Source organism: Desmodus rotundus, chromosome 4, assembly GCF_022682495.2.
Source record: "Desmodus rotundus isolate HL8 chromosome 4, HLdesRot8A.1, whole genome shotgun sequence".
NCBI lineage: Eukaryota > Metazoa > Chordata > Mammalia > Chiroptera > Phyllostomidae > Desmodus > Desmodus rotundus.
In genome coordinates this window covers 75,702,258-75,774,346 of record NC_071390.1, presented here as the reverse complement: position 1 = coordinate 75,774,346, position 72,089 = coordinate 75,702,258, and the positions used below count along the sequence as shown (strand labels likewise).

The 72,089-nt window shown below is 37.9% G+C and overlaps 1 pseudogene; it reads right to left on the bottom strand.

The window, feature by feature from the left end:
- Window positions 1–38,852: 38,852 nt before the first annotated feature.
- Window positions 38,853–47,175, bottom strand: LOC112317738 (prostaglandin E synthase 3-like; annotated as a pseudogene).
- Between the last annotated feature and the right edge of the window lie 24,914 nt (window positions 47,176–72,089).

The window sequence follows — 72,089 nt, the reverse complement described above, 5'->3', positions numbered from 1 at the left end:
AGGCTGGCTCTAGAAGAAATGTTAAAATCCTGGCAGAATTTCTACCAATTGAACCCAGGATGGCCAAAACTATGACTGGACATAGTTAAAGAGAAAAAGAAGTAGCTTTCCTTTGATTTAATGTTATTTCTTGCAAATTAAATTTGGCCATAATAATATCTTTCACTTTAGAAGAGCCTATTGAAAGATATTGAGAGAAAAAGCTAAACTTGATTCATTAGAAATGACTCTGGGGGAGGGAGACTTTCTGTAGCAAGAATAAATTATTTTAGGAAAATCAAAGGAAAAAATCTGCTGTTCTCATTTTTAATGAGACTAACAAACATTTTTCTCTAGACATTGTTAACTGATATTTGATGAAACTTTACCATACCAGAATTAGCAAAACTTCAGGTCTGCCAGGACCAGTTCGAATTGATAGAGAGGTTGTCGTCAGATTTTCTATGGAATTTATAGTTATCCAATAAGACTACGCTACAGAGCCAGTCTCTGAATGAAACCGACTAACTAAAACTTAGCATTTTACAAAGCATCACAATGGATCACTAAGGTGTTTGCAAGCTCCACATGTCCCCATGTTGTTAGGGCGGTGAGGGTCAAATACCATATGATCTCACCCTTTACTGGAACATAATCAATAGAAGAAAAAAGCAAACAAAATACAACCAGAGACATTGAGGTTGGGAACAGTCTAGCAGTGGCCAGGGGGGAATGGAGTGGGGACAGTGGGAAGAGGGGATTGCAGGAACTATTATAAAGGGTCTCCAAATTCTTGATTTCTCCATTAATTCATTAATTTATTAATCTTATTTAATAAACAGTTTATAAGCATCTACCTCACCAGGTCAAGGATACGAAGACATTTCCCTTTTCTCATGTTGTTTAGAGTCTAGGTTATTTTGAGCTTTCCTACCATGTGGTAGAAAGTCTGTCGGGAGAAAAAAAAACCTAAAAATTTTTCTCAAGGAGAGAAAACAATACATTTAGAACTCTTGGTGAAAATCAAATAAGGAATGACAGCTAAGATACAGAGAATGAGATTTCCTAGATTTAATTTTGATCCTATAGTGCAGTATGGACTTAACAAAGCAAAACTATAGACCCAAATTTCATGATACTTGGTTAGCTTTTCTTTATTTTTGAATTCAAGCCAGTATTTTCCCAAAGGCTTATGTAGTCAGAACACAGGAGATGTGCAAGTAGGAATAGTTGTACCAAATATTGCATTATTATTAGAAAATAATACATAACAAAGGTACAGAAAACTCTTTAATTTGGTAAAGTATTAATTCCATAATATTGTGTTAGATACATTTATTAGGCTTATTGAGTCCCAGTGCTTCCCTAAGTTGTAAAACTATAAATGTATGCTTCTTTTTTAAAATTTTTTTATTGTTGTTCAAGTACCCTTCCCCCCACCACTCCCCCCACCCCAGCCATCCCCACCTTCCACCCTTCATCCTAACCTTTTTTGGTTTTGTCCATGTGTCCTTTATAGATATTCCTGAAAACCTTTTCCTCTTCTTGCCCGCCCCCATTATCCCCTCCCACCTCCCTTCTGGTTACTGCCAGTTTGTTCTTAGTTTCAATGTCTCTGGTTGTATTTTGCTAGCTTGTTTGTTTTGTTGATTCTTCTTATTACAAAGTAAAAGGGGAACAAGTTCTGTAGTCAGGAGTGGCCCAGGTATGGGATTGCCAAAGCAAGTGACCCAGGCATCCAGAAGTATAGAATTTCTGACTTGTAACTCCTGAGGGTAATGGTGACTCTCTCAGGGAGGACCATTGTGTATGGATTTATGTCACTTTATAGAACAGAGTTGAGGGATTGTTGGAATGCATGTAGCTTGACCCTTTTATACAACTATATAGTTTATTAATGTAATTTCTATGAATGAATCTCTTTTTTGTGTGTGCATGCACTCTTTAATCACTCAGGGTTCAGAGGAAGAACTGTCTTTGTCCTTGAGAGATGTCTCCTGCATTCTGTAACACACGCACCAAAAACTGAGTTTTTCCTTAAGGTAGATATTTCATTTTTCCCAATTCTACAAACTAGAATGTTTGAACTGAATGATCTTTTAAAAATTCTGTTTAACCCAGTCCCTCTAAGTGCCCAAGGCCACACAGTGAATGAGCATCCAAGCTGAGACTAGAACTCAGAGCACTTGAGTCTCAAACTATACCTTACCTTTGATGAGAATTGGGTCAGATGCTTGGGAGCCTCTCTGTGTACCCATTGAACAGCCCAAAGTCATGGACCTAAGGAATTCACATATGCTTTTTATTTTCTGCAGCTCATCTGAGGCTTTAAAGAAAGGTTTTCATTACCTTGAGTAATGGTGGAATCTAATACTTTAATTTGCTTAAGCCTCATGAAGTTCAAAGGTAGTAAATGGAAGAAGGGATGAAGGGTTAGTGAGGGCTATTTTCTCAATCTTTTTAAGTAAGTAGGTTTACATAGGAAAGACACCCAGTAATCTTCAAAGGCACCAAGCTGCCACTCACCAGCTCTGACACTTTGATAGGACGCTATGTGCCCAGAACAAACCAAAAGAAATATTTGGAACTGAGAATGAAGACTTCCTTTCAAAGTAATAAATAAACCTTTACATTTGAATTAGATTAGATAGAAGGTTCTCTTTCTCTATTCTTCCAATGCAAAATGATGTTCTCTGAGAAAAAAAGTGAATATTTTGCATTTAAAAATTTCCCTGACAAGATGGTGGACCTGTGCCCCCATAGGTACTCATGAATCAGGCAAATGGTTTGGGATTCTGGGATAAATTTTCTCTTTGTTTTCTCATTTTTTGTAAGGATACAGTTGGGATCTCTGAGTTTCTGAAAAGAAATTATGGATACTGATATTTGATCTCATAAGGTAGTTTGATAGTCCATGGAGAGGATTCAATTGTCCATTTGGGTTAGGGCTCACACTGAGTAATAAAAGCAGATCAAGTTCAAACATGTATCTGGGAGAGAACATACACTAGAAATTGTTTCTAGATCTTCATCTGCGAAAGGAATAAGTCTAGAAGCCTTTTTCCTCTCCACATTTCTGTTCTACTCTTTCATCTATGCCTTTTACATTCCTTGAAGATATGCTTTTTCCCCCCCAAGGTCAACTCACTCTCCTGGTAATCTGGTTTGTTCCTTCTATAAAACCCAGTTCTATCAATTAAGCCTCTTCTCACATCACTATTTTCCCATCCCATTAGTCCCCTCTTTTCTGCCTACATTCATTTTTAAACCTGATTTGAAAGGTAGTATGATGCTGGAGTCATATAGACCTTGTTCTGAATTCTTTCTGTCACTTGACAATTCTGTGTCTTTGAAGGAATCGTTAACCTCTCTAAGCCTTAGTTAGCTCTTTGTAAACTAACAACAATGACAGAATCTGTGTTTTAAGGGCTTATAATGCCTGTCACATAGTAGGGACTTAGTAGACAGAAATAATAATTTTTTGCTCGTTATTTATATGTGTAATATAATAGTACATAATTATTATATCTTTTGCTAGACAAAAACTTCCTTAATATAAAGAAGCATTTCTTCTTCATTACTTGAGAGTGTCTGTCATGATGTTGTTATACGACACATCTTCACTAAATGTTTATGGAGTAAAAGTAGCCAATGACTTGCTACGGTGATTTAAATGGGAATACCACATGATCTCACTTGTAAGTGGAACCTAATCAAAACAAACAAGCAAGCTAAACATAGCCAGAGATATTGAAGAACAAGCTGGCAGTAACCAAAGGTGAGGTGGGAGGGAATAATGGGGGGGAAAGGGAGAAAGGTTTTCAGGAACATGTATAAAGGACACATGGATAAAGCCAAAGGGGGGTGGGATCGAGGATGGGAGGTGGGGATGGCTAGGGTGAGGGGAGTGTGGGGGAAATGGAGACAACTGTACTTGAACAACAATAAATAGATAAATAAATAAATATAAGAAAGGAGGCTTATTTTGGATGTCCAAGGCTTTAGCCATTTGTCTTTTTTGTGCTTTTTGAAATTTGTTTAGTAATTGAGTTAGGCTTAACATAACAGTGATAATTTGCTTCTGCCTCAGAAGTCTTAGTGACTTAAAATGTGGTCTGTGGTGTGAGCAAAATATTTTTGACTTTCAGTGTTCATGGAAATAAAAAATGTGGGACTACTAAGATATCATCAGGAAAAATAATGAGTTTAATACACAAAAAGGATTCCAATTTTTGTTATTGAAAGATGAATGAAACTCACCTTTTCACTTTCTTACCTTGAATTACATGAGACAACAAAATGTGGGATCTGGAGCATACCCTGTAGATCATCTAGCTGGAATTTCTCAAAGCTTGTTCCAAGTGTGTTAATTGCCATTATACAAAGAAAACAGAGAAAGAGGTCTACGGTCAAATCACTTTGGGAAATTTTGGCATAAACAAAGATAAGCAAGTTCCATTACTGCAGGATTCTACATATATGACAGGAAAACAATGTGTAGTGATTTCCAAATTTATTTGACCAAAGGACATTGTTTTTGTAGAGCATATCTCAGGGATGATTTACTTCTATCCTCTTTATTTTGTAGATATGGAAATCAAGTTTCAGGAAATTAAAGCTTTTGCCAAAGATTGCTTAGTGGTAGGGCAAAAAGAACCTACATATCCATATTCATATCTGAAATTAGTCTTTTTGTTTATTTTTTCCCTTCCTGGAGAGATAATAAAATTCACATCATAATTATATCATTCTGCCTGTATTTTCCAAACAAACTTACACTAAAAATACCACAACTAACTTTTGAGAATTAAACACATTAATAATAATAAAATGATTTCACATAAAATTGGGAGTACAATTACCTCCAGATTCTATTAGGGAAATTAGTAACTTTTATTATTTTTTACTAGAGTTCCTCAAATAAATTTCTTTGATATTTTACTCATTATTTTTATAATTAGGCATAAAATGATTAATACTTTATCCATAATTTAACAGGACCTTTTAGTTATTTGCAAACAAAATTAGTATGTCTGCATATTATAGATAAGCAGTCACATGTGACATAAAGCCCTTCTTTTTTTTTTTTAACTTTTTTTCTTGTTGTTCAAGTACAGTTATCTCCACCCCCCACTACTGTTCTCCCCATCCTAGCCATCCCCATCTCCCACTCTTGATCCCACTCCCCATTGGTTGTGTTCATGTGTCCTTTATAGATGTTCCTGAAAACCCTTCCCCCCATCCCCTCATTATCCTCTCCCACCTCCCCTTTGGTTACTGTCAGTTTGTTCTTAATTTCAATGTCTCTGCTTATATTTTGCTTGCTTGTTTGCTTTGTTGATTAGGTTCCACTTTTTACACCATATACAAAAATAAATTCAAGGTGGATAAAAGACTTAAATATAAGCCATGAGACCATAAAAGTCCTAGAGGAGAACATAAGCAGGAAAATCTCAGATATTCCATTCAGCAATATTTTCACCTATATGTTCTCTAGAGCAAGGGACATAAAAGAGAGAATAAACAAATGGGACCTCATCAAAATAAAAAGCTTCTGCACAGTTAATGAAAACAACATTAAAATGAAAGGAGAACAACTGTATGGGAAAACACATTTGCCAATGATACCTTGGACAAGGGTTTGATCTCCATAATATATAAAGAACTCACATGACTCCACTCCAGGAAGACAAACAACCCAACTAAAAAATGGACAAATGACTTGAACAGACACTTCTCCAAGGAGGATATACAAAGGGCCCAGAGTCATAAAAAGATGCTCAGTATCACTAGTCATCAGAGAGATGCAAATTAAAACCACAATGAGATACCACTTCACACTTGTGAGAATGGCCATTATAAACAAATCAACAAACAACAAGTGTTGTAGAGGATGTGGAGCAAAGGGAACCCTAGTGTACTGTTGGTGGGAATGCAGACTGGTGAGGCCACTGTGGAAAACAATATGGAATTTCCTCAGAAAACTAAAAATGGAACTGCCCTTTGACCCAGCAATTCCACTGCTGGGATTATTCCCTAAGAACCCTGAAACACCAATTCAAAAGAACCTATGCACCCCAATGGTCATAGCAGCACAATTTACAATAGCCAAGTACTGGAAGCAACCTAAGTGCCCATCAGCAAATGAATGGATAAAGCCCCTCTTAAAAATAATTAGGTTTGCCCTGGCTGGTGTGGCTCTGTGAATTAGCATTGGCCTGCCAAACAAAAAAATAATTAGGTTTACAATATGATATTTAGAGCTTCTCAAACTATCTGATAGAAAAAAATGATTTAAAAATCATAAGAAATTTAAAAATATGCTTTCAATGTGATGAAACCAAAGAAATGTAAAAATGAAATTATTGTTTGTCAGCTACTGAAAGACTGTTTCTCTAGCTGCAAGGGTTTAAAGACTTTTAATTAACCAAGAGAAGCTGATGTCTACTACTTTCTTAATAGGTTTTAAAATATAGTTTAGAATCCAAGTCCAAGATTACCTTTTAAATAAAAATCATTGTGTGTTGTTATTGTTGTTGTAAATGCATTAACCACAGGCCCCTGGAGCCCATAAGTATTTCACATGTTCAGCCTTCCCTATTCATAACCTATTCGTAATGACTAGAAAACTATAAGTGGAATGGTCAAATGATAAAGACTACTTGTACAATGGTTACTGCAACAGGAAGTGAACTTTTATTAGCTTTTTCTATTTTTTTTTAAACATATTTATTGATTATGCTATTACAGTTGTCCCATTCCCCCCCAACTCCACTCCATCCTGCCCACCCCCTCCCTCCCATATTCCCCCCCTATAGTTCATGTCCATGGGTCATGTATATAAGTTCTTTGGCTTCTACATTTCCTACACTATTCTTACCCTTCCCCTGTCTATTTTCTACCTACCATTTATGCTACTTATTCTCTGTACCTTTCCCCTCTCTCCCCCTCCATCTCCCCTATTGACAACCCTCCATGTGATCTCCATTTCTGTGGTTCTGTTTCTGTTCTAGTTGTTTGCTTAGATTTCTTTGGTTTTGGTTTTAGGTGTGGTCGTTAATAACTGTGAGTTTGCTGTCATTCCCACTGTTCATATTTTTTATCTTCTTTTTCTTAGGTAACTCCCTTTAACATTTCATATAATAAGGGCTTGGTGATGATGAACTTCTTTAACTTGACCTTATCTGAGAAGCACTTTATCTTCCCTTCCATTCTAAATGATAGCTTTGCTGGATACAGTAATCTTGGATGTAGGTCCTTGCGTTTAATCTTCGGTAATGTAATTATGATGTGCCTTGGTGTGTTCCTCCTTGGGTCTAGCTTCTTTGGGACTCTCTGAGCTTCCTGGACTTCCTGGAAGTCTGTTTCCTTTGCCAGATTAGGGAAGTTCTCCTTCATTATTTGTTCAAATAAATTTTCAATTTTTGTTCTTCCTCTTCTCCTGGCACCCTTATAATTTGGATGTTGGAACGTTTCAAGATGTCCTGGAGGTTCCTAGGCCTCTCCTCATTTTTCTGAATTCTTGTTTCTTCATTCTTCTCTGGTTGGATGTTCCTTTCTTCCTTCTGGTCCACACCATTGATTTGAGTCCCAGTTTCCTTCGCATCACTATTGGTTCCCTGTACATTTTCCTTTGTTTCTCTTAGCATAGGCTTCATTTTTTCATCTACTTTTCGAACAGATTCAACCAATTCTGTGAGCATATTGATAACCAGTGCTTTGAACTGTGCGTCCGATAGGTTGGCTATCTCTTCCTCGCTTAGTTGTATTTTTTCTAGAGCTTTGAATTGTTCTGTCATTTGGGCCATTTTTTTTTCTTTTTTTGTCTTGGCGCACCTGTTACTTTAAGGGGCGGAGCCTTAGGTGTTCAGCGGGGCGGGGTAACGCTGGTTGCTGTGCTGTGAGGCTGTACGTGGGGGAGGGGCCCAGAGGGAGCAATGGCGCCCGCTTCACTCTCCTCCGGATTTCAATCTTTCACTCCCATACCCACAATCAAACTGGGCCCCTCTGGTGCTGGTTCCCGAGTGGGTGGGCTTGTGCACACTCTAGGCCCCTGTGGGTCTCTCCAAGGACCTCTCCCATGAGGCTGGGAGTCTCTCCTGCTGCTGCCCCAACCCCCACGGGTGTTTTCAATCAAAGGTTTGAGGCTTTATTGCCCCGAGCTGGAGCCCTGGGTTGCACGGTCTGCTTCGTTCCCCGCCGTTCATCCGGTTTATCTATGTTGGACTGTGGGGCTGCAGTGTGCTACCCGCACTCTGCCTGCCCCGCTCTCCGCCACTCTTGAGTCCGGTCCTCTTGGTTTATCTGCGCGAATGTGTGGCTGCAGGGTCTGCTAGTGCTCAGACTGCCTGCCCCGTTCGTCCCTCACTCCGCCAGTCTTGGTCCTGCCACAGCCACGCGAGTCCTCTCCACCCCGGTGCCCGTCTCCCCCCCTCCTACCGGTCTAGATGAATGTTTATTTTTTATTTCCTTGGTGTCGGACCCCCTTGCCGTTGGATTCTCTGTCAGTTCTGGTTGTGCGAGGAAGCGCAGTGTGTCTACCTACGCCGCCATCTTGGTTCTCTCAGCTTTTTCTATTTTTATTATAGCAGAAAATCTTTATCCATACAGCTGGAAGAGCGTAGGTCACATTTCCAAGCATTTTGATGCTAATGACCACAACACTGAGGAGCAAGGAACTGCCCTGTGACACTCTGCTGGAAGCTCAATTACTTCGTTCTCCCCTAGGAATTTGAGCCATTACTAGTAAATGAAGAATAACCAGATAACTTAGCTAAAGAATATCTCTAAAGATTTAAAACAAACATTTTACAATACCTGTGCCACTGGCTAGAAAATGCACTTAGACTTAGTTGGGTTCCCAAGAGTATTTAGAGACTTTTTGGAATAAAAGTGCCAGAAAATGTCTCTGAAAACAGAAATTGAGATTTGAGATGTGAGAAGGTTATGAACCTTGTCATTCAATACACTGCCCACTGATTTCAACATTTTACTTCGTCTAGGGCACATATATTATTTTGATGTAGTAGCCTTGTTTGACTTGTTATTGCATTTCCAAATGAACTACAGGCAGATACCCAACTTAGGACTTGCACTTCTCACCATATGTAATTATTATGGTATCAGGTATATTATACATTATCAATAAATTCTTGTTTATTTGTTGAATGGTAAGCTTCTGACTTTACCTACTAGTCTCAAAAGCTCTCTTAATTCTCAGGGTTCTCTCTATTCTTTATAAATTCTTCATATTTAGAATTCATCTGATGGTCGTTATTAGCCATTAGCCTACTAGCCATTCTGTTATTTCAGGTACTTGCCTTACTTGCCTTAGTAGAATTTATAAGTGCCAAAAAATCTTTTAAAAAACAACTTAGAAGGGAGATTGAGAAGTATAAATATACTGCCAGCCTTGGAACGTTTGCTTAGTGACCTAATTTCATGGGAATTTGCCAGGCCTGTTCTATGGAAGAAATCCAGTCTTATTCCTTCAGTCCCCATGGGTTAATTACTCAGCTGACACTGCACGTGGCCAGCCTCTTCACATTGTTGTGACTTGCAGGATCTTTCCCCTTATACTACTCTATTTTAATTCTGCTCCATAAAATAAACTATAAGAAATAAAGGTACAATTATTTATGTGGCTTAGACAAATTTATACAATACAAAGATGGTCATTCAAATGACATTACATTGAGTCATAACATGCACTTGTTTCTCATTGCTCTAGAATTCTGTCACATACATTTTGAATAATTCCATGAGCTTATCAGTATAAGTTATTGAGTATGTTAGCAATACCTGTTCTATAAGAGATAAACTACTTATTGTCCAACATAAACCTTCATATAACTTCCTTTCTTTCTTTTTTCCCCACTAGCTCCGTCTAAAGCCAGATATAAAGTTATTTTAAAAATGATAGTCAATTTGACATGGTAGTGTATTGATCTGACATTCTCTTCAGAAAACCACTGCCAGAACATGGTGTGTTGGTACACTCAGAACTGTATTTTAATTCAGTTCTGTCTACAAGCTTATAACCTTTTCTGAAGAACACTTTGTACCTACGTTATCCCTCCATCTGGCAGTACTGCAATGGGCTTTGGCAAAAAGCAGTGAAGTTGTGGCTTTCAAACTTCTATATAGTCTGCCCAGGGATATTAATGAGAGAAAAGTAAACCTACTCTATTAATCCAAATGGCTTTTTAAATAATTAGGAGATTTTAATAACAGTGTCCAGTGGATGCTCTCAGGTTCCCTGAAGGCACTCCAACATTTCTGAAGTAAGACAGCACTTCAGGAGAGATGACCTCATTCTCACTACAAATGACCTTCAATTCATGCAAATGCTGAAACAGCAGAGACATCTCATTATTGAAATGGACTGTTTGGCATCAGTGTTTATAGTTTAGGGGTTTGAAACCATTTTGTGGAGATAACTTTAAGAATAAAAGTGGTTCAAATTTTTAAAAGACAGACATTTTTAGAAGGTTGGATTTTGACATTTTGATTTTTTCAGCTGGCTCAAAAATACACTGAGTCTTCTTTGACTTTTCTTCTATAAAAATATGATTAAAACCACAGGGTAGGGCAAAACTAGGTTTACGGTTGTTCATGCAAAAATAATACAATAAAAAATAAGTAAATAAAAAAATAAATTGTGTTTTACAATACATGCTCAAAACTATAAGCCTACTTTTGCCCCATCCTGTTTATGCTAAGACCTTAGGTATCTTTAGAGGAGTGAAGGGATGAAGGGTTGATGTGATCTCAAAATAAATATGTATCAATAGCCTTGAAAAATACAAACTTTTAAAACTAGCAACTCCACTATTAAAAGTTTGTCTTCATCAACTATAATCAATAATGCAGATGTATATTTAAATATATGGATAATTATTCACAACGTTCTTTATAATACTGAAATTTAGAAACAAATATACAGCAATAAGGGAATACTTAAACAATGGAATACACTGTAGCTATAAAATAATTTATTATAAAAATATGTTTATTGACCTTCACAATATTTGACTTCAAATAAAAAAGCATGTCATAAAAGCTATAAAATAGCTTCTATGAGATTTATTTTGTTTTGTTTTCTTTTGTTTATGAAAGAGCAATGTGGAGATCCAAGGTGGCAATGGAGTAGGTAGAAGCTATACTCACCTGCTCCCAAGACAAAACTGCAAGCACAACTAAAATGTAGAACAATTAACTTGCATAATCAACTGAAGACTACCTAAACAAAAGTCTTATAACCATGAATTTACAGAGGAAGCCATATCAAGACTGGTAGGAATGGCAAAGATGCAAAAAGGGCTGGCCCTGCTCCCACTGACAGCAACTGAGGTCCTAGAGGAATATCTCTGCTTTGGGGGGTTCCCCCTGAGAAACATGGAGTCTAAATCCCAAGCAGAACTACACAGATTAGAGCACTAGAGCCGGGAAGAAGCACCACATAACATCTGGCTGTAAAAAGTAGCGGGGTTCTATTTGCTAGAAAGAGATGGGAGACTGCTGGAGACACAGGCTCCCTCTTAAATGGCCAACACACAAAATTTCATTCATAGCCAGTCACCATGGGCTGGCAAAGGGAGGGTGGAGTGGACTAGAGTGGCATGAGGACAGTCAAGGGCTTGTGGCTCTGGAGAGAGAGCTGTGGGACAGCCACAAGGATACCTATGCTGAGTCATTCTACCACACTGCAGTTGCCAACTTTCTTAGGCAAAAGACCCCTCCCTGTGGCATCAGCCTGGGAGAAAGCAATAACCGCAGTGCTCTGGACTGCCTCTCACCCCACGCTGAGAAGTTTACACCCTACTGAGGATTACATTCAGAGGATCTTTCAGTGACTGAGTAACTGAGCCTAACAGGCAGCTGGCAGACAAAAAGAGGCAGATCTTGGGGTACCCTTGGAATTTTACTGACTTGCAGCCAGTACTGGTAAAAGCCAGCCTTGGTATGTAGCTTGGTCCTTTCTGCATGCATCCAGGCCCTGAAAAGGCATCAAGAAACTGTGGATCCCTTGTAGCTCCAAATATGTTGCCCAGGGCCCATCACAGGCTGAGCCTTACATTGGCATGGACTAGAGTCCCTCCCAAAAGTCCTAGAAACAACACACCCAGTGGCCAGCTTCAGACATCAGAAAAGAATCCAATAAGCTTCACAAGCAGCATATCCAAAGGGAGATTTCAGCAGGAACCAAACCCTGCTGAGGCAAATTCTATTTCATGTGGTCAGTACCGGCACTGAAGTTCATGCTGTGGTTGGGGTTGAGAGTCATGGCCAGCCAGCCTGAGAGTCTGTCTTCCACACAAAAGGGCCAATAGAAACTAAGACTCAATAACGATAAGAGGGCCAACATAACCCACACAAGAAATATTCCTGGAACACCCAGCTTAGGTGATCAAGGAGATTGCACCACTAGGCCCTACAGGACACCTACTACATAAAGCCATGCCACAAAGACTGGGAGTTATAGCAGACCTACCTAATACATAGAAAGAAACACAGAGAGGAAGCCAAAATGGAGAGACAAAGAAACATGCACCCAAAGAAAGAACAGGTGAGATCCCCAGGAAACGAGCTGAATGAAATGGAAATGAGCAATATATCAGATATAGAGTTTTAAAAAAATGGTTATAAGGATGCTCAGGGAACTTAGTGAGACCTACGACAGCACGAAAAAGGACACAGAAACCATAAAAAAAGGACTAGTCAGAAAGAAAGAATATAATTTCTGGCACAAAAATACACTGAAAGATTAAACAGTAGGTAAGATCAAGAGGAGAATTGAATCAGTAATTCAGTGTAAGACAAAGTAGAAAAAACACACAATTAAAGCAGTTTAAAAAAGCATAAAAAAGTAAGATATTTTAAGGAAACTTTGAGATAACATGAAGATAACATCTGATTATAGGGGTACCAGAAGGAGAAGAGAGAGAGAGCAAGGGAATCAAGAAACTATCTGAAGAAATCATAATTAAAAACTTCCCTAACCTGGTCAAGAAAAATGATACACCATCCAGGAAGTGCAGAGAGCCCCAAACAAAATAGCTCCAAGAAGCCCACACCAATACACATCGTAATTGAAATGGCAAAGGTTAGAGACAAAGAGAATCTCAAAGCCTCAAAAGACAGTAGCCTACAAGGGGCTCCCTTAAGACTGTCAGCTGACTTCTCAACAGCAACATTTTAGGTGAATTGCATGGAATATTTAAAGTGATGAAAAGCAAGGACCTACAATAAAGACTACTTTATCCAGCAAGGCTATCATTTAAAATTGAAGGAGAAATAAAGAGCTTCCCAGACAAGAAAAAGCTAAAGGACTTTGTTAACACCAAACCACTATTACAACAAATGTTAAAGGCCCTGCTTTAAGAAGTAAAAACGTAAAAATTAAAAAAAGAAGAACATAGTTAGGAGAATAAAAGGGCAATAAATATATACCTATCAATAACCACTTTAAATGGAAACAGCTTAAATGCTCCAATCAATAAACATAGGATAGCTGAATGGATAAGAACACAAAACCCACATATATGCTGTCTATAACAGACCAACCTCAGAACAAAAGATACACACAGACTAAAAGTAAAGGGATAAGAAAAGATACTTCACGCAACTGAAATTTTTTAAAAAGCTGGTGTAATAATACTTACATCTGACAAAATATGCATTAAAAAAAGGGTATAGTAAGAGGCAAAGGAAAACACTACATAATGATAAAGGGAGAAATCTGACAAGAGGATATAACCCTTGTCAACATTTATGCATCCAACGTAGGAGCACAATATTTAAAGCAAATCTTGATGGACATAAAGGGAGAAGGGAGAGATTGACAGTAATACAGTCATAGTAAGACATTTTAACACCCTACTGACAATGGATAGATCTTTCAGACAGGAAATCAATAAGAAAATGGCAGCCATGAATGGCACACCATATCAGAGAGATTTAATTGATATCTGCAGAGCACATCACCCCAAAGCAGCAGAATATATGTTCTTTTCAAGTGCACAAAGATATTTTCTAGCCTAGATTACGTATTAGAACACAAAACAAGTCTCAATAAATGTAAGAAGATTAAAATCATATCAAGCATTTTCTCTGACCCTAATGGTATGAAATTTGTAATCAATCACATGAAAAAAACAGAAGCACACAAAGACATGGAGGTTAAATAACACGTTACTGGAAAATGAACAGGTTAACAATGGATCAAGAAAGAAATCAAAGATACGTTGAAACAAATGAAAATGAGAACACAAAAACACATACTCTAACAGACACAGTGAATGCAGTCCTAAAATGAAAATTCATTGCTTTATAGGTCTCTCCCCCCAAAACAAGAAAAATCTCAAATAAACAATCTAACTTTACACTTAAAAGAACTTGAAAAAGAACAACAAACAAAGCCCAAAATGAGTAGAAGGCAAATCTAATGGAGATCATAGCAGAAATAAATGAAATAGAATCTAAAATAATAATATAAAAGATCAATGAATCCAAGAGCTGCTTTTTGAAAAGATAAACAATATTGACAAACCTTTAACCAGACTCATCAAGGAAAAAGGAAAGAGAAACCAAATTAATAAAATCAGAAATGAAAGAGAAAAGTAACAACTGACACCACAAAAATAAAAATAATTGTAAAACATGTATTATGAACAACTATATACCAACAAATTGGGTAAACTGGATGCAATGGATACATTCCTAGAACCATACAGTGTTCAAAAACTGAATCAGGAAGAATCAGAGAATCTGAATAGACAGATCATATCTAGTGAAAGTGAAGCAGTAGTCAAAAAATTCCCCCAAAATAAAAGTACTGAACCCGATGGTTACACAGGTGAATTTTATCAAACATTTAAAGAAGAAGTAACATCTATTCTTCTCAAACTATTCCAAAAAAATTCAAGAGGAGGGAAAATTCCCAAGCTGATTATACACAGCCAGTATTATCCTAATTCCAAAGCCAGATAAAGACACTGTCAAGAAAGAAAATTATAGGCCAACATCCCTGATGAACATAGATGCTAAAATCCTCAACAAAACATTAGCAAACTGGATCCAACAATGCATACAACTTAAAAAGATCATATGCTATGGATCCAACAACTTAAAAAGATCATATGCCATGAGCAAGTGGAATGTTTTCTGGGGATGCAAGGCTGGTACATTATTTGTAAATCAATAAATATGATACATCACTTAATCAAAATGACAGATAAAAATCATATGATCATATCAATAGATGCAGAGAAAGCATTTCATGAAATCCAGCACCTAATTATGATAAAAACTCTGAGCAAAGTGAGAATGGAGGGAAAATACCTCCACATAATAAAGGCCATATATAATAATCTCACAGCCAACACCATATTCAATGAGCGAAAACTACAAACTTTTCCCTTAAAATCTGGACAGGAAAGTCTGCCTTTGCCACTCTTATTCAACATAGTACTGAAAGTCCTAGCCACAGCAATCAGAAAAGAAGAACAGAGAAGAGCAAAGGACATCAAAAAACCACAATGAGACACCACTTACACCAGTAAGAATGGCCATCATAAACAAATCACCAAACAACATGCGCTGGCAAGGTTGTGGAGAGGCGGGAACACTAGTACGTTGTTGGTGGGAATGCAGAGTGGTGCAGCTGCTGTGGAAAACAGTATGGAATTTCCTCAAAAAAACTAAAAATGGCACTGCCTTTTGACCCAGGAATTCCACTGCTGGGATTATACCCTAAGAATCCTGACACACCAATTCAAAAGAACCTATGTACCCCAATGTTCATAGCAGCACAATTTACCATAGCCAAGTGCTGGAAACAGCCTAAGTACCCACCAGTAAATGAGTGGATCAAAAACCTGTGGTATGTTTACACAATGGAATACTATGCAGCAGAAAGAAAGAAGGAGCTCCTATCCTTCGAGACAGCATGGATGGAACTGGAGAGCATTGTGCTAAGTGAAATAAGCCAGGAGATGAAAGACAAAAAGCATATGATCTGACCTATAAGTGGAACTTAATCAACAAAACAAAAAAGTGAGCAAAATAGAACCAGAGATAGGGAAATACATAACAAAATGATAGTGACCAGAGGGGAGGGGGGAGGGTCATAACAGTGGAGAAAAGGGGAAGGGTCAAATCAAGGAACAGGTATAAAGGACCCATGGACAAAGACAATGGGTCTGGGGGGAAGGATTGAAAGTGGAAGGTTGGGGGTGGGTAAAGCAGGGGAGAGTAATTGGGGAGGGGATGGGGACAACTGTAATTGAACAATAATTTAAAAAATTTTTAATTTTGAAAGGAAGAAGTTAAACTGCCATTACTTGCAGATGACATGCTACTGTATATAGAGAACCCTAAAGATTCTACAAAAAAACTACTAGTACTTATAAATAAATTCAGTAAAGTAGCAGGATGCAAAATAAATATCCAGAATCAGTTGCATTTTCATACACCAGTAATGAACTACGAGAAAGGGAAACTAAGAAAACAATGCCATTTTCAATCGCATCAACAAAAGTAAAATACCATGGAATAAATTTAATCCAGTATGTTAAATTATGAGACACTGAAGAAAATACAAATAAGTAGATGCACACACTGTGTTCATGGATAGGGAGAATTAACATCATTAACATGTTCATACTGCTCAAACCAATCTATAGATTTAATGCAATTCTTCTTTTTTAATATTTTATTTTTAGAGAGAGAAGAAGGGAGGGAGAAAGAGAGGGAGAGAAACATCAGTGTGTGGTTGCCTTTCACATGGCCCCCCTGGGGACCTGGCCCACAACCCAGGCATGTGCTCTGACTGGGAATTGAACCAGCAACCCTTTGGTTCACAGCCCGTACTCAATCCACTGAGCTATACCAGCTAGGGCGATTTAATGCAATTCTTATCAAGGCACCAGTGGTGCCCTGGCTGGTGTGACTCACCTAACTGAGCACCAGACTACAAACCAAAGGGTTGAAGGTTTGATTCCCAGTCAGGGCACATGCCTGGGTTGCGGGCCAGGTTCCCCAGTGTAGAGTGTGTGAGAGGCAACCACATATTGATGTTTCTCTCCTTCTCTTTCTCCTTCCCTTCTGCTCTGTCTAAAAATAAAATAAATATATTTTTTAAAAGATACCAATGGCATATTGCACAGAACTAGAACAAATATTCCAAAAATTTATATGGAACCACAGAAGACCCAAATAGCAACAGAAATCTTGAGAAAGAAGAACAAAGTTAGAGGAAACATACCACCTGATACCGAACTATACTGCAAGGCCATAGTAATCAAAACAGCATGGTACTGGCATAAAAACAGACATATAGATCATTGGAACAGAATAGAGAACTCAAAAATAAATTCATGCCTTTATAAACAATTAATATTTGATAGAGGAGGGGAAAATATAATAGGCTAAAGATAATTTATTCAATAAATGGTGTTGGGAAATTGAACAGATACATGCAAAAAAGAAGTGAAAATAGACCACCTTAACCCATACACAAGAATAAACTCAAAATGAATTAAAGACGTAAATGTTAGAATCAAAACCATAAAGATCATAGAAGAAAACATAGGCAGGAAAATCTCAGACATTTTTCATAGCAATATTTTTTCTGACATATTGCTTCAAGCAAAGGAAACAGAAGAAAAATTAAACAAATGAGACTACAGGAAACTACAAAGCTTTTGCCCAGCAAGCAAAACCATCAACATAATGAAAAGACAACCAACTGAATGGGGAAATATATTCACCAATAATACATCTGAAAAGGGGTTAATATCTAAATTTATAAAAAAACTTATAAAATTTAACACCAAAAAACCCCCCGAAGAATCCAATTAAAAAATTGACAAAGGACTTGAATAAAAACTTCTCCAAAGAGGACATACAGATGGCCCACAGACATGTGAAAAGATACTCAACATCACTAATCATTGAGAAATGCAAATTAAAACCACAAGGAGACATCACCTCATGCTTGTTAAATTGTATATCATCAATAAATCAACGAACAACAAGGGTGAGAGAGGGTGTGGGGAAAAGGAAACCCTTGTGCACTGTTGGTGGGAATACAGACAAGTGTAACTACTGTGGAAAACAGTATGGAGGTACCTCAAAAAATTAAAAATGTAACAGCCATATGAGCCAGCGATTCCCCTTCTTAAAAGATATTTGAATAAACTTGAAACACTAACTTGAAAGAATATGTGCACCCCTAAATATTCATTGTAGTTTTATTTACATTAGCCATGATTTGGAAGCAGCCATAGTGTCCATCAGTAGATGAGTGGATAAAAATGCAGAGGTGCATTTACACAATGGAATACTACTTGGCTATAAAAAGAAGAAAATCTTACCTTTTTTAACAGCATGGATGAACCCAGAGAGTATTGTGCTAAGTGAATTAAGCAAGTCAGAGAAAGACAAGTACCATATTATTTCCTTATATGTGGAGTCTAATGAACAAAATGAACAAAGTAGAAACAGACTCATAGTACAGAGAACAGGCTGGTGGCTCTCAGAGGGGAAGGGGTTTGGGGGGCTAGGTAAAAAAGGTGAATGTATTAGGCAAAAAGAAAAAAAAACCACATAGACATAGACAACAGTATAGTGATTTTCAGAGGGAAGGGAGAAGAGTTAGAAGAAGGTAAATGGGGGGTAAATGGTGACGGAAGGAGACTTTATTTTCAGTGGTGAACACACAATACAATGTACAGATGATGTGTTATAGAGTTGTACACTTAAAACCTAAATAATTTTATTAACCAATGTCACTCCAATGAATCAATAAAAATTTTAAAAATTAAAAAATAAAAACAAATTGTTGAAAAAGTTTTCTAATATTAGCCAAACACTTTAAGATAGTGAGCTAAATGTTCCTAGTGAATGCAGTAGCCTGTTTTAAATAAGACCTGGATGTAGCTGTACAGCACAAATTGGCTCAGTTTTCTGCCATGATGTCATTAAAAATCATTTATTGCAAGCATTGAAATTTACTGCTAGTGGGGAAGGAAGCTACCAAGCACATTGCAGGCTAGATTCAGACAAATCCTATTTGCATGATTCAGTTGATGTCTCTGTTCCACATGCTTTATTTTAATTAACTTGATGTGGAATTTTTGCTACATCTGGATAAGTGAGCAAATCAATACAAGAGGTTATCAGATTTCCTTCCTAGTTATAAAAGAAGCTCCTGATTGAACTGGTTAGTAAATACTCTGTTGATAATGAAGCAGTATTGTTTGTGAAATTTTACACAAGGGCAGTAGCAATATTAGCTTTTCACTTATGATTGCCAGGTTAATTCATGAAAAAAGGCAGCAAAAGTGAAAGATATGCCAGATTATTAGGGTGAGTTAATTTGGAGGGAAGGGAATATTAATTTAGGTTTAACAAGTAAAAGGACCTTTGGTAGAGTTTGATCAAGCACTCAGGGACAAGAAGAGACTGCAGGTAGACATTTGCATGCATCATTATTTTTGTGTCACTGACATCAGTGTGGCCTGTGCATATATATATTCTTGTTTTGCCATAAAGCACCAGAAGGAGCCTCCTTAAAGTATGTGGTTAATACCACCTAAGGCAGACTCGAGATTTGGAGGTTATTTGTTTAAGTAGAGGGGTTAGTCCTAAGAAGAAATCCTATCATTTTAAAGGAATAGCATTTTTAACTCACATTTCTTGCAAAAGGAAATAACTTAGGTTCATGACTTCTGTGAAGTCCTCTGGTAGAGGTACATTGCCTAAGTCCACATGACTAGAGCAGGTTCTAGGTTTAATTCCTCAGTTTCTTACATCAACCTCATGAGCTATAAACTTCCATGTTTTTTTTTTTTTACTCCTCATTTTAAAAATGACCCGATGACATTTTCTTGAGAACTGAGGCCTAATTACTTAATGTCTGCCAAAGACATTAAAGATGAAAGGGCTTGTATTAAGTACAGAATTATAACTATTATCATCACAAAGCTCACATGAACTCAGAAATTTAGGAGCGATGACTCAGAAGCCACATTTGGGATTCTAGAGAGATTGTCTGAATACAGTCAAACCAATTTCCACAGTGATTTGGGTTCTAAGGGTTTATGGGCTTCAGCATGACTGTATTCCAAATCATGAATGACAATAAATTTAGACTGCACTCCTATTGAAAATTTAGAAAACAATTGATAAGATAAATACCAAATTGCAGTCTCTAAGGCCAAGTAGCTGCACAGTTACCCTGAGGAGTGTGAGTTGTTAGCAGTCAAGTGCAGGGTGTCTAGTACCCCAGATAAAGCATTCAGTATACATCAGTGTTAGGAACTAATCCATTTAGTAAGGACAAAACCACCTGAGGTGACTACCCTCAGCCCTACATCCTTGAAGACTGTGTCCTGGGCACCGTTGTTCACATTGATCTCTCTTCAATTTTTCAAACATTTACTGAAGGAAGATAATAACTGTTAGTTTGTTGTAAATGCCCATTATCCGGTTAAGAAAGTTTTCTACTACTACAGATTTGCTGAGATTTTTATTTTTTAATTTATTTTAAGTATATTTTATTGATTATGCTATTACAGTTGTCCCAATTTTTTTGTCTCCTTTCTCTCCACTCTGCCCTGCACCCCCCACCCTCCAGCATTCCCCCCCACCCTTAGTTCACATCTATGGGTTGTACATATAAGTTCTGTGGCTTCTCTATTTCCTATACTATTCTTAACCTCTCCCCATCTATTTTATGCCTGCCAATTATGCTTCTTATTCCCTGTACCTTCCCCCCCATTTTTCCCCTCCCAGTCCCCACTGAAAACCCTCCATGTGATATCTATTTCTCTGGTTCTGTTTCTGTTTAGTTGTTTGTTTAGTTTTTGTTTTTTAGTCTCAGTTGTTGATAGTTGTGACTTTGTTGTCATTTTACTGTTCATAGTTTTTTTATCACTTTCTATTTCTTAGATAAGTCCCTTTATGTTTCATATAATAAGGGTTTGATAATGATGCACTCCTTTAACTTGACCTTACCTGGGAAACACTTCATCTGCCCTTCCATTCTAAATGATAGCTTTGCTGGATAGAGTAATCTTGGATGTAGGTCCTAGCCTTTCATGACTTTGAATACTTCTCTCCAGACCCTTGTGGCCTGCGAGGTTTCTTTTGAGAAATCAGCTGCTAGTCTTATGGGCACTCCTTTGTAGGTAATCGTCTCCTTTTCTCTTGCTGCTTTTAAGATTCTCTCTTTATGTTTAATCTTGGGTAACTTAATGATGATGTGCCTTGGTGTGTTCCTCCTTGGGTCTTTGGAACTCTCTGGGCTTCCTGGACTTCCTGGGAAAAAAGTCTATTTCCTTCACCAGATTGGGGAAGTTTTCCTTCATTATTTGTTCAAATAAGTTTTCTATTTCTTGCTCTTCCTCTTCTCCTTCTGGCACCTTTATGATCTGGATGTAGGAGCACTTAAAGTTGTCCCATAAGTTTCTAAGCCTCTCCTCATTTATTTGAATTCTTGCTTCTTCATTCTGATCCGGTTGGATGTTTATTTCTTCCTTTTGTTCCAAATCGTTGATTTGAGTCCCAGTTTCCTTCCCTTTAGTGTTGGTTCCCTGTATATTTTGCTTTATTTCACTTTGGGTAGCCTTCATTTGTTACTTCATTTTGCAACCAAGCTCAATCAGTTCTGTGAGCATTCTGATTACTTGTGTTTTGAACTCTGCATCAGATAGGTTGTCTATCTCCTCATCACTTAGCTCTTTTTTCTGTAGTTTGATCTATTCTTTCATTTGGGCCATATTTCTTTGTCACAGCATACCTGTTAAGTTGTTAGGGGGCTGGGCCTTAGGCATTCAACAGGGTGGGGCAACTCTCTTTGCTGCTTGTGGCCCTGTCTGTAGGGGAGGGGACAGAGAGGGAACAATGTCTCTGACTTGCTCCACTGTAGCCCCACTTTCCAACAAACTCTTCTGGGAGACTGGCAGTTTCTCCCACCATGGCTACCCCCACAGTATTTTACAGCCAGCTTTAAGTCTTTAGTTTCCCATTCAGCCAGCCCTGCCTCACTCATGACATCCGCTGTCTTGCCTCGTGTCCTCTCTGATTGGCTGCCCATCTCCAGTGTCAGCCCCTCCTACTGGTCTGGGTGAATGTTTCTTTAACTCCTTGGTTGTCAGAGTTCCATGCAGTTTGACTTTCTGACACTTCTGGTTGTTTATTTTTTTTTCATTGGTTTTTATCCTTCTTTTGGTTGTAGGAGGAAACAAAACATTTGTACCTACACCTCCATCTTGGCTGGAACTGCTGAGATTTTTTTAAAGTCAGGAATGAATGTTGGATTTTTGTCTAGTGCCTTTTCTGTGTCTATTGAGATGATTATTTGTTTTACTTTTTATTAGTTTATTAATATGATCAATAATCACATTGACTGATTGTTAAAACTTTATTTTTCAATTATAGTTGAAGAAATATGCACCTTTCCATTCATTTCAGCTTTACTTACAATCTCAAAATATGAAAGCACCCTAGATGATCATCAATAGATAAATGAGTAAAGAAGATGTGGTACATACAGGGTGGGGCAAAAGGAGGTTTACAGTTATGAGTATAAGAAACACAGTTTATTCTTATATTATTTATTAGTTATTATGTTATTTTACATATGAACAAGTATAAACCTACTTTTGCCCCAACCTGTATATATAATGGAATATTGTTGAGCCATATAAAGACTTAAATCTTACCATTTGCAACAACATGAATGGACCTGGAGGATATTATGCTAAGTGAAATGACTCAGAGAAACAAAAATACCATATGATTTCACTTACATGTGGAATCTAAGAAACAAGATAAACAAACAAACATTGATTTTTGAATGTTAAATCAGCATTTCTGGAATTAACTCCACTTGGTAATAATATGTTATACTTCTATACATTGTTGGATTTGGTTTCCTAAAATACTGTTTAGAATTTTGCATGCATGTTCTTTAGGGATATTGTACTGAGTTTTTCTTGGAATGTCTTTGTTTGCCTTTTATGTTAGGGTAGTGCTGGCCTCAACAAATAAATTGGGAAGTATTCTGTCATTTTCTGAAAGATTTTGTGTAAAATTAGTATTATTTCTTCTGTAAATAATTAGCAGAATTCACAAACAAAACCATATGAGCCTGGAGCTTACTCTGTGAGAAAGTTTTAAACAACAAATCCAATTTATTTAATAGATATACTTAGTTTCTGATTATCTTTCCATTTTTAAACCTTTTTTATTATTAGTTTCTAATTTTTTAATATTTGTCAAAAACTCTTTGTTACTTGGATTCTGATAAGTGTATTGAGATATTTTTCATGAAAGAATATATTTTATCTTGGTAGATATACCATATTCACTTGAAAAGATTATTTACACTAAGTTGTTGGCTGGAGTGTTCTGTAGATGTCAATTAAATAAAATTGGTTGTAGTGTTGTTCAAATCTTTTATCCCCTAATTGATTTTCTCTCTACTTGTTTTATGAATTATTAAGAGATAAGCATAAAAACCTGTAATTATAAATGTTGAAATTTATTTTTTCTTGTAGTTCTATTACTTTTGACTTTATGAATTTTGAAGCTTTTTCATTACATGCATAAAGTATTTCCTCTTGATCAACTGAGTCCTTTATCATTATGAAATAAACTTTTTATATCCTTGTAAATATTCTTTTCCCTGAAATCTACTTTGTCTAATGCTAATATAGTCACTCCAGCTTTTTAAAAAACTACTGGTGATTTTTGCACAATATATTTGTGTAATTATTTTACTGTTAAACTATTTATGCTTTTATATCTGAAGTGTATTTCTTGTACACAACTTACTTGGGTCTTGCTTTTTTTTTTTTAATTGAATGACCTCTGCCTTTTAACTGGGTGTTTTGAACTACTTACATTTAATATAATTATCAATATGGATAAAAGTAAATCTATTATCGTTACTTGTTTTTTATTTGTCCCATTTTTTCTTTTCTCTTTTTATGCTTTGTTTTTCATCAAGTCACATTTTTTATAATTCTATTGCATACCTTCTAATAATTTTAGGTGGTTTTTCCCTCAGCTGCAGATAGTTTTTTCATGTGCATAGTCTGGTCAGTATTTAAATAGTGGAGGGAGACTCCGCATACCCTCAGAGTGTTTCTCTCTCCCTCCCTGTCACTCTTTCTCTCTCCCTCCTCCTCTCTCTCTTTTTCTCTCTCCCTCTCTCTGTCTCTCCCTGTCCCTCTCCCTCTCTCCTTCTCCCTCCCTGTCTCTCTCTCTATGTCCCTCTCTCTCTCTCTCACACACACTCTCTCCAGCTCCCTTATAACAGTATGGTGTCAGTATGGTGTTCTGTGAATTATAGCTGCCTTGGTCTCCCTGAACTCTCAGCTGTCTCCTTGACTATGCGGCACTACCAGGTTTTGCTTCCCTACACAATGGTTTTTGTAAGTAAGCTGGGACAGTAGCAGGAGCAATCATAGGATTTACCTCATTTTTCTATCATCTTTCAGGAGTCACTGGCCTTTGTCATCTAATGTCCAATGTCTTGAAAGTTTGTTTCATATGTTTTGTCTATTTTTTATTTTTTGGTTTCTTCAAGCAGGAGGCTAAACTCAATTTTTTACTGTATCTTAGCCAGAAGTGATTCTGAGTGGAAGGTGATTATTATTGACAATCATGAGTTATTCTGATGCAAATTAGACATGTTTTAGAACATGAGTCTGAAGGTTTTCTGAAACTTTTCACAGAATATCCTAAAATACATAAGAAAACTGATTAGAAATTTTCCTTATATTAATTAGCTTCAAAATTTATAGTGTCATTAAAATGTATCCCAGAAACCAATAGCCTATCTTGTTCCAGCTTAAGAATCTCTGCAAACACTAATGTAACCTCTCTCTCAAGGGTTTGGTTAAAAGGATTGTCTGTTAGATCTATTTCATTTATAGACAAGAGAGACATCATTATGGCTTAACAATTACCCAAGTCCCTCTTTGATTTAGTCGGAACCTATAAACACAAGTCTATGTTTTGAAGACTATTATGATGAAGGATACAAACTTACTGATATTGGTGGCTAAATGTTTACCCCAATGCCTGGAAGAAGAATACACAAAACTAATTATCACCATATATTATTATCTGAGAATTTGTCTTCCAAGTAGTATACTCTAAAAATATTACTTTATTTATCTGAAAGGGAAGGCTTTTAAAGGAAAGATGAAGAAAGCCATGTAAATATTTTTACATTATATATATGTCATTTTTTAAAGGGCACTTTTTTCTTGGTTCTATTTCTCTCTGGTTCTATGAGATATTTATCATAAGTCAGCTATTTTCCCAAACTCTCTTTCCCCAAACCTTCAGTTTTCAAGAGCATCTGATACTGACAATGCCAGTGCCCTAGATTTTTGTGTTAACAGCAATGTCTGAACATTCTCTGGAACAAATTGTTAGTGACCATCCATCCTTTTGTGTTTTCTGGATAGTCAGTCCTTGCTTTCCAATCATCTCGTTTTTTAAATGTATTCCCCAAATTCCTCAAATCTAACATGTATATAATAAATATAATATATATTTACATTTGAACAAACATCATACATGTATATACATTTAATGTACAAATATTACATATTACAAATATACATATTATGTATATATACATATTAGATTTGAACAATATATATGTATGTGTGTTTTTATACTTACCAGTATTTTACCCAGGATTAATTTTCTTGATTTTAAGAGAAGTTTAAAAAGAGGAAAAATAATATCCTTAAATTTGAGGAACAAAGAACTGTCCTTACTTCCTCAGAAAAAGGAAAGACAGAGATATATCAGATGTTGAATTCTTTCTGTGTTCCACTCGTTTGAAGCCAAAGAGGTACCCTAAGAGTGATGGTGACAAGAGTCTTCATAAGCCACTGATTCTGTCCTTCTTTCTGCAAACTTGAACAGAATATAGTCCTCCAATTTAGTCTTCTGTTTCAATTTATGAAACTCTAACTGACCTCAGGAGTCTCATAATGTCTCTCTGGTTCTGGAATATTCTCAGGTTTGTCAATCCCTAGTACCTGAACTGGCTACCCTAGAGCTTTGCATCCTATGTAGCCCTTGAACTGAGCTTGGTTTGGCTGACTCTGTGCCCACTTTCAGCTTCTGAAGAATGACATTAGCTGCTGCCTTGATTTTCACTTTGACCTTCCTGTTTGTGTTGACAGTAAGACACAATCACACATGACAAATTGTCCACCAGTTTCTTGAATTCCCTCACGTAATTAATTTTCAATTTCCCAGTTTCTATTAATGTGTGTGGCACTGGTATACTGAATGTGCCCATTTTTCTTCTGCAAATCACTCCCATGCTTTTGGAGCTGTAAAGCTGAATGAAAGTAAGCAAATGGCCAAGGAGGCGGGAAAAACTGAAGGAAGAGAATAACAGAAGCACGTACAGATGGAAGTTACCTGCTCACTAATCTGCTTTACCTTTACCTTTTGCCATTAAATGGCATGAGAGAAGGACGTGAGGATAGGGGAAAATGGTGTAGAAATTGAATTAGGGTAGGATTTATGAGAAGCAAACTAGTAGATTCTAAACATTTGCAGAGAAATGGTAGAAAATTGAGTCAACTTAAGGGGAGGCATCTGGGGAATTGGGGAGGAATGAGAGAAGATACATAAGGGAGCTAGATGTAACAGGATTTTTTTTACAGTAAAAAACAATGTTTTACTGGGATCAGATTTTGTCCATATTAGGGATATTTCAGCACTTAGTTCCTTGAAATGTCTGGTGGTACTTTTTTCTTCCTTTTTCCATACAAATGTTTTTATAGATATGTAGGTTTGCTGTAAACTGTTTTCACCAGGTGAAGGAGTTTTCTCCAAAACTTTCCAAGGTACCACATTTCAAAACTCTATGTATGAAAACGTGATAAACATGAGGACACTGGTATAAGTTATCTTAACTGGAGAGAAAAAAGAAAGCTGAGACAGGTTCTGGAAGTTAAACATAGATGTTGTGTCCATTTTCTGTAACGCAGAGTGTAAATGTAACATCTTCCACAGAGTGCTGCATGCCAATGAAAGGAAGATTCATGTACTAATTATTGTAAGAAATCATACATATCAAGTTTGATCTTACAGTCCACAGGTAAGCAAAACGTTGGTCAAAATAATGGGAGTTTGGTTTTGTAGACATGACGATCTTATACACAATTGATATTTACCTCCACAGCTGCTTCACAAATAGGACACATCAGTTGTAGCTTTCTGTAGCATCTGACTTCCAAGTTTATTTTTTTACTTTTTAAAATTTATTTTTAGATAGAGGGAAACATCAATGTGTGATTGCATCTCACATGCCCCCTAATGGAGACCTGGCCTACAACCCAGTCATGTTCCCTCACTGGGAATTGAACCTGTGACTCTTTGGTTCGCAGGCCTGCACTCATTCCACTGAGCCACACCAGCCAGGGCTGACTTCCTAGTTTAAATCCTCCTGCTGTCTCCTCTGTTTTGCCAGCCTATTTATGAGAACATGTGTGGGCTATGCTTATATCACCAATGGTACACTTGCTATTTATTTATATCCTTTGTTTAGGAATCAGTCAGCTAAATCAGCGTGGTGTTTAAAAGTTCATGCCATCTATTGATATTAGTTTCATATTCCTTGTAAGGAAAAAGAAGCATCTTCCATTTTTCTGTCTCTACTGGGACATTAATGGAGCTACTTACCAATTCTTTTTTCTCAAAATTAATGAACTAGGCCTCTTCTGCCAGAGGGCAAATCAGAGAGGGGGAGTTTATTGGCCATTTGCAAGTTCACTGTCACTTAAATCCTAAAGAAAGTTTCATAGGCCTGTGACTCCCTATTTCTATGTTGTAGATACATTAGGAAAAAAAGATATATGTACACATGCACACATAAACTCATAATTTTCACAGGTATTTTAAAGAAAAGCTGAAGATTTTCTGTATCTTTTGTAGGACATCCAAAACTGTTCAGAAACACTAATTGGAAGTTTTTCTAAAGTTGGCCAAATTAATTGGGATGGGCTATCAAACACCCTCAATATCACAGTGTGGTTAAAATTTCATAGATACTCTTGTTGGCTTGTGTGCACACATGTGGAGACACATACATTTTCCATTGAAGAATAGTGAAATGAAATAACATTGTAATAAGTATCAAGAAATATGAACTCAAGACCTGACTTTGACATCAGCAAGTGGCCTTGGGCCAGTAACTTGACTTCTCCAGACTTTGGTCTCCTAGGCTGTAAAATGATAGTGGAGAGGAAGAGCCCAGCTGAAGGCCTTCCCTTCAAGGCCCTTTTTAGGAAATTTTCTCACAAATCTTTCCTCAGCACCTCTTGTGCCACTAGCATTCCATGAGAGGGGGGTTGGCTGTCTCTAGAAGAATTATTTGGTTTTTATTTGTACTTGTCTTCCCATGAAATGTTTGTCCAGGTCCCAAACATAGCTTTTCTCTAATCAGACTTTAAATAATGAATACCTGGCTATAATATACACCTCCTAAAAAATGAGAAACTGCAGAAAAGAAAAATTTCTGAATTTCATAAAACATTGTTTTCTGAGACATTTTTCAATCACAAGGAGAAAAAAATCTCAATATTTAAAGAGTAATAGAAAAAAATCAAGTATATTTAGTTTTTTTGTCCTGATTTTGCTGCCTGTATCTTGAGTCTAAATGTGTATTGATTTGTCAACAAACTCAGAGTACCAAAACTGACCACACCTTTTTAAAAAATATATCTAGAGAACATTCACTCGTGTTGACATACTGTTTCTCATTTTTCTCTTTCTATAGTGGTAGTATCCTGAGTGGACTTTGTATTTATGAGGCTAGATTTCACTTTACTTTCTCTTTATGGTTTTATCACAGCATTTACAAACACTTTATCTCTGTTACAGAAAATAAATGAATCCAGGCTTTTGATCAAATGCCATGCTGAAATGGATAGTCCAAAAATCTATATTTAGATGACTCCTGTCTGAGGAAGACATGATAAATATCTGAAGCATATAAACTGAAGGATGATGAATTTAATGATCACACCCTAAATGGGGAATACTATTTTGGAATAATTAAATGTTCCATCATTTGCAAGTCTGAACAGTCCGTTGTTAGTTCCTGTCGTGGTCTTTCAACAGATCCTTACACTTTTCAAAGGAAATTTATCATTAAAACAATTGAACTGATAGCAAAATCCCACACATGTGTGTTAGCACTAGCACATTTCATGGGACTCTAATTCATAGCTAACTATATAGTTTAGAAAAATTTAATTTATATGTGACTTTGCTTCATAAATGACAACCATGACAAGCATTGTTTAAAGGCTACTAGAAGATAATAATTTCAGGCGACCAACCTTAGGGCGCGGGGGCAGCGGCCACAGCAACATCAACGCAGCTATGCAGACGCCCCGCACCCCAGAGCGCTGCAGGCTCCAGCATTGCTTGCAGTTCACCTCCCAGTGCCCCAGGGGCTGAGCTCACCCTTTTGCTCGCACAGACACACAGACTCTCTCTTTCACGAACACACACGCCTATACACATTCTCGCACACACTACGACCCTGGGCGCAAGCACCCTCTTGGCAGCCGGTGTCCGAGGGCGTGGTGGTAGCCAGGTTCGGTTCCTGCCCCAGCTGCTGGCTGAGAGTACCGCTGCCCTCGGCCAGAGGAGAGCAATGCAGGGGCTAGAGCAGCAGTTCTAACAGTAATGTGGATTTACAGTCGTTTCCTGCAAGAACCGGCTGAAACGCCTGAAGTCTAGGGTGCCAGCAACATCTGGAGGGGCTGAGCACCTGGCAAGTGGGCAGGGGACCGCACCTGGGGACCGCATCAAAACCTGTGCCTGGACCAGGAATTACAAGTACGAACTTTATTTAGCTGTCTCCTTTTTGATTCCCATAACTTCTGGATCTATCAAGGTGTTGTGTATTTTACAAATTGAAGATAAGACCCTTCACCAGCAGAAAGATTAGACTCGCTTTATCCTGTGGTCTGGAAGGGAACCCACAAGATCTCTGAGGATTGCTTTAAAGATTATATAAGGAGGTGGGGGAGGAAGATGGCGGGGAGATAGGTGGGAACAGAGTATACTTCCCCTCGGCACCAGTGAGACACCTAGCTGATCTGAGGAGCAGAGTGAACAGGCAACAGTATTCCAACATATATGAAGATCGGAGACCAAAGATAGAGGACATTGAAAGATCAGATGGTAAGAAGAGTGCTTAAGGACAATAGGGTCCCTGGGACCAGCTCAGGGGACCAGGGCAGCTGAAGCCCCCCGCCAGGATGCAGGGTCTGCTGCAGGATTCTTGGGAGAGAGCCAGGCTGGGCTGTGTGAGGGGCCAGGGGCTTGTCTGGACCAGGGGGGCTTGAATAGGAAGAATTTCTTGAAAAGAAAAAGAGAAAATAGAGGCACTCAGTGGCTAGTTAGAGAACTCTCCACAGCAGCCTCGGCCTCTGGCGCCCCCCCCCCCCCCCAGCCCCTGGACTGTGAACGCAGGATAAGCAGCCCCAGCTCTCACCTGAAGCCCAGTTGTCGTGCACCCAGATCAGCGGACTGGGCGCCAACACCTGAAACTCCTGGTGGGTGCACGCCATGATAAGTGGGACTGGCTGCCTTGGCACCAGACCCAAAGTGCCCCAGTGGGCTTGGATCCCAAACAGGGGACTGGGGCCCACACCTGAACCCCCGGGTGGGTGCACGCCCTGATAAGCGGCCCAGCTGCCGGGGGCGGGGGGGGGGGGGCAGAGACACAAAGTGCCTGGGTGGGCGTTCACCTCCATAAGTAGCCTAGGCGCCCATACCTGAAACCTCCAGTGGGTGCACAACTGGATCAGTGGCTGGCTGCCCCCTCACACAGATCCAAAGTGGCTGATCTGCTGTGCAACCCAGTCCCAAAGCCGAGATCAGCTTGTCAACCCGATCAACACCCTGGCTGCATGCCAGCGACCACACCTAAAAGCACATGTTCTGAACAACTCCTACCTAGCTCCTGTGCACAGAGCCCTGCAGAACCTACTGGCTCTCTAGGAGGAAGGCAGAATGCCCAGCAGAGGGGAGCTGCAGCGCTAGGGGAGACTGCATTCCCTGGAAAGATTGGACCCAGTAGGGGGCTGAACTACCCCTAGAAGCCCTTAGCATTTAAGACAGCAAAGAGCAAGAAGGAGGAGTGTGAGTTGCCCCTAATTGGTACAACTCAAGGACAGCAAAACTGGTGAACTAAACACCTAGTGGGGAGCAGAAGGACCCTGAGGAACTGGACTGGAGGCTGAACGACAGCGAAGAGTGTGGCTCCGGAAGGGAGAAAAGTGAAACCAATCCCTCCAACCACCGCCTCCTGTTTCACAGACAGGAAGACCAGCAGAACTAACCTGACCGGTTTAAAGCCAGCACAAGACCTATTTTTTTTCTTTTCTCTCTCTCTCTCTCTCTCTCTCTTTTTTTCTCCTTTCCCCCTAAATTCCTTCCTCCTTTCTGTCCTTCTTTCTTTTGTTATTCCTTCTTCCTTCCATCCTTTACCTTTTTTATTCCCTCCTCCTGCCTTCATTCATTTATTTTTTTTTGTTTTAATTTTTGTTACAACTCCTTCTTCTTATCTTTCCTCCAATCCTTTTTTACTCCTTCTTCCTTCCTTCCTTTCCTTTTCTATTCGCTTTTCCCCACCTTCCCTTTTCCTTTTTTTGTCCCCTTCTTTCTCTTTTTCCTACAGTGAGACAATAAAACCAGGAGCTCTGAAAGGACCAGAGTGAGACCATGTTAGATCCATAAACATCAGCTCAAGACCAGTGAGCACAGGAGATTAAGGAGACAGCACCACTGAATCCCATTGTCATTATACCATAGAAGTTCATACATAAACCCAGGGAGTCAGAACAGATCAATTTAGGAAGCGGAGGCTAACAAGAAGAGTCTCAAAACAATGGGAAGACAAAAAAAAAATCCCCAAATGAAAGGAAAGGAGGAAGCCTCAGAAAGAATGCTAACTGAAAAAGAGGCAAGTCAACTATCAGTTACTGAGTTCAAAGAATTGGTTATAAGGAAGCTTAATGAGCTCACACAGAGTTACCAAAAACTACAGGGAAACTACAGTGAACTCACTGCAAACTATATCAACATGAAAAAGGAAATAGAAACTATCAACACGGGCTAAGAGGAAATAAAGAATACAATTTCTGAACTGAAGAACACAGTAGAAGGAATGAAAAGCAGACTTGATGAAGCAGAAGATTGGATCAGCGAGCTTGAGGACAAAGTAGGAAAAAACACCCGGAAAGAGCAAGAAAAGGAAAAGAGGCTCAGAAAGAATGAAGAGGGATTACGAGAAATGGAGGAAAACATGAAATGTAATAATATCTGTATAAAAGGGATACCAGAAGGAGAAGAAGAAGGGCAAGGAATAGAAAACCTGTTTGAAAAAGTAATGATGGAAAATCTCCCTAATCTGATGAGACAAAAAGTCACCGAAATCCAGGAATCACAGCGAGTCCCAAGCAAGAGGAACCCAAAGAGGCCCACTGCAAGACACATCATAGTTAAAATGGCAAATTTCCAAGACAAAGAGAGGATCTTAAAGGCAGCAAGGGAGAAACAGGAAGTAACATACAAGGGAGCCCCAATAAGGTTAGCAACTGACTTCTCAATGGAAACGCTCCAAGCCAGAAGAGAATGGCAAAAAATATTCCAAGGAATGAGAACCAGAGGCCTGCAACCAAGACTACTTTACCCAGCAAGGCTCTCAATCAAGATAGAAGGCCAAATAAAGAGTTTCCCAGACAAAAAAAGTCTAAAAGAATACAGCTCCATCAAACCAGCTCTGCAAGAGATGCTAAAGGGACTGCTTTAAGAAAAGGAAGGAAAAGAGAAAGAGAGAAGAAGACAGGTAGGAAAAAATGGCAATGAATAACTACCTATCGATAATAACCTTAAATGTAAATGGATTAAATGCTCCAATCAAAAGACATAGAATAGCTGAATGGATAAGAAAACATGACCCACACATATGCTGCCTACAAGAGACCCACCTCAGGACAAAAGACCTACACAGACTGAAAGTGAAGGGCTAGAAACAAATTTTCCAAGCAAATGGACAGGAAAAAAAAGAAGGGGTAGCACTACTCATATCAGACAACAGAGACTTCCAAAGAAGGGCCATAAAGAGAGACCCAGAAGGTCACTTCATAATACTCAAAGGAAGAATCCACCAAGAAGACATAAACATTGTAAATATATATGCACCCAACAAAGGAGCACCCAAATACATACAGAATATCTTGGAGGACTTCAAGAAAGATATTGACAGCAACACAATTATAGCAGGGGACTTTAACATCCCACTGTCAAAAATGGACAGGTCTTCCAAACAAAATATCAACAAGGATATTGTGTCACTTAACAATACACTAGAGGAAATGGACTTAACTGATATATATAGAGCTTTACATCCCAAAGAAGAAAAATACACATTCTTTTCAAGTGTACGTGAAACATTTTCAAAGATAGACCACATGATAGGACACAAAGCAAGCCTCAACAAATTCAAGAAAATTGAGATCATATCAAGCATTTTCTCTGACCACAAGGGACTGAAACTAGAAACAAACCCCAAAGGAAAAAATCAAAAACACTCAACATCATTGGGACTGAATAGCATGCTATTAATCAATGAATGGGTCAAGAACGAGATTAGGGAAGAAATCAAAAGCTTTCTGGAAACAAACGAAAATGAACTCACAACAACCCAAAACCTATGGGACACGGCTAAGGCAGTCCTGAGAGGGAAGTTCATAGCAATACAGGCCTACCTTAAAAAGATAGAAACATTTCAAACAAACAACCTAACCCTATGCCTACGAGAACTGGAGGAACAACAACAAAGACAGCCCAGAGCAAGCAGAAGGAAGGAAATAACCAAGATCAGAGCAGAACTAAATGACATAGAGACTAAAAGCACAATTCTAAGGATCAATGAATCCAGGAGCTGGTTCTTTGAAAAGATAAACAAAATCAACAAGCCTTTAAGTAGGCTCATCAAGAAAAAAAGAGAGAGGATCCAAATAAACACAATTGGACATGAAAGAGGAGAGATTACAACTGATACCACAGAAATACAAAGGATTGTTAGAAATTACTACGAAGAAGTGTATGCCTAGAAATTTGAAAACCTAGGTAAAATGGACAAATTTCTAGAAAAATATAATCCTCCAAAACTGAATGAAGAAGAAGCAGAAAACATGAACAGACCAATAACAGCAGACGAAATTGAAGCAGTCATCAAAAAACTCCGAAAACACAAAAGCCCTGGACCAGATGGTTTCACAGGAGAATTCTACAAACCATTTAAGGAACAGCTAACCCCTATCCTTCACAGACTATTCGAAAAAATCCAAACTGATGGAAGACTATCAAACTCTTTTTATGAAGCCAGCATCATCCTAATCCCAAAACCAGATAAAGACACAATGAAGAAAGAAAATTTCAGGCCCATATTGCTGATGAACATAGATGCTAAAATCCTCAACAAAATATTGGCAAACCATATCCAGCAATACATTGAAAAGATCACACACCATGACCAAGCGGGATTCATCCCAGTGATGCAAGGATGGTACAATATTCGGAAATCAATAAACATAATACACCACATAAACAATAGCAAAGACAAAAATCACATGATAATATCAATAGATGCAGAAAAAGAATTTGATAAGGTACAGCACACATTTATGATAAAAACACTCAGCAAAGTGGGAATAGAGGGAGCAGTCCTCTATATAATAAAGGCCATATATGAGAGACCTACAGCCAACATCATACTCAATGGACAAAAACTTAGAGCTTTCCCACTAAGATCAGGAACAAGACAAGGATGCCCTCTCTCACTACTCTTATTCAACATAGTACTGGAAGTCCTAGCCACAGCAATCAGAGAAGAAAAAGCAATAAAAGGCATCCAAATTGGAAAGGAGGAAATGAAACTGTCACTGTTTGCAGATGACATGATAGTGTACATGGAAAATCCTAAAGACTCCACTAAAAAGCTACTTGACCTAATAAATGAATTTGGCAAATCAGCTGGATATAAAGTCAATACTCAGAAATCAAAGGCATTCCTGTACACCAACAACAAAACTGCAGAAACAGAAATCAGGACAAAAATCCCATTTGAGATAGCAACAAGAAAAATAAAGTACCTAGGAATGAACCTCACCAAGGAGGTCAAAGACCTGTACTCAGAAAACTACACAACACTGAAGAAAGAAATTAAGGAAGACACAAACAAATGGAAGCATGTACCATGCTCATGGATTGGAAGAATTAACATCATCAAAATGGCCATACTACCCAAAGCGATTTATAGATTCAATGCAATCCCTATCAAAGTACCTATGACATATTTCACAGACATTGAACAAACATTTCAGAAATTTATATGGAACCATAAATGACCCCGAATAGCTGCAGCAATTTTGAGAAAGAAGAACAAAGCAGAAGGGATCACAATACCTGATATGAAACTGTATTACAAGGCCACTGTCATCAAAACAGCCTGGTACTGGCATAAAAACAGGCACATAGACCAATGGAACAGAACAGAGCGACCAGAAATAAACACAAGTATTTATGGTCTATTTTTATTTGACAAAGGAGGCAGGAGCATAAAATGGAGAAAAAATAGCCTCTTCAACAAATGGTGTTGGGAGATCTGGGCAGCTACGTCCAAAAAAAATGAAACTCGATCACCAACTTACTCCATACACAAAAATAAATTCAAGATGGATAAAAGACTTAAGTATAAGTCGTAACACCATAAAAGTCCTAGAGGAAAACATTGCCAGGACGATCTCAGTCATTCCACGCAGCAACATCCTCACAGACATGTCCCCTAAAGCAAGGGACATAAAAGAAAGAATAAACAAATGGCACCTCATCAAAATAAAAAGCTTCTGCATGGCTAAAGAAAGCAGCACTAAAATACAAAGAGAACCAACAGTATGGGAAAACATTTTTGCCAATGATACCTCAGACAAGGGCGTCATCTCCAAAATATATAAAAAACTCAAACGACTGCACTCCAGGAAGACATACAACCCAATTAAAAAATGGGCAAAGGACTTGAACAGACACTTCTCCAAGGAAGACATACAGAGGGCCCAGAGACATATGAAAAGATGCTCAGCGTCACTAGCCATCAGAGAGATGCAAATTAAAACCACAATGAGGTACCATCTCACACCAGTCAGAGTGGCCAACATAAACAAATCCACAAACAAATGTTGGAGAGGATGTGGAGAAAAGGGAACCCTGTTGCACTGTTGGTGGGAATGCAGACTGGTGAGGCCACTGTGGAAAACACTATGGAATTTCCTCAGAAAACTAAAAATGGAACTGCCTTTTGACCCAGCAATTCTGCTGCTGGAATTATACCCTAAGAGCCCTGAAACACCAATCCAAAAAACCTGTGCACCCCAATGTTCATAGCAGCACAATTTACAATAGCCAAGTTGGAAGCAACCTACATGCCCATCAGCAAGTGAGTGGATCCAAAACTATGGTATATTTATACAATGGAGTTCTACGCAGCAGAGAGAAAGAAAGAAAGCTTATACCCTTTGCAATGGCATGAATGGAAGTGGAGAGCATTATGCTCAGTGAAATAAGCCAGGTGGTGAGGGACAAATACCATATGATTTCACCTTTAACTGGAACATAATCAACAGAAGAAAAAAGGAAACAAAATGTAACCAGAGACAGTGAAGTTAAGAACAATCTAACAATGGCTGTGGGGAGTGGGGATGGGACAGTGGGAAGAGGGGATTACAGGAACTACTATGAAGGACACATGGACATAATCAAGGGGGAGGGTGGAGGTGGGGGAGTGAGGTGGGTCCAGCTGGGGTGGGGTGGAGGGATGGGGATAAAAGGCATATAGCTGCAATTGAATAACAAAAAAATTTTTTGAAAATGATATTAATTTCAGGTATCTAATAGATTCTTTTCTTGAAGAGGTAGCTAAGCCTTTTGACACATGAAAAATCTCATGGAATAAAAAAATCATTCAAAAGCTATTTTATAATTAAATAATAATAATTTCACAATTTTCTTGCTGATCCTTATATTTTAGAAGATGTTATAGTCTAAGTTACTTTTTTCTCTAGGTCTTCTTTAATACTTGTAACATTACATTTTTAATTTGTTATTACAAGTGTATAAGAAAACAACTGGTGTCTATAAATTGACCTCACTTTCAGCAACTTCACTGAAATTTCTCTTATTATGTCCAAGAATTGACTAGAAAGGTTTTGGACTTTTTACTGTAGGTAATCACATTCTTTAGAAATAATAGTAATTGTTGTCACTTTTTGATTGTCATAATCAGGTATATATAGTGTTGTAGTAAATAGAAGTAGATTTAGTGGCACTCTTGTCTCATTCCTGACTTTAAAAAGCGTGCTTTTAATGTTTCATATATACATAGTGGTTTGTGTGTGCATATATATATGTGTGTGTATATATATATGTATATATATATAATCATTTTAAGAAGTTTTTGAAAATTTCTAGTTTGCAAAATTTTTTTATGAATGGGTACTCTGAATTATTGTCAAGCATTTCAAAATAATTTTATCCTTTTTCTGTAATTATATATGTATAGATATTTTAATATAAATTTTAACATTTGACTTCTTTAGGTCTTGGACTTTTAGGCTGAAAAATGGTGGTAGAGAGAACGTGTTGGTTGGACTTGGGAATATATTCTTTGAGATATATAAATATATTTGTATTTTTTATTTTTACTGTTTTCCAACAGTTCATTAGAAAGAATGTAGATATTAAAATCAATCCTCACTGTCATGAACATAAATTAGGATTTCATAGCCCTGGTAGAAGCTGGATCAAAAAATAAAAAATAATAAATCCAATAGTGTATTAACATTTTTTATTCATTTGCCATATTGACAGTGAAAATACAAATTTGCTCTAAGTGTACAGACTCTCAAGCAACAATGTCCAGGCTTTCTTCATTCGCCATGCTGAGAGATGTAAAAGTTCAAGGGTCAAACAATACCACATGTACATGCTTCAAAGACCGTCTAAGTTAGAGTGTTCACTATTAGCTAAGATATCTTTGGAATACTTACGTACAACAGTGTGAAGTAAATTTTTGAAAAATAAAACTTTAGTGGAATAATCTTGAAGAATAAACCAGAGAAACAAAATGTTACCAGTTTTAGGTATCAACCAGTTTGTTTCAGCCAGTTTGAGTCCCTGTTCTAAAATTTAAAACAGTTATCTTTCTGTAATCCAAGAGCTTCTTTTTTTTTTTACAGTTTATGAACTGTTTTCCTACACATATTTTTTTTAATTTTAATTTTTTATTGTTATTCAATTACAGTTGTGTGCCTTTTCTCCCCATCCCTCCACCCCACCCCAGCCAAACCCCCCTCCCTCCCCGAACTCCACCCTCCCCCTTGATTTTGTCCATGTGCTTCTTATCATGTCTGTATCTATGTTATGAAGTAAAGGAGATTTAGGTGAAAAGTTTTTATTTATCTCAACTGCTATATCAACTGCCTATGACTGCACAGCACCATGGTAGTCTAGGAAGTGTTCATGCATAAGGTCATTGCCTTAGCTGACTTAAAATTGCCCCATACAACGGTATGTATCGGTCCTTAGTGAGGCCTTTAAGAAAACTGGTTGAAAAATGAAAAATGAGTTAAAGGAGGCAAATGCAGCATTTGCCTTTAGAGCTATCAACTCAGGAATTCTTCCAATTATTAAACCTTGCAGAAAAGTTATTTTTCTTTCTCAGAATATAGTGACACCAACACTCATTGCAGATCTGGCATTTTTTCATCATCAGTGTCTTGTGAATCACCATCTACTCCATCTACTCTGGTAAATCTACATTCTCATCACCACCCATGTTGTTCATAATCTTGGAGAAATGATCAAAATTGCATGTCTTTATCTTAATCATCTTTCCAGTCTTTCCAATTTTTGAAGTCTACACTAAGCCAACTAAGCTTTACCCTTTCTGTTCTTAACCTTGGCCATGACTGGCCAGATTCTCCTTTTCATAAACAACATAAAATACATCTGACCATTCTTTTATGCTTGAAATCATTCGGATCAAAACAGTTAAAAAGATCAATTTTATTTAGATGTTTAAAATGATCACTTCCTCTAAGACAAGTTAATATAAGTTTGGATTTTTCAAAATTTACATTAACATCTTTACTGTCTTCAACACAAATCCAAGGAAGACATATTCCCTTTGATCACACCACTTTGTAGAAGCAGTTGCATTGTGATCTGGGCAGGGGAATGGGTGATTGGTTGGGAGGCCTCTCTGGTAGCATACTTATATTTGATAAAATAGACTTTCAAATCAGGCTATAGGTGTGGGACTTTATGTGTCTTTCCCTGGGTATGATGCTGGTAAAAGCCAGCCTTGGTATGCAGCCTGGTTCTTTCTGCACAGTCCAGGCTCAGCAGAGGGAGCTACAAGCTGTAGATCACTGATAGTTCCAAACAGGTTGCCCAGGGCCAGTCACAGAGAGTGTCTGACATAGGTCTGAACCACAGTCTTTACAGATCTACCTAATACATGGAAACAAATAGAAAGGAGCAGCCAAAATGTGAAGACAAAGAAACAGGCCCCAAATGAAAGAACAACAAAATCCTCCAGAAGAAGAACTAAATGAAAGGGAGGCAAGCAATTTATCAGATATAGAGTTTAGAGAAATGATTATAAGGATACTAAGCAGCATGAATAAAGACATAGAAATCATAAAAAAAGACCAGTGAGAAATAAAGAATTCAATATCTGAAATAAATAAGACACTGGAAGGAATAAATAGTATGTTAGATGAAGCAGAGGATTGAATCAGTGATTTGGAAGACAAGGTAGAAAAAGTACCCAAGCAGAGCAGCAAAAAGAAAAAAAAAATTTTTTGATGAGAAGAGTGTAAGAAATCTTTGGGAAACCATGAAGCATAACAATATCCACATCATGGAAATACAGAAGAAGAGAGTGAGCAAGGGAATCAAGAACCTATTTGAAGCAATAATGACTGAAAACATCCTTAATCTGGGGAAAGAAAAAGACACACAAGTCCAAGAAGTGCAGAGATCCAAACAAGATGGATCCAAAATAGCCTACACCAAGACCTATCATAATTAAAATGAGAATGCTTAAGGCAAGGAGAGAATTCCAAAATCCAAAAAAGAAAAGACAGTTGCCGAAAAGAGAGCACTAATTACACTGGCATCTCATTTCTCAACAGAAACATTTCAGGCCACAAGGGATTAGCATGAAATATTCAAGGTGATGAAAAGCAAGGACCTACAACCAAGACTACTTTATCCAGCAAGACTATCATTTAAATTGAAGGAGAAATAAAGAACTTCCCAGACAAGAAAAAACTAAGGGAGTTTGTTAATTCCAAACCAGTACTGCAACAAATGTTAAAGGGCTTGCTGTAAGACCAAAACGAAAAAGAAAAAGAGAGGAAAATAGTTTGAATATAAAAATGACAATAAATATGTACCTATCAATAATACCTTAAATGTAAATGACTTATGTGCTACAACCAAAAGACATGGGATAGCTGAATGGATAAGAAAACAAGACCCAATATACGCTATCTCCAAGAGACCCACATCAAATTGATAGATATACACAGATTAAGTAAAAGGTTGGAAAAAGATATTATATGCAAATGGAAAGGGAAAAAATCTGTGGTAGAAATACTTATATTTGATAAAATAGACTTTAAAATCAGGCTATACTAAGAGACAAAGAAAGACACTACATGATGATAAAGAGAAGTAACCAACAAGAGGATATAATCCTAGTAAACATTTATGCACTCAATATTGGAGCAGCTAAGTATGATCAACAGAAGTACAGTAATAGTCAGGGATTTTAACATCCCATTGACTTTAATGGATGGATCTTCCAGATAGAAAATCAATAAGAAGGAAACAGCCTTAAAAGACACATTACATCAAATGGATTTAATTGATATCTTCAGAGCATTTCACCTCAAAGGAGCAGAATAAACATACTTTTCAAGTGCACATGGAATGTTTTTGAGGACACACCACATCTTAGGATACAAAACTAGAATCAATAAATTTAAGAAGATTGAAATCATATTAAGCATCTTCCCTGTCCACAATGCTAAGAAACTAGAAATCAATCACAAGAAGAACACTGAAAAACACGCAAAGACATGGAAGCTAAATAACATGTTATTTAACAATGAATAGGTCAGCAATGAGATCAAGGGAAAGATCAAAAGACACCTTGAAATAAAGGAAAATGAAAACATAATGATCCAAAATCGGTGGGACACAGGAAAAGCAATCATAAGAGGGAAATTCATAGCATTACAGGCCTATCTCAAGAAACAAGAAAAAGTCAAAATAAACAATTCTAACTTTACACTTAAAAGGATATGAAAATGAACAATAAACAAAGTCCAAAGTGAGTAGAAGGAAGAAAATAATAAAGATCAGAGGAGAATTAAATAAGACAGTCTAAAAAAACAATACAAAACATCCACGAATCCAAGAGCAAGTTCTTTGAATATATAACTAAGACTGAAAAACCTTAAACCAGATTCATCAAAAAAAAAAAAAAATAGAAGAGATCCAAATAAATAAAATCAGAAATAAAAGAGGAGAAATAACAAGTGACCACAGATATAGAAATGATTGCAAGAAATATTATGAACAACTAGATGCCAACAAACTGGACAACCTGGTCAAATGGATAAATTCTAGAAACATACAATCTTCCAAAACTATATCAGGAAGAATCAGGGAATCTGAATAGACAGATTGCACCTAGTGAAACTGAAACAGCAAAAAAAACCCCAACAACCCCCCCCCCCAAAAAAAAACCTCCTAACAAACAAAAGCCCTGGATTGGATGGCTTCACAGATGAATTTTACCAAACATTCTGAGAAGAATGAACACTTATGCTTCTCAAACTCCTTCAAAAATTCAAGGGGAGGAAAGACTCCCAAGCTCATTTCACGAAGTCGAAGTTATCCTAATTCCAGAACCAGATAAATGCACTACAAAAAAAAAAGAAAAAGAAAATTTTAGGCCAGTACTCCTGATGAAAATAGATGCTAAAGTTCTCAACAAATACTAGCACACTGAATACAACAATTCATCAAAAAAATCTTATACCATGACCAAGTAGCAGCAAGGCTAGTACAACATTCCAATATCAATAAATGTGAACACCATGTAAATATACTCAACAGGCAACTACTATAAGCGTTCCTCTTAAGATTAGGAACAAGACATGGATGTCTGCTTTCACATTTTTTAAAAAAAATTATTTATTTATTTTTATTCAGTTACAATTGTCTGCATTTTCTCCCCTTCCCTCCACCCCACCCCAGCCAGTCCCACCTCCCTCCCCCACCTCTACCCTCCCCCCTTGATTTTGTCCTTGTGTCCTTTATAGTAGCTCCTATAGACCCCTCTACCCACTATTCCCTCCCCACTCCCCTGTGGCTATTGTTACAATGTTCTTAATTTCACTGTCTCTGGTTACATTTTGTTTCCTTTTTTCTTCTGTTGATTATGTTCCAGTTAAAGGTGAGATCATATGGTATTTGTCCCTCACCACCTGGCTTATTTCACTTAGCATAATGCTCTCCAGTTCCATCTATGCCATTGCAAAGGGTATAAGCTCTATCTCTCTGATGCATAGAATTCCATTGTGTAAATGTACCATTGTTTTTGGATCCACTCATTTGCTGATGGGCACTTAGGTTGCTTCCAGTACTTGGCTATTGTAAATTGTGCTGCTATGAATATTGGGGTGCACAGGTTTTTTGGATTGGTGTTTCAGGGCTCTTAGGGTATAATCCCAGCAGCAGAATTGCTGGGTCAAAAGGCAGTTCCATTTTTAGTTTTCTGAGGAAATTCCATAGTGTTTTCCACAGTGGCCTCACCAGTCTGCATTCCCACCAACAGTGCACTAGGGTTCCCTTTTCTCCGCATCCTCTCCAACATTTGTTTGTGGATTTGTTTATGTTGGCCACTCTGACTGGTGTGAGATGGTACCTCATTGTGGTTTTAATTTGCATCTCTCTGATGGCTAGTGACGCTGAGCATCTTTTCATATGTCTCTGGGCCCTCTGTATGTCTTCCTTGGAGAAGTGTCTGTTCAAGTCCTTTGCCCATTTTTTAATTGGGTTGTATGTCTTCCTGGAGTGCAGTCGTTTGAGTTTTTTATATATTTTGGAGATGACGCCCTTGTCTGAGGTATCATTGGCAAAAATGTTTTCCCATACTGTTGGTTCTCTTTGTATTTTAGTGCTGCTTTCTTTAGCCATGCAGAAGCTTTTTATTTTGATGAGGTGCCATTTGTTTATTCTTTCTTTTATGTCCCTTGCTTTAGGGGACATGTCTGTGAGGATGTTGCTGCGTGGAATGTCTGAGATTGTCCTGGCAATGTTTTCCTCTAGGACTTTTATGGTGTTACGACTTATACTTAAGTCTTTTATCCATCTTGAATTTATTTTTGTGTATGGAGTAAGTTGGTGATCGAGTTTCATTTTTTTTGGACGTAGCTGCCCAGATCTCCCAACACCATTTGTTGAAGAGGCTATTTTTTCTCCATTTTATGCTCCTGCCTCCTTTGTCAAATAAAAATAGACCATAAATACTTGTGTTTATTTCTGGTCGCTCTGTTCTGTTCCATTGGTCTATGTGCCTGTTTTTATGCCAGTACCAGGCTGTTTTGATGACAGTGGCCTTGTAATACAGTTTCATATCAGGTATTGTGATCCCTCCTGCTTTGTTCTTTCTCAAAATTGCTGCAGCTATTCGGGGTTGTTTATGGTTCCATATAAATTTCTGAAATGTTTGTTCTATGTCTGTGAAATATGTCATAGGTACTTTAATAGGGATTGCACTGAATCTATAAATCGCTTTGGGTAGTATGGCCATTTTGATGATGTTAATTCTCCCATTCCATGAGCATGGTACATGCTTCCATTTGTTTGTGTCTTCCTTAATTTCTTTCTTCAGTGTTGTGTAGTTTTCTGAGTACAGGTCTTTGACCTCCTTGGTGAGGTTTATTCCTAGGTACTTTATTTTTCTTGTTGCTATCTCAAATGGGATTTTTTTCCCTGATTTCTGTTTCTGCTGTTTCATTTTTAGTATACAGGAATGCCTTTGATTTCTCAGTATTGACTTTATATCCAGCTGTTTTGCCAAATTCATTTATTAGGTCAAGTAGTGTTTTGGTGGAGTCTATAGGGTTTTCCATGTCCACTATCATGTCATCTGCAAACAGTGACAGTTTCATTTCCTCCTTTCCAATTTGGATGCCTTTTATTGCTTTTTCTTCTCTGATTGCTGTGGCTAGGACTTCCAGTACTATGTTGAATAGGAGTGGTGAGAGAGGGCATCCTTGTCTTGTTCCTGATGTTAGTGGGAAAGCTCTAAGTTTTTTCCATTGAGTATGATGTTGGGTGTAGGTCTCTCACATATAGCCTTTATTATGTAGAAGAATGTTCCCTCTATTCACACTTTGTTAAGCGTTTTTATCATAAATGGGTGCTGTACCTTATCAAATGCTTTTTCTGCATCTGTTGATATGATCATGTGATTTTTGTCTTTGCTGTTGTTTATGTGGTGTACTATGTTTATTGATTTGCGAATATTGTACCATCCTTGCATCCCTGGGATGAATCCCACTTGGTCATGGTGGATGATCTTTTTAATGTATTGCTGGATGCAGTTTGCCAATATTTGGTTCAGGATTTTAGCATGTATGTTCATCAGTGATATTGGCCTGAAGTTTTCTTTCTTTGTTATGTCTTTACCTGGTTTTGGGATTAGGATGATGTTGGCTTCGTAAAACGATTTTGGGAGTCTTCCATCTTCTTGAATTTTTTGAAATAAACTGTGGAGGATGGGGTTTAGCTCCCCCTTAAGTGCTCTGTAGAATTCTCCTGTGAAAAAGTCTGGTCCAGGGCTTTTGTGTGTTGGAAGCTTTTTGATTACTGTTTCAATTGCATCAGGCATTACTGGTATGTTCAGGCTTTGTGCTTCTTCCTCATTGAGTTTTGGAAGGTTATATTTTTCTAGAAATTTCTCCATTTCATCTAGGTTTTCAAATTTTCTGGCATACAGTTCTTCATAGTAGTTTCTTACAATCCTTTGTATCCCGGTGGTATTAGTTGTAGTCTCTCCTCTTTCATTTCTGATTGTGTTTATTTGGGTCCTCTCTCTTTTTTTCTTGATGAGCCTGCTTAAAGGCTTTTCGATTTTGTTTATCTTTTCAAAGAACCAGCTCCTGGATTCGTTGATCCTTGCAATTGTGCTTTTAGTCTCTATGTCATTAACTCTGCGCTGATCTTGGTTAATTCCTTCCTTCTAATTGCTGTGGGTTGTCTTTGTTGTTGTTTTTTGAGTTTTTGTAGGTGTAGGGTTAGGTTGTTTATTTGTAATGTTTCTATCTTTTTAAGGTAGGCCTGTATTGCTATGAACTTCCCTCTCAGGACTACCTTTGCTGTGTCCCATAGGTTTTGGGTTGTTGTGAGTTCATTTTCATTTGTTTCCAGAAACTTTTTGATTTTTTCTGTGATCTCATTTTTCACCCATTCTTTGCTTAATAGCATACTACTCAATCTCCATGTTTTTGAGTGTTTGGGGTTTTTTTCCCTGAGATTTGTTTCTAGTTTCAGTTCCTTATGATCAGAGAAAATGCTTGATATGATTTCAGTGTTCTTGAATTTGTTGAGGCTTGCTTTGTGTCTTATCATGTCATCTATCTTTGAAAATGTTCCATGTACACTAGAAAAGAATGTGTATTTTGCTTCTTTGGATGAAATGCTCTATATATACCAGTTAAGTCCATTTCATCCAAGGCCTTGTTCAATGACACAATACCTTTGTTGATATTTTGTTTAGAAGATCTGTCCATCTTTGACAGTGGGGTATTAAAATCTCCTACTATAATTGTGTTGCTGTCAATATCTTTCTTGAAGTTCTTCAAGATTTTCTTTATGTATATGGGTGCTCCTATGTTGGGAGCATATATATTTACAATGTTTATGTCTTCTTGGTGGATTCTTCCTTTGAGTATTATGAAGTGTCCATCTGGGTCTCTCTTTATGGCCCTTCTTTGGAAGTCTATTTTGTCTGATATGAGTATTGCTACCCCTGCTTTTTTATCCTGTCCGTTTGCTTGGAAAATTTGTTTCCAGCCCTTCACTTTCAGTGTGTGTAGGTCTTTTGTCCTGAGGTGGGTCTCTTGCAGGCAGCATATGTGTGGGTCATGCTTTCTTATCCATTCAGCTATTCTATGTCTTTTGATTGGAGCATTTAATCCATTTACATTTAAGGTTATTATTGATAGGTATTTATTCATTATGATTCTTTGTATCTGTGTTCTTCCCTCTTTCTCTTTTTTCCTTCCTTTCCTTACAGCAGCCCCTTTAGCATGTCTTGCAGAGCTGGTTTGGTGGATGTATATTCTTTTAGACTTCTTTTGTCTGGGAAACTCCTTATTTGGCCTTCTATCTTGATTGAGAGCCTTGCTGGGTAAAGTAGTCTTGGTTGCAGGCCTCTGGTTCTCATTACTGGGAATATTTTTTGCCATTCTCTTCTGGCTTGGAGCGTTTCCATTGAGAAGTCAGTTGCTAACCTTATTGGGCTCCTTTGTATGTTACTTCCTTTTTCTCCCTTGCTGCCTTTAAGATCCTCTCTTTGTCTTGGAATTTTGCCATTTTAACTATGATGTGTATTGCAGTGTGTCTCTTTGGGTTCCTCTTGATTGGGACCCTTTGTGATTCCTGGATTCGTGTGCCTTTTTTTCTCATCAGATTAGGGATGTTTTCCATCATTACTTTTTCAAACAGGTTTTCTATTCCTTGCCCTTCTTCTTCTCCTTCTGGTATTCCTATTATACGGATATTATTACATTTCATGTTGTCCTGCATTTCCCTTATCCTCTCTTCATTCTTTCTGAGCCTCTTTTTCTTTTCTTGCTCATTCTGGGTGTTTTTTTCTACCTTGTCCTCCAGCTCACTGATCCAGTCCTCTGCTGCATCAAGACTGATTTTGATTCCTTCTTCTGTGTTCTTCAGTTCAGAAATTGTATTCTTCATTTCCTCTTGGCCTTTGTTGATAGTTTCTGTTTCCTTTTTCATGTTGATATAGTTTGCAGTGAGTTCATTGTAGTTTGCCTGTAGTTTTTGGTAATTCTATGTGAGCTTAATAAGCTTCCTCATAACCAATTCCTTGAACTCAGAATCTCATAGTTGACTTGACTCTTTTTCATTTAGCATTGTTTCTGAGACTTCCCCCTGTGCTTTCATTTGGGGATTGTTTCTTTGTCTTCCCATTGTTTGTGAGATTCTTCCTCTTAGCCTCTGCTTCTTAAGTTGTTCTGTTCTGACCCCCTGAGTTTTTGGTGTAAACTTCTGTGGTAGAATACCTGTGAGATTTTTTGTATAGTCTCCTCGATCTCATGATCTTACTGATCTGGGGCTGTGGTTTATGTTGGCTCTGTGTATGTCTTTGGTTTTTGGTTCTTGTTGGGTCTTTCTTTGTTCGGTCTTTCCCACCAGCTGGTTATCTGAGGGTCAGTCTGTCCCCCACCTCTTGTCTTCTGTTGTGCAGGTGTGGACAGGTTGTGTTGGAGCTGGGTCTTCCACGTTTACAAGGTTTTGAGGCTTTTCTCTTGCTCTTGTTCAGCTGTTTGTTCTCACTATTTAATTGTACTTCCAGATAGGTCCTGGGTTGAGTTAGTGTGACTTCCACTCCCTCTTTCACCTTCTTCTGTTGTTATCTGTTGGTGAATCCTTTGTTGGTGGGTTTCTTCTTCCAGGAGGAATCCTGGTGTTCCCAGCTTCAATCCACTCTTTTTATGGTAGGCTTTCTCTGGGCTATGGGTGTGTGTGCAGAGCCTTCCTTGATTCGCACTCTCCCTGGTTCCTGTGGTCTCAGTTACCTCCGAGATGACCTGCAAACACTCCCATTCGCTGGGCACCCTCCCCCGGGTGGTTCCTGTAGTCTCAGCTCCCTCCGAGATGAGGTGCACACAGTCCTCCAACCGGTGGTGGGGTACAGAGGAGACTGGAGCTGTTGCTGTGGGCGAATTCCCCAAAGTGCCCCAGAGGGTCTTTTTCTTTTTGGGAAAAATCCTCCTGCTCGATCCTGTGGCTCCCTCTGTACAGGAAAGGCCTGACCTCTCACATAGCCCACGTCTACAGCTAGGCTGGGGGCTGTCTGGGTCAGGATCTCACAAGGCCCAACTTTCAACTCTCCTTGGCCAGCGCCTGCTGTCTCCCTGGGTTTTCCACTTCATCCTTATTCCCCTCCCTGCGACTTTAGGCAACCAGGTCTCTCACAGTGTTGCTCAGACCTTGTTTGGCATTGGAGGGGGCTGTTAAGGTAGCTCTCTCCCAGGAGTCCTGTGGCAGGCCCTGCACGGGCGGGCCTGGGGCTGCAGCCACCCTGGTCCCCGCGTTGGTCCCAGGGACGTTTTTGTCTTGAAGCAATCTCCTTACCTTCTGTTTTCTCAGTGTCCTCTGTACTCTTTGGTCTCTTATCTTCATAAACGCTGGGCTGCTTTTGGCTGTTCACTTTGTTTCTCAGTAGAGTGGGTAGGTGTTTCACCCAGGCGCAGGGGGAAGTTAACTCCGCTCCCACCTATCTCACCGCCATCTTCTCTCTCCTCACCTTTCTTATTCAACGTAATACTGGATGTCCTAGCCATAGCAATCAGACAAGAAGAAATAAAAAGCGTTCAAACTGGAAAAGAAGAATTAAAACTGTCATTATTTGCAGATTCAATGATATTATACACAGAGAACCCTAAAGATGCTGCCAAGGAACTACTAGAACTAATAAATGAATTCAACAAATTAGTGGGATACAAAATTAATATCCAGAAAACAGTTGCATTTCTATATGCCAATAACAAAGTGTCAGAAAGGGAAATTAAGAAAATAATCCCATTCACAATTGCTTCAAAATGAATAAAATACCTAAAAATAAGTACAACCAAGGATGTAAAAGACCTGTACTCAAAACATCATAAGACACTGAAGAAAGAAAGAAGATGCAAATAAGTGGAAGTACACACCATGTTCATGGATAGGAAGAAATAACATCATTAAAATGTCATGTTACCCAAAGCAATCTATAGATTCAATGCAATTCCTATCAAGGTTCCAATTATCTATTTCACAGAACTAGAACAAATATTTCAAAAATTTATATGAAACCACAAAAGGCCCCACATAATAATAGCAATCCCAAAAAAGAAGAACAAAGTTGAAGGAATCACACTACCTAATATCAAAGGATACTACAAGGCCACAGTAATGAAAACAGCATGGTACTAGTATAAAATCAGACACATAGATCGTTGGAACAGAACGGAGAGCCAGAAATAAACTCACACATTTATAGTCACTTAATATTTAACAGAGAAAGTAAGCACATACAATGGGCTAAAGATAGTTTATTCAATAAATGATGTTGCAAACATTGGATGGATTTGTACAGAAAAATGAAACTAGGCCACCTTTTTATGCAATACACAAGAATAAATTCAAAAAGGATTAAATACTTAAATGTTAGACCCACAACTGTAAGAATCATAGAAAAAAACATAGGCAGTAAAATCTCAGACATTGCCTGTAGAAATATTGTATCTGATATATCTCTTCAGGCAACAGAAACAAAGAAAAAATTAATAAATGGGACTACATCAAACTAAAAGATTTTTCACAGCAAAGGAAACCACCAACAAGATAAAAATACAAGCCACAGAATGTGTGAACATATTCAGTGATATATCAGATAAGGAGTTAAATACCAAAATTTAGAAAGAAGTTATAAAACTCAACACCAAAATAAAAAAAAAATCCAATTAAAAGATTGGGCAAAAGACACTTCTCCAAAGAGGACATACAGATGGCCCATAGACATATGAAAAAATGCTGAATGCCACTAATTATCAGAGAAATGCAAATTAAAACCACAACAAGATATCACCTCACACCTGTCAGAATGGCTATCATCAATAAATCAACAAACAACAAGTGCTGGTGAGGATGTGGAGAAAGGGGAGTCCTTTGCACTGTTGGTGGGAATAGAGATTGGTACAGGCACTGTGGAAAGCAATATGGAGATATATCAAAAAATTAAAAATGGAACTGCCTTTTGGCCCAGTGATTCCACTTATAGGAATATATACAAAGAAACACAAAACTCTAATTAGAAAGAACATAAACTCTCCCATGTTTATTACAACATTACTTACAGTTGCCAAGATATGGGAGCAGCCCAAGTGTCCATCAGTAGATGAATGGATAGAGCAACTATGGGACCTTTACACAATAGAATACTTCTTGGTTGTAAAAATGAAGAAAATTTTACCCTTTGCAACGGCGTGGATGGACCTAGAAAACATTATGCTAAATGAAATAAGCCAGCAAGAGAAAGACAAATAGCACATGAGTTCACTCATATGTGGAATCTAATGAACAAACTGAGCTAACAAACATAATAGAGACAGACCCAAAGAGAGCAAGATGTCAGCTATGGAAGGAGTGGTGGTTAGGGAGTGAAGAGATTTAGAAAAAAGGACTCATGGACATGGACAATTATGTGGTGATTGCAGTGGGGGAGCGGGGCTTAAGAAGGATAAGTGGTAATGGAAAAAATCAATGAAAAAAATTTAAAATAAAAATAAAAACTAGAAATATTAAAATAGAGAGAAAATTTTTCCCAAACTCTGTTAAAATGTTTGTCCTCATGTTTCAGATCTTTATATACCTTTCTCTCACCCCCTCTTTGGATAGATAGATAGATAGTTAATAGAAAAATTGTATATGGATATAGCAATCTTAAATAGAATGGCATTGTCAATGCATTAGTAATACATATGAATAACAAATCATTTAATTGTTGAGTTAAAGGCTCCCCACCTTTATTACAGGCACAGTTATGTTTGTATGAATTATTTTTATATAGCTAGGTGCTATGAATATTTAGAGAAACTAGTCAAAACTTCACTATTTCTTTGACTAGGTAGAAATCAAAACAACTAGATGAATCATCAGGAAAGCCTGGTCACATTACTGACCAAATTGGATCATTGAATTATTGAGTCAGTTGCTATCTAATTAATTATGAAGATGGCTGAAAACACCAGACGGATCATCCCATGACTAACAGATTTTGATTGTCTTACATGTGCTGTGTGGTCCATATGTGGAAGCCTGAACATTTGTGGATAAGTAGGACTGGCTGGACATGGCCAGATGGGCTTGGCCCAAGTTGGGAAAATCGTGGCAGGCCATTTAAAACTTTCTATGTATTAATGCAATGTCAGAGACATGATGGCAAAGCAATGATTCGTCCTGATTTGATTCAAGCAGCAGTGTTCATGAAGCAAGTAATTCATTACAAGCTACAGTCTGCTTTTTAAAACTCTATTGAAGGTTTTCAACTCAACTTGAACAAGGTTTCTTGGAATCCCTGTTGATTACTTAATTCAAGTATAACCAGTCACCTTATGGATTTTGAATGGCAAAAATAGTTCACCACATTTGAGCAAGGCCATTTGAAATGCATTAAGTTTCTGCCCATAGGCTGTAATGAAGTATGACAATCCAAACCCATCAAATCTGACCTGGTCAATTTGGTATTTTTCTGACTCTCTAATGACCAAAGGTAATTCAATCCTCAAAACTATTCTTAGAAATTTTAAATCCAATTTTTCTGTGATTTTTATTATTAAAGATATAGTGAAGCTATATTCATCTGCAATTTAGGAGATTTCATGAGAAGAAGTATCAATGATTCAGCAGTTTGCCCCTGGAAAGGTAAGGTCTTAAAGTAAAAATAAGCATGTACATAAATGTATTTTTATGCATTTCATTAAAAGACAAAATCTTTAAGAAATGTTTCAGTAGATGTTTTGAATATAATTTAAAGATAAGAAAGTGCATAATTACTGAGACCAGAAAGAAAAAGCAATGTGTAAATTATGGGAAGATTGTTTACTTGTAATAGCTATATTTTAAGTATTTTTCAAAATATTTTATTAATCATGGTGGTACTACAAACATTAAGACACTGGAGGAGGTTTGAGTACCAAAATCATGACATGACTCAAAACAGTGTACAGAAAAAGTCAATTCAACATTATCATCCACAGCCAGCTGTTCTGAAATTTGGCTGCACATCCAAAACACCTGAGAAGCATTTAAAATAACCCATGAGAAGCAGCACATGAGCCACGATCTGTCTTATGTGTCATGGTGAAAGAATTGTAACCCATTTCCCTAAATAAACTCAGGTTTCCTCCTAGCTGTCCTTCTTAGGGGTCTTGAAAAGAGTGGGATGTGGTATTTGCCACAAAGGCAAGGATATAAGAAGACACTAATCCTCTACCCCATGTCAAGTCAACTTTCCCATGTATTTCACAAAGTGATGTTAAGAGATGGCTCCAAAGAAGAATAAAATGACTTCCTGAACTCCCAGAGTTAGTTGAGGGTGGTCCTTTATGCACTTCTCAACACATCTCAACATCAGTACCATCCTATTTGCTTGAGAAATTCCCTGCAGCTCAGCTGGTTGAAAAAGCAGTTTATAGGTTAGCTCAAGGAGGGAGAATTTCAGTTGCACTGGAGAGTTCAAGATGAAAGCCAGTCTGTCAGTAAGAATGCACAGTTGTTAAAGGCCATGGTAATGATTAAGGTTGGCAAATGAATAAATAAAAAACTCTAAAAAACTCACAAATCAAAAAATAAAAATAAAAATAAATTTAAAAAAACCATTATCATCAGTGACTTACCTGGATTTATTTTAGTACTTCTTTGATTAACCAGAAGTTAGTTATTAAAGAAATAATAAAAGTAAAATGTACCCTCAAAATTTTGATTTAGTGAATCAGTGTAGACATGACTTTATCAGATATTAATGGCACCTTAATCATAATCCTAATAATAAATGAATATTAAACTCTAATTCAAAATTATGAGAGGCTCACAGACAAAGTTAATATAAGGAGGAATAGAAAGACATGACTGCCTTTGTGCAGCCATGCTCTGTTTGGATTGAAGGAAATAGTGTGCGAGCTAATGTAAGCTTCTAGAGAAGAGAAAATATGTCTTATTCATATGATTATTCTCTCCCAGTACCTTCTTCAACACCTACTTATAGAATTAAGAATTTTTAAACAGTCATTTAACAGTTGAAATATCGCATGGGAAAACAGTTGTTTAACCATTGAAACACTGTATAGGAAAACAGAAAAGACAGGAAAAACCAACCAATTGTTTTTTAAAAATGGATTTTATTGCTGGGCTCTGTTGTGGTTAAGTCACTTAACATCTTGCTCCTGTGTAAAATAAGAACGAGAAATTCTCTGTCTACTTCTCAAGATTGCTGAGGTGATCTAACAAAAGATGGTCACACAAGTGCTTTGATATGGCAAGATACTAAAAGAGTGAATTGAAGATTTCATTAGTTGTATCTATAATTCAAATTGGTCAAGTTTAATTGGATATCAGAAAGATATGTTAGTGGCTTAAATGCTGACATTGGCCATCCAAGAAGCCTGTGGTTAGAATCACCATTCTAGATGTCTTTAAAACAGAGAATAGAACATTAAGTGAAGCTGGAAAATCAACTTCCATTCAGAGTTTTAAGGACAAGAAGATCAGCTCCAGCTTGGCAGTTGTGGATTTAATTAACACCATCCAGCCAGTCTGAATAAATTATAATCTTGTTAAAGGCAGCAATCTATCGAAAGATGACAAGCATAATAATGCCAAGCATGCAGTGTCCATGGCTAGAAGAATCGGAGCCAGAGTGTACCTCTCCCTGACCTTGTGGAAGTAAAGCCCAAGATGGTCGTGACAGTGTTTGCATGCTTGATGAGTAGGGGAATGAAGAGCGTGTGAAGGGACCAACTTGAATAAAAACAACCTTGCTCTCAGGTGCATGATTAGCAGGTCAGCTATTTCCCAGCAAAGTGCCCATGGCTTAAGGAACTGTTGGTCATTTGAAGGACTTTCAGTTTGAATTAACAAGACTAGTCCTCATGAGAGCCCTCAGGGGAAAGAGTTTTCACAAAAACTACTCTTTCCCATAGTCATAGTTGGATGTATCAGGCACACCTAAAATGTGCTCATAGTCATATTATTCACTCGCCTTCTAGAGAGCTGCCCATGATATTTCCAATTGCCGTATGTTATTTCTCTCTATGTATATTTTCCCCTCTTAGAATGTCCACCTCTTGGGACTTGCTTAGATGATTAGATGTGAATATTATTAGACAATAATTTTGCTTTCCATCCAGTATGCTAGTTCTTAATTGAGAACTGTGGTCAGAGGGTATTTTGTTATGACTATCCTTTGCTTATCTTTCTAGTATTGAAAATTTGCAGAAGTAACTGGCTGCACAGAATGTAATAGAAGCTTTTGATATTCTTTTATTCTTAAAATCAGTGCCTTTTTTACAGTATTCTTTCTATATGATCCTTTTTTGATTACATTAAATAAGACTGCTGATTTTGCTAGTTTTTAAAAGGGGTCTTCAAGTAAGTGAAAAACTCACATTATAGGTAGAGGAAAATATACCTTAAATTTGCATCATTCCCCTCACACCCAAGCTGTTACATATTATGTCTTAAAACACTTGGTTCCATATATGCTCATTTGTTTTAAAACTTGTATCATCAAACTCTCTTTTTATATTTAAAATGCTATTGCATATGACACTTTCAAAGAGTGAGTATGCTCAGAACGTAGGTGGGATAGAGTAGGCCAAGTATACTAAGTGTACAGTAGACTTTCTAATTTTACACCTAAGATGAGGAAATGAGGTCACTAAAAAATAAAAATAAGTATGTAGAACTTATGTACTCTTGTTTGTCAAACTGTTTGCTATAGCTTTTAAGATCATAATATTACTCTAACTCTGAAAAATGATGTAATTTGACAGCAGTGTATTAATTCAAATAAAGGCATTTACACAGTAAAAAATATAAAATAAAACAGAGATCTATCTCTATAGGATGGTATAGATTGAGAAAGGAGCAAACAAATAAGAAACATGTAAGGTTTTGTCAATAGTGTAGAATCAAGAGTTTTATTCTTATTTTTTATTCAGTAGAAAATAGGGGATTAAAAAAAAAAGCTAGTATCTATGAGTGTTATATATAAAAACAAAAGAAATATAACTTTTTTAAAGTTTGGGGTTGCTATTGACTGAATCCCCCCCCCCAAAAAAAATCCATGTGTTGAAAACCTGACCCCTAATTTGACTGTATAAGATTTTTACAGAAGTAATTAAGGTTAAGTGAAGTCATCAGGGTAGAGCCATGACCTGGTAGGATTTGTGTCCTTAAAAGAAGAGGAACAAGAGCTCTTGCCTTCTCCTTGTGCATGCTTCAAGAAAAGGCCATTGATCATGCACAGAGAGGGCAGTCATCTGCAGGCCAAGAAGAGGAATCTCACAAGAAACCAACCATGCTGGCACCCTCTAGACACCATGACCTGCTTTTCTGTTTTTCATGCTTCAGCATATCTATCTCTTCCTGTCTCAGAACCTTGGCTATTTTCCAGTTCTAAGGTAACTTACTCATATTTCAGCCAACATATTACCTCTTCAAAAAAGCCTTCTCTGACTGCCCTATCTCTCCCACACCAGCCACCCTGACTCATTCATATTGTCCTATTATCCAGTTTCCTTTGCTTTGCTCTCCACCCAGCATCCTCTGCAAAAGTCCAACTCTAGACTGAAGGCAAGCAAACAATCATGAGTTTGTGATCATCTACCATCATTAGTTCATGCATAGGCTCTCTTCATGTTGTTGTATGTTTTTGCCTTCTTTTCATCCCCAATTCCTTCAAGGGCACTCATCCATATGATATATTGGGGTGGGAAAAATAAGTTTATAGTTGTTTATATTAAAAAAGGACATGAAGGTTATGATTGTTACAATAGTTTTATTAACTCAAAAGAATGTCACAATGGCACAGTAAACCTTTTGCCCACCTCTGTATATATACATAATTACTATCAAAGTGCTCATTTTCAGCCTAGCCTATTCTTTATTCTCTGGTCACTGAACTACAAAAAGACTATCCTTTAAATATCAATGGATAGAGGTTATTATCTGGTCCATTCCCCCACATGCAGTCATAGCAGTTGGGTGGGGAAATTGATGGAGAATATGAGTGGTAATACCTTGACCTTCCCATCTCACAGGGGCTGTGAACCCCTCAAACAAATCCCTATCCATGTATCTTATTTCTACACTAGGGATAGGATAGAGTTTGAGGTTGGAAAATCATGCAGGAGCTTTAAATCATGACATATGAGTTACCGCTGAGGGATCTGGGAAGGTTCTGCTGGATAGGTGGAGTCTCACAACTGACATTGTTATTTTTAAATATTGGAAGGTTTTCCATATAAGTGAAGGTATTATTCTTTTCTACATGGCCATAAAGTATAGTTTGCCCAACTGGGTGAAGCTATAGGAAAAAAACTGACTTGGTTTGCAGTAAAAATTATGATTCCATTATTTGGTGAGAACTAATCTATATCAGGTATTAGGCTAGGATTTCTAATCCTCTCAACAACCCAGTATCGTACATGTTTTTATCCTCATTGTGCAGCTGAGGAGCCTCAGGTGCATTCAGGATTCAGACCTACCTAACTTTGTCTTTACACTGTATCAAAGTTCTATTGGGAACGACTATTTTGCAACATGTTTTATTCTCTCCGAATGGAGCTGAGGGGAAATGGACCATGAGCCAGGTAGACAGTTCCCTCTTTATGCAGTGATCACTTCCACGAATATCACAATGGAGATTCAAACATCACTTGGGCCACTGGACAATGTGGCCTTTAAAGCCCTATTTAAATGAGGACTTCTACTGTTCTGTGGCATTTTATAAGGGGTTGGATACTTATAATATATGACATATGTATTCATTTCCCATTGCTGCCATAATAAGTTGCTGTAGACTTAGTGACTTAAAACAATACAGTGTTTTTCTCTTACAATTCTGGAAATCACAGCCCACTTTCACTGAGTCAAAAATCAAGGTGTTGGCAGGGGTGGCAACTTCTAAAGGCTCAGAGGGAAGGATCTGTTTCCTTGCCATTTTTCACTTCTGGTGGCTGCCTGGATACCTTGGCTTGTGGCCTCATCTTCCATCTTCAAAGTATATCACTTCAGTCTCTACTTCTATCATATATCACCTTTTCCTCTTCTGTAGTCAAATCTCCCTCTTCCTTCCTCTTATAAAGACTTTGTGATTAATTGGACCCACCCTGATAATCCAAGATAACCTTCCCATTTTAAGATCCTTGATCATATCTGCAAATTCCCTTTTGTCACATAAGATAACATATTCACAAGTCCTGGGAATGAGGACCTGAACATTTTAGGGGCCTGTTATGCAATAGACTACCACAGCATGTAAAGACAAAAGCCTATGTACAGGGAGGATGGTGAATCTTCTCTGATTTAGGAAAATTCATTCACTAAAGGATGAATTCCAATCTGCATGTGTCCTTCAGACACTCAGAATAGATCCCATTCAAGTTTTTCTCTGACACATGAATTACTGTTAAAACAAAGAACAGCTCCACAAGGGAAATAAAAAAAGCCCTCTTACCTTTTCTCACAAAGAATAACAGCATTTAAAATTCAGATATATAAAATATGTGCCTAACATCAAAGTCTCAAGAGGCAGATGAAATGCTAAAGTACAAAAATAACCAAGAAAAACTAATCACGAATCAGACAAAGACCAAGCCCTAGTATTGTTTTTGTATTATCTAGGACTGCCAAGCCATTAGGCTTAGGGAACCTGGGGAACGGATCTCTTAGAAATGGGGAATTTAATTTTAGCACTGAAAATGGGTTTGTCACACAGCTAATCTGACCGGCAAAAAGTAATTCATCTCGGAGTCCAACACCTGATAATAAACTATCACCCTATGCCCATGCCAGGATTTTCCCCAGCCCACTTGAGGATGGCTTCTCCAGGGACCTATTTCAGTCCTTTGAGTTCTGAAATTCACCACATAGGTATCTCTGAAATTGGCATTGTTACAACCAGAATCTGTTGAACATCTAAGTTGGTATTCATTACCATAGCAGACACTAAGGGAGATATAAAATTATGTATAAGACAAAACCCTGACCCTGAAGGACTTAAGATATACAGAAAGTTCTCTGTAACAATCTGAATATTAGTGATTCTTAGTGTGATCTTGGTGTCTGTGTCCGAAGATTAAACTACTGCTTTTAGTTCATAGCCATCCACAAACAATAGGCAATTGTTTTACATCATCTACCATAGATAAGACTGAAGAAAATAAAAATGAACTGATTAAGCACTAGAGCAAAATCAAACAAAATGTTTATTGAACTTTGTCTGGGGGCCAAGCCTTTTGCTAAGACCTTGGTCTGTATGGATGATGGAGCTAGGTTTCTGTCTCCAAGACCCTGCAGAACATTCTCTGCAACCAGGAGTTTTCATCCATCTAAAAGGACTGAAAATATGAGCAAAGATATTAAGTAAAATTAGAAGCTAAGATATGAGTACTGAATGAACATTTTATGAGTAGACTCAACATTGATAAATAATGTATCTAGATCTTGGTAAATCCTCCAGATTTATCAAATGTATTTCCTCTAGATTCTAAAGTTCAATAAATTATAACAGAAAAATATAGCAGTTTCATTTGAAACTTAAAACTATATAAGTGCAGAACTAAAAACTATGACATTATAAAAATTAATCTTATAACTAAAATGAACTCTTTATTATGTGTATTAAAATTTTCATAGCAATACTTATGAACTTATCTAAATCTGAAAGAGAGCAAGTTTTTGTCACTTTTTGGTAGTAACTAAGTGATAAACAAAACACAATAAAATCAGCATTATTAAGGCTCGTTTAGTTTTACTAGCAAGTTTAGTAATGCCTCAACAGAATAACAAGTTTCTATAAACTGTAGCTGCCCTAAATAGTTCATAGAATGACTAAGCAATGAATATTAAATTTCCATTTTCCTGGGATCCACAGTACTTGGGCAATTCAAAGGAGAACCAAAAAAGTGAGGGTTAGAGCATTTGGTGTAGCCTTTGCCAGGGAGAACACAGTTGGGATAAGGCTTCAAGAACTTACAAAGGCAAAAAGAGGGCTTTTCAGTATAGGATACAGCATGAGCAAAAGCATTTATCTTCCTAACTTAATCACAGGTCTTATTTTGGCAAGTGGTTGGAAGTAAGGTTAGACTGTGACCAAGCTAGTACTGGTAGGTAGAGCTTGGACATACTTCCCATCTGTTTCAGACACAAAGAAATTTTATATATTAAAAAAGGAAATTACAATAGCTAATCTAAGTACTATTAAACACTTCCATGGACCATAAATGAAACAAAAATGCAAAGTGGTAAAGAGGATAAAAGCCATATGGGTGAAGAAGCTCAGGTTGACCAGCATGCAATGGCAGCTGGGAGGGAAGTTCCTACAGGACAAAAGACAAAAAATTCTGTGAGATGGGGAGCAGAGCCAGGGCCTGAGGTGGGATTCTCCATGCTCTCAAAAGAATGTTATAAATAATTATTATCAACTGCTTTCTGGGGGCTACAGATTTTAGCAGTTAGAAATCCAGGGAGGTAGAGAATAGAGGAACAGTCTCAGGAGTAAAATCTCAACCATTTGTGACTTTTTCTCCCAACAAATTGGCGGTGAGGGACAAATATCATATGATCTCACCTTTAACTGGAACATAATCAACAAAAGAAAAAATGCAAACAAAATATAACCAGAGACATTGAAATTAAGAACAATGTAACAATAGCCAGAGGGGAGTGGGGAGGGGATAGTGGGGAGAGGGGTTTATAGGAGCTACTATAAAGGACATGAGGACAAAATCAAGGGGGAGGGTAGAGGTGGGGGAGGGAGGTAGAACAGGCTGGGGTAGGGTGGAGGGATGGGGAGAAAATGCAAACAATTGTAACTGAATAAAAATAAAAAAAAATTACAAAAATCCTCAACCATTTACTCAACAGCGTGTCACTACATCTGTGAGATCTCTCTTTTCCCAAAGGTACCAGGGTCCCAAATGACAATTATAAAGTCTGGTTCTGCACTTAGAACCGTGGGATGAGATATGGACAGCTGCAAAATATTGGACCAGGAAGGGTGAGAATGTGAGGGTAAGCAAGAGAGAAAAAGAAAAAAAAAGAAACAAGATGAACCAGCAAAACAAAATCCTAAATCACATGGAGAAAACTAATGTTAAGAAAGGCAGTAGACAGAAAAACAATCAGGAAAAGAAATGAGCATAGACAAAGCCCTCCATTTAGGGTACTTAAAGAGATAAATGAAGGCTTGTAGCATAAAATAGAATTATGAAACAAAAGAAAGAAGAAATTCAGTGATAATGGAAAAGAACCAATTCTAAAATTTTGGAGTTAAGTAATATTGTGATTAAAACAAAAATTAAAAACTCCAAATACGGGATACAATTCAGTATATGGAAGAGCATATCAAAGATTATGAAGTTATTACAGAGAGAGACAGATATTGAGAAAGATTTATAAATATGCATGAAAGAGCAATTAAGAGACATGGAGGATAGTTTAAGTGTTACAACATGTATCTAATGGGCATTCCAGGAGAAGAGAATGGGGTAAATGAGTAGGAAGAAAAAGAATGACATGAATACTTAAATTGAAAGTGCATTCTGTGTGTCTAGAAAGAGAAATAGTACACAATATATACCTATTCACTCCATAATAAACTTGCAGATGTCAAAGAGTAAACCTTAAAGCTGAAAACAATTTAAGGTTATAAGTATTCTGACAAATTATCCAGAAAAGATAGATTACCTAGAACAGAATGGCATATAAGCAAATAGCTGAAGGAAAATAATCATCAGCATGATTTTTAAAATTGGCTAAAATGTAATTCAAGAGTAAGATTAAAAAAAAGACATTTAACTTTGGGAAGATGTTGGCGAGATAAGTGGGAGCGGAGACCACTTCCCCTCAACGCCAGTGAAATACCTAGCTGATCTGAGGAGCAGAGCGAACAGCCAACAGTATTCCAGCATATATGAAGATCAGAGACCAAAGATAGAGGATATTGAAAGATCAGACAGTAAGAAGAGTGCTTAAGGACAATAAGGTCCCTGGGACCCGCGCGGGGACCAGGGTGGCTGAAGCCCCTGCCCCGGCGCTTGGTCTGCTGCAGGATTATTGGGAGCCAGGCTGGGCTGTGTGAGCAGCCAGGTGCTTGTTTGGACCAGGGGGGCTTGAATAGGAAGAATTTCTCAAAAAGGAAAAGAAAATAGAGGCACGTGGTAGCTAGTTAGAGAACTCACCGCAGCAGCCTAGGCCTCTGGACTGTGAACGAGGAAAAGCAGCCCCGGAGCTCACCTGAAGCCCGGCTGGAGCGCACCCAAATTATCGGACTAAGGGCCCACAACTGAAACTCCGGGTGAGCGCATGCCCTGATAAGCGGCCCGGCTGCCTGGGCCCACAGACAAAAAGCTCCTGGGTGGGTGCGCAACCGGATCAGTGGCTGGCTGCCCGTGCACAGACCCAAAGTGGGGGATCGGCAACCAACCGAAGTCCGAAGGGGAGATCGGCCACACAAACCGATCAACGGCCTGGCTGCCTGCAGGCTACCACACCCAAAAGCACCTATTCTGAAAAACTCCTACCTAGCCCCTTCGCACAGAACCCTGCAGTGCCTACTGGCTCTCTAGGAGGAAGGCAGAACGCCCAGCAGAGGGAAGCTACAGGACTAGGGGAGACTACATTCCCTGGAAAGACTTGACCCAGTACGGGGCTGAACTACCCCATAGCAGCACCAAGAGCCCCTAGCATCTAAGACAGCAAAGAGCAAGAAGGTGGAATGTGAGTTGCCCCTAATTGGTGCAACTCAAGGACAGCACAGCTGGTGAACTAAAGTCCTAGAGCGGAGCAGAAGGACCCGGAGGAACTAGACTGAAGGCTGAACAACAGGGAAGAGTGTGGCTCAGGAACGAAGAAAAGTGAAACCAATCCTTCCAACCAACCCCTCCCATTCCACAGACAGGAAGACCAGCAGAACTAATCTGACTGGTTTAAAGCCAGAAGAAGACTTTTTTTTTCCTCCTTTCCCCCTGAATTCCTTCTTCCTTTCTTTTTTTTTTTTTCATTCCTTTTTCCTTCCATCCTTTACCTTTTTTATGCCTTCTTCCTGCCTTCTTTTATTTATTACTATGTTTTAATTTTTGTTAAAATTCCTTCTTATCTTGCCTCCGATCTTTCTTTATTCCTTCTTTCTTCCTTCCTTTCCTTTTCTATTCCCTTTTTCCCTCCTTCCCTGTTTTTTTTTTTTTCCCCCATTCTTCTTTTTCCCACAGGTGAGACAAGGAAACCTGGAGTGCTGAAAAGAGCAGAGTTAGACCATGTTAGACCCATAAACACCAGCTCAAGGCCAGTGAGCACAGGAGATTAAGGAGACAGCACCACTGAATCCTACTGGCATTCTACCATAGAAGTTCATACCATAAACCCAGGGAGTCAGAATAGAGCAATTTAAGAAGCAGAGGCTAACAAGAAGAGTCTCACAAACAATGGGAAGACAAAGAAACAATTCCCAAATGAAAGGAAAGGAGGAAGCCTCAAAAAGAATGGTAACTGAAAAAGAGGCAAATCAAATATCAGATACTGAGTTCAAAGCAATGGTCATTAGGAAGCTCACTAAGCTCTCTGAGCTCAAAGAGAACTACCAGAAACTACAGGGAAACTACAATGAACTCACTGCAAACTATATCAACATGAAAAAGGAAATAGAAACTATCAACAAGGGCCAAGAGGAAATGCAGAATACAATTTCTGAATTAAGAACACAGTAGAAGGAATGAAAAGCAGACTTGATGAAGCAGAGGATCGGATCAGCGATCTGGAGGACAAAGTAGAAAAAAACACCCAGAATGAGCAAGAAAAGGAAAAGAGGCTCAGAAAGAATGAAGAGGGATTAAGGAAAATGCAGGACAACATGAAACGTAACAATATCCGTATAATAGAAATACCAGAAGGAGAAGAAGAAGAGCATGGGGTAGAAAACCTGTTTGAAAAAGTAATGATGGAAAATTTCCCTAATCTGAGGAGAGAAAAAGTCACACAAATCCAGGAATCACAGAGAGTCCCAAGCAAGAGGAACTCAAAGAGGCCCACTGCAATACACATCATAATTAAAATGGCAAATTTCCAAGACAAAGAGAGGATCTTAAAGGCAGCAAGGGAGAAAAAGGAAGTAACATACAAGGGAGCCCCAATAAGGTTAGCAACTGACTTCTCAATGGAAACGCTCCAAGCCAGAAGAGAATGGCAAAAAATATTCCCAGTAATGAGAACCAGAGGCCTGCAACCAAGACTACTTTACCCAGGAAGGCTCTCCATCAAGATAGAAGGCCAAATAAAGAGTTTCCCAGACAAAAGAAGTCTAAAAGAATACACTTCCACCAAACCAGCTCTTCAAGAGATGCTAAAGGGACTGCTTTAAGAAAAGGAAGGAAAAGAGAAAGAGAGAAGAAGACAGGTAGGAAAAAATGGCAATGAATAACAACCTATCGATGATAACCTTAAATGTAAATGGACTAAATGCTCCAATCAAAAGACATACAATAGCTGAATGGATAACAAAACATAACCCACACATATGCTGCCTACAAGAGACCCATCTCAGGACAAAAGACCTACACAGACTGAAAGTGAAGGGCTGGACACAAATTTTCCAAGCAAACGGACAGGAAAAAAAAGCAGGGGTAGCACTACTCATATCAGACAAAATAGACTTCAAAAGAAGGGCCATAAAGAGAGACCCAGAAGGTCACTTCATAATACTCAAAGGAAGAATCCAGCAAGAAGACATAAACATTGTAAATATATATGCACCCAACATAGGAGCACCCAAATGCATACAGAAAATCTTGGAGGACTTCAAGAAAGATATTGACAGCAACACAATTATAGTAGGGGACTTTAGCACCCCACTATGAAAAATAGACAGGTCTTCCAAACAAAATATCAACAAGGATATTGTGTCACTTAACAATACCCTAGGGGAAATGGACTTAACTGATATATATAGAGAGCTTTTCATCCCAAAGAAGCAAAATACACATTCTTTTCTAGTGTACATGGAACATTTTCAAAGATAGACCACATGATAGGACAGAAAGCAAACCTCAACAAATTCAAGAAAATTGAAATCATATCAAGCATTTTCTCTGACCACAAGGGACTGAAACCAGAAACAAACCCCAAAGGAAAAAACCCAAAACACTCAAAATCATGGAGACTGAATAGCATGCTATTAAACAATGAATGGGTCAAGAATGAGATTAGGGAAGAAATCAAAAGCTTTCTGGAAACAAACGAAAATGAACTCACAACAACCCAAAACCTATGGGACACGGCTAAGGCAGTCCTGAGAGGGAAGTTCATAGCAATACAGGCCTACCTTAAAAAGATAGAAACATTTCAAACAAACAACCTAACCCTATGCCTACGAGAACTGGAGGAACAACAACAAAGACAGCCCAGAGCAAGCAGAAGGAAGGAAATAACCAAGATCAGAGCAGAACTAAATGACATAGAGACTAAAAGCACAATTCTAAGGATCAATGAATCCAGCAGCTGGTTCTTTGAAAAGATAAACAAAATCGACAAGCCTTTAAGTAGGCTCATCAAGAAAAAAAGAGAGAGGATCCAAATAAACACAATAGGACATGAAAGAGGAGAGATTAAAACTGATACCACAGAAATACAAAGGATTGTAAGAAATTACTACAAAGAACTGTATGCTAAGAAATTTGAAAACCTAGGTGAAATGACACATTTCTGGGAAAATATAATCTTCCAAAACTGAATGAAAAAGCAGAAAGTATGAACAGACCAATAACAGCAGACGAAATTGAAGCAGTCATCAAAAAATTCCCAACACACAAAAGCCCTGGCCCAGATGGCTTCACAGGAGAATTCTACAAAGCATTTAAGGAAGAGCTAACCCCTATCCTTCACAGACTATTTGAAAAAATCCAAACTGATGGAAGACTCCCAAACTCTTTTTATGAAGCCAGTATCATACTAATCGCAAAACCAGGTAAAGACACAATGCAGAAAGAAAATTTCAGGCCCATATTGCTGATGAACATAGATGCTAAAATTCTCAACAAAATATTGGCAAACTGCATCCAGCAATACATTAAAAAGATCATACACCATGATCAAGCGGGATTCATCCCAGGGATGCAAGGATGGTACAATATTCGGAAATCAATAAACATAATATATAACATCAATAACTGCAAAAACAAAAATCACATGATCATATCAATAGATGCAGAAAAAGCATTTGATAAGATACAAAACCCATTTCCGATAATACCACTCAGCAAAGTGTTAATAAATGGAGCATTCCTCAATATAATAAAGGCGCTATATGAGGGACCTACAGCCAACATCATACTCAATGGACAAAAACTTAGAGCTTTCCCAGTAAGATCAGGAACACGACAAGGATACCGTCTCTCACCACTCCTATTCAATGTATTATTGGTAGTCCTAGCCACAGCAATCAGACAAGAAAAAGCAATAAAAGGCATCCAAATTGGAAAGGAGGAAATGAAACTGTCACTGTTTGCAGATGACATGATAGTGGACATGGAAAACCCTATAGACTCCACCAAAACACTACTTGACCTAATAAATGAATTTGGCAAAACAGCTGGATACAAAGTCAATACTCAGAAATCAAAGGCATTCCTGTATACCAGCAATGAAACTGCAGAAACAGAAATCAGGAAAAAAATCCCATTTGATATAGCAACAAGAAAAATAAAGTACCTAGGAATAAACCTCACCAAGGAGGTAAAAGACCTGTGCTCGGAAAACTACACAACACTGAAGAAAGCAACTAAGAAGACACAAACAAATGGAAGCATGTACCATGCTCATGGATTGGAAGAATTAACATCATCAAAATGGCCATACTACCCAAAGCAATTTATAGATTCAATGCAATCCCCATTAGAGTACCCATGATATATTTCACTGATATAGAGCAAACATTTCAGAAATATATATGTCCCCAAATAGCTGCAGCAATTTTGAGAAAGAAGAACACAGCAGGAGGGATCACAATACCTGATATGAAACTGTATTACAAGGCCACTGTTGTCAAAACAGCCTGGTACTGGCATAAAAACAGGCACATAGACCAATGGAACAGAACAGAGAGCCTAGAAATTAACTCAAGTCTTTATGGTCAATTAATATTTGACAAAGGAGGCAGAAGCATAAAATGGAGCAAAAACAGCCTCTTCAACAGATGGTGTTGGGAGATCTGGACAGCTACGTCCAAAAAAATGAAACTCAATCACCAACTTACTCCATACACAAAAATAAATTAAAGATGGATAAAAGACTTAAGTATAAGTCGTAACACCATAAAAGTCCTAGAGGAAAACATTGGCAGGACAATCTCAGACATTCAATGCAGCAACATCCTCACAGACATGTCCCCTAAAGCAAGGGACATAAAGGAAAGAATAAACAAATGGGACCTCATCAAAATAAAAAGCTTCTCCAGGGCTAAATAAAACAGCACCAAATTACAAGGAGAACCAACAGTATGGGAAAACATATTTGCCAATGATACCTCAGACAAGGGCGTCATCTCCAAAATATATAAAGAACTCACACGACTGCACTCCAGGAAGACAAACAACCCAATTAAAAAATGGGCAAAGGACTTCAACAGACACTTCTCCAAGGAAGACATATGAAAAGATGCTCAGCATCACTAGCCATCAGAGATATATGCAAATTAAAACCACAATGAGGTACCATCTCACACCAGTCAGAGTGGCCAACATAAACAAATCCACAAACAAATGTTGGAGAGGATGTGGAGAAAAGGGAACCCTAGTGCACTGTTGTTGGGAATGCAGACTGGTGAGGCCACTGTGGAAAACAGTATGGAATTTCCTCAGAAAACTAAAAATGGAATTGCCCTTTGACCCAGCAATTCCACTGCTGCGATTATACCCTAAGAATCCTGAAACACCAATCCAAAAGAATCTGTGCACCCCAATGTTCGTAGCAGCACAATTTACAATAGCCAAGTACTGGAAGCAACCTAAGTGCCCATCAGCAAATGAGTGGATCTAAAAACAGTGGTATATTTACACAATGGAATTCTATGCAGCAGAGAAAAAGAAGGAGCTTATACCCTTTGCAACAGCATGGATGGATCTGGAGAGCATTATGCTAAGTGAAATAAGCCAGGTGGTGAGGGACAATTACCATATGATCTCACCTTTAACTGGAACATAATCAATAGAAGAAAAAATCAAACAAAATATAACCAGAGACTTTGAAGTGAAGAACAATTTAACAATAGTGGGGGGCGGGGGGACAGCGGGAAGAGGGGATTACAGGAACTACTATAAAGGACATATGGACAAAATCAAGGGGGAGGGTGGAGGTGGGGGAGGGAGGTGGGTCCAGCTGGGGTGGGGTGGAGGGATGGGGAGAAAAGGCATACAACTGTAATTGAATAACAATAAAAATTTTAAAAAAGACATTTAAATACACTTTGAAAACTAATAACTTTAATAAAAAAATAATGTACTATAGAGAGGAAGGAAGGTAAATTTTTAAGACGTTTATGACAAAAAATTTGATTAAAAAACGTTACACTTATTTTTTTTTACCATAAAATAACTTTAAAAAGTATAAAACAGAATCTAAACAATAATAGGGGAGATGCAGTTTCTTCATTGGTTCATTAAGTCATACTAAGATGATTGTCATCATCCAGAAAAGGGTAAAAGTATTGAAAGATAAAATACATATGTTAAAATTAAGGCCTGTCACTGAAAAAAAAATGGAAACATAATCTACAACAATCAAAGCAGCTGAGAAAAACAAACCTATAAACAAAAATATAGAAACATTTCATCACTGGAAAAGGCAAAAATGTAAAGAAATTCAAGGAAAAGTATAACTAAGATGGTAAAAATTAATCCAAATATGTGGTTAATCTGAATAAGTATAAATCAATGAAACTTATTTACTGAGAAATAATTAGACTGAATATGTATTTTTTAATTTTAAATATTTTATTTGTTTACTTTTTAGAGAGAGAAAGAGGGAGAGAGAAAGAGAGATAGAGAAACATCAATGTGAGAGAGATACATCAATTGGTTGCCTCTTGCTCACCCCCAACCAGGGACCTGGACCACAACGCAGGCATGTGCATTGAGTAGGAATCGAATTGGTGACCTCCCCCCTGCCTGGGCTTTGCAGGCCAGCACTCAGTCCACTGAGCCACCCCAGCCAGGGCTAGACTGAATAATAAAAATCTGTATATAGGCTGCTTAAATTATTAAAGGTGAAGAGAAGTAAAAAGATATGCCACACAAATAGTTACCAAAAGAGATTTAGTTAGGTAATATTAATGAGACAAATTAGAATTTAAGGCAAAAACATTAATAGGTGGGGTAAAATATTACATAATACTTAAAAGAACAAAGGAGTCAGAACAATCACACACTTTTATGCACCTAAAAAAGTAGCCTTGAAAGACAAAAAGCAAACATTGGTGGAAATCAGGCCAGGTGGGACTAACTAGTAGTATACCTCTGAATGCAGAAAGAATGTTTTCTTCTGGTATAATAGGTAAAAATAAAGCCATGATGTGTCCTTGATCAAGAGAGGGTGTTCTGAAAGCAGGGATGGGTGTTTAATCTGATAATCCAAGCAACACAGGCAGGAGGAAGGAAACATTAGGTGCATTGGTTAACATCTACCAGGTGGGTATGGTTAATTCGGAGTAAGTTGAGCAAAGGTGGCCAAAGAGGAAATGATATTTGTAGAAAAAAGGAGAGAGTCTAAAAAGCAGTGACAGAATGGATATCAGAGATAACTAATCCAAAGTTCTTGAGAAACAAGAAAGGTGTTACCACATGGGGATGATGTGGGATAGTAAGAAAATGAGCCAGCTTTGGGGAAATTTTATATAGTTTTTAATTTATTGAGTTTTGAGTAATCTCCATGAAATTATCATTCATCTGACATGGGAAACATAGGAAACTTAAAGATCCAGTCTGATTGATACTTTGCTGCTTTTCCTCATGTCTATAGGGTACCCCTAATGCTCTAGAGAGGCAGAAATTATTGCCCACTCCTACTTTAAAAATGCAAAGATTGGTCAGGAGAGAAATGGGGTTAGGAAAGAAATTCCAGTAGCCTATGGCTTTCTGCCCAAAGGATTCTAGCATCTGTGAGGGTGAAGGTGGGAACATGGCAAGAGTTCCTGCTGGCACATCCACCTGAGGAAAGTTCATGGCTATATTCTCCATTGTAATTTGAAGTCATGATTAAAGGATTTTTGGTTTTTTGTTCTGAATATTTTTGTCACCCAAATCTACTATCTTTAGTTCATCCATTCTACAAGAGATAGTTTTGGATGGATGAGAAACATTGTCCCCTCCAAAAGTTTGGTCATGCTTTTGAGATTCTGTGCAAGTTCCTCACAATCTGGGAGATATATGTGCTAAGTATGGATGGCCACTCTCTACAGGGAAGAGGGAGGGAGAGGGACAGCTCCTGTATGGAGAGTAATGGGGGTGGAGAGGTAAGGAGGCTGTGAGAACCACAGAGAAAATTGGGGCTTGTAAAGAATGTCACGGAAGAGTGTAGACCTACAGAATGGTTGGTGCTACTAGAAGTGGGGTTAGCTAAATAAAAGTCAAGTAAGAGGTGTACACATGTCTGCAGGAGGGTAATTGCTGCTTGGAGAAAAAAGAAGGAAGGAGGAGAACTAACAAGTATGGGTAAACATTTAGCTTAATAAGTTGAAGCTTCTGGCATAGGTAGAATTGATCAATTTATTGAAAGTTTCAGAAGAAGAAACTGGCCAACTACGAGGGAAAAGCAGATCTGTGAAGAGTCAATGAGAAGGAAGAGGGAAAGCCACGGGACAGCCAAAAGTACATCCATCAACAGATGAAGGTTCCAAGAAGAAGTCAGAGATTGCCCACACTGGTGCAACAGTCATGGGAACTTTCATTAGTAAGACTCCAGCCATGACTCACAAACATTTTAGTTGTGATTCAGATTCCAGAGATAAGAGAGTAAGCTTTAGCAATGGAGAAGATTTTTACTAACTTTGGAGAGTGAGATGAGTTTTGACTTGGCACCAATGCTGACAAGTAGGTCAAGGCTGAAAGCCTTTAGCAAGTTATTTGAGTGATTGCATTTATGAGAGGTGACAGAGTTGGTTGGAAAGAAGCAAGGCTTTGATGCAGATTACTGATGTGGGGATAAAATGGTGGGTGTGTATGACAAAGGGAAGCCGGATTAAATCTTTGTTCTGAAATCATTTTCTGGGAAGGTAAGGAAAAATATCTACAGTTAGGTTGCATAATTGCACACCAAAATTGTATTCAGTGAATATTTTATTATTAATAATTTGCTCAGGCTCATATATCCCAAGTATGAGCCCCAGGCCCAGTGATACCACTAGAGAAGTGTTACTTTGTGACCTCATGTGACAGGGAAAGTTGTATTTATTTCTGTTGACCACAATCAGGAAAGAACAGGCATGTGAGGGAGGAACTGGAGAAAAGAGGAACAACTAAAAGTGATGTTTCTGAGGCATAACTTGACTTCCTCAGGATTGCCAGTCTCTTAAAAGGTGCACATTATCCATAAAATATTATAAAAATGTATTAACATATATTAATAACTTCTAGATATCAAAATTATAACTGGGGAAGTTTAAATCACACCCTATACATTTTGTGATAAATCACAGAAATATATTTTCCTTACTCAGAAAATGATAGTACACCCGCTGTCCAATTTCCCAGAGGATCACACAGCCTTTGACAATCCACCCTGCTTTCAAAAAAACTATAAATGGCAGAAGCTACTTGGATCTGAGTGGGTCCAGCAGAATCCAGGGGCAGCCCAGATCAAATCCTGGAATAACTTTTAAATCACCATACCCAGGAAAGTGGGAAGAGAACAGTCATCACACTTACTGATCTCTGTTGAAGCCTGAAGGACAGGACAGTCAATCATGTACACATTGAAGAGACTAGAAGAGGACTGAAAGAGGTAGGCAGGAATTAAAACAATTAGACAGAGCTGAGGATGGTACTGGAGACATATATGAAAACAGAGCTCAGTGAACTATGCAACAGCAAGAACTTCACTGGTAATAGGAATTTTTTAAAAGGTTGCATAATATGGAATATGGAAGGATGATGTGAGATATGCTGTGCAGTTGGGGATCTTCTCATTGAGCATTTCAATGTTCAAATGCCTAAGAGTCCTTGAAAACAAAAGGAATTACACAGTTAATTTGAGGTGAATGAACCCAGATTCCACTGAAAACCTTCTTCACATTAGAAAGGGTTCTGAGAAAATGGGGGAATGCTAGAAGTATCCCTGGGTCAGGACTGACTAAAAAATCTAGTCCCAACTTTTTCTTTCAAGAATCAAATGAAGATATACAAGAAGGGACAAAACATATCACAATGTCCTGGAATGAAAAGAATGTTAATTTTAGGGAGAGATGTAGTTCTGTGTATTACTTGGCACCTGATATAATAAGAAACATGTGACACATTCCTACTCAAAATAAATTGATACCAGGGGATATCTGTAAAAGAAGAGGAAGCAAATCTCATGGAAAAACTAGAAGAAAATACCAGTGTAAATGTCAGCCAGGTAGCCTGCACATTGAAGGCAATATTAGGGATGTAAGAAATGTGCCCTTTCTGTGGATGTTTGTTTATTTTGTACTTTATGGGTAATGGAACTGCTTGAGCATTTTTGTTTGGAGTCACAAACCTTGAACATTTGTCCCTACTCCCCAAAAGTGCATTGATATCACAGGCTTAAATAAGTAAATGTCTTTGTTAGACATTTCTGTGCTAAAGCTTTTATTT